At 39.2% G+C, this 70,899-nt stretch overlaps 6 protein-coding genes and 1 long non-coding RNA gene across 16 annotated transcripts in view; 6 read left to right on the top strand and 1 right to left on the bottom strand.

The window, feature by feature from the left end:
• LOC112198797 overlaps positions 1-476 on the bottom strand; it is a 1,587-nt gene extending 1,111 nt beyond the window's left edge. The window contains exon 1 of the mRNA XM_024339903.1: positions 1-476. This exon is cut by the window's left edge and continues 1,111 nt beyond it. Within this exon, the coding sequence (XP_024195671.1) occupies positions 1-476 (476 nt within the window).
• A 14,911-nt stretch (positions 477-15,387) lies between these two features.
• LOC112200071 (ras guanine nucleotide exchange factor M) lies at positions 15,388-19,648 on the top strand. Of its 2 annotated transcripts, none has more exons than XM_024341078.2 (5): positions 15,388-15,779; positions 17,189-18,031; positions 18,683-18,868; positions 19,022-19,147; positions 19,257-19,648. In XM_024341078.2, the coding sequence occupies exons 1-5, from the start codon at positions 15,744-15,746 to the stop codon at positions 19,362-19,364; spliced, it is 1,299 nt and encodes a 432-aa protein (XP_024196846.1). In that variant the 5' UTR covers positions 15,388-15,743; the 3' UTR covers positions 19,365-19,648. The 2 variants fall into 2 exon arrangements, with proteins under 2 accessions (XP_024196846.1, XP_024196847.1); XM_024341079.2 differs by lacking the exon at positions 15,388-15,779 and adding an exon at positions 16,940-17,096.
• A 7,577-nt stretch (positions 19,649-27,225) lies between these two features.
• On the top strand, positions 27,226-33,466 carry LOC112195833. 8 transcript variants are annotated; one of them, XR_005809335.1, is made up of 6 exons: positions 27,226-27,714; positions 28,371-30,262; positions 30,894-31,079; positions 31,507-31,551; positions 32,322-32,403; positions 33,143-33,466. XR_005809335.1 is itself a non-coding variant. In XM_040517735.1 (4 exons), exons 2-3 carry the CDS (start codon positions 28,538-28,540, stop codon positions 31,074-31,076), a joined length of 1,908 nt encoding a protein of 635 aa, XP_040373669.1. In that variant the 5' UTR covers positions 27,226-27,714; positions 28,371-28,537; the 3' UTR covers positions 31,077-31,079; positions 31,376-31,393. The 8 variants fall into 8 exon arrangements, 3 of the variants coding, with proteins under 3 accessions (XP_040373669.1, XP_024191817.1, XP_040373668.1); XR_005809333.1 differs by having other exon boundaries at positions 32,306-32,403; XR_005809334.1 differs by having other exon boundaries at positions 31,472-31,551; positions 32,306-32,403.
• A 16,718-nt stretch (positions 33,467-50,184) lies between these two features.
• On the top strand, positions 50,185-51,200 carry LOC121052450. The gene is made up of 2 exons (XR_005809094.1): positions 50,185-50,323; positions 50,613-51,200. It is a non-coding gene; the product is annotated as an uncharacterized LOC121052450 (long non-coding RNA).
• A 3,441-nt stretch (positions 51,201-54,641) lies between these two features.
• Positions 54,642-56,111, top strand: LOC112198796 (uncharacterized protein At2g29880). The gene is made up of 4 exons (XM_024339902.2): positions 54,642-55,064; positions 55,163-55,783; positions 55,885-55,908; positions 56,021-56,111. The coding sequence occupies exons 1-2, from the start codon at positions 54,723-54,725 to the stop codon at positions 55,781-55,783; spliced, it is 963 nt and encodes a 320-aa protein (XP_024195670.1). The 5' UTR covers positions 54,642-54,722; the 3' UTR covers positions 55,885-55,908; positions 56,021-56,111.
• Positions 56,112-56,422: 311 nt separating this feature from the next.
• On the top strand, positions 56,423-57,534 carry LOC112196248 (protein ALP1-like). 2 transcript variants are annotated; one of them, XM_040517494.1, is made up of 4 exons: positions 56,423-56,569; positions 56,681-56,737; positions 56,810-56,906; positions 57,007-57,534. In XM_040517494.1, the coding sequence occupies exons 1-4, from the start codon at positions 56,504-56,506 to the stop codon at positions 57,513-57,515; spliced, it is 729 nt and encodes a 242-aa protein (XP_040373428.1). In that variant the 5' UTR covers positions 56,423-56,503; the 3' UTR covers positions 57,516-57,534. The 2 variants fall into 2 exon arrangements, with proteins under 2 accessions (XP_040373428.1, XP_040373427.1); XM_040517493.1 differs by having other exon boundaries at positions 56,681-56,906.
• Positions 57,535-64,888: 7,354 nt separating this feature from the next.
• LOC112198795 (putative F-box protein At4g17565) lies at positions 64,889-66,196 on the top strand. The gene has a single exon (XM_024339901.1). It carries the CDS (start codon positions 64,889-64,891, stop codon positions 66,194-66,196), a length of 1,308 nt encoding a protein of 435 aa, XP_024195669.1.
• The last annotated feature ends 4,703 nt before the right edge of the window (positions 66,197-70,899 follow it).

The following is a 70,899-nucleotide window of genomic DNA, read 5'->3' as shown; positions in this document are numbered from 1 at the left end:
TCCCCAGGCTTAAAGTCTGGCTGCCATTGCGACAACCTAAAGATTCTAGACTCTAGAGTGCAGGTGCCACCACCCCAAACCTTGCGCAAGTCTGCTTTCGAATTAAAATGGAGGTCATAGTATCCCTTGCCGGGAACTAGTCTCCATGGACCCAATGGCTGCCATAAGGAATCCAGAGAAGCTTTTAGCAATTCAGTTTTCAAGGGAATGGTACCCTTCTGAAGAAGAAGACGCCCAATAAGATTGGTGCGACAAGCCTTGAGTTGCTCCTGGTAGATCGTCTCATTAATCTTGACAAACACAGTGTCACCTCGAATTATAGGAGATGGAAGCTGACTTATGGTAAAATTATTCTCGTCGGCGCCCGCAAGAACAGAAGCGAATGTTTTTGGCTTTTGGATCTTCTGAATAGATGATGATGTTGGGGGCCGTGCGTCTGAAAGGGGACCAAGAAAGCTCCAAGGGCAGACCACCATGGAGAGCCACCGCGGTGCGGCCGCAGCCCCTCAAAACCCTAAATTCCAATATTTGTTAGGGTTTTGTTTTTCTGTGCTATGGTAAAGCTTAGCTTTGAATACTTGATATACCACCTTACCCTGTTTAAGCAACTTATTCTTTGCTGTATCAGAGAGTCCAGTAGCTGGTACCTGAGGTGATATGAGCCACCATCTCTTGCTCTGACCTGGAGTTCTCCAAAAATTAAGTTATTGATTTTTTTTTTATTAGATAAACAACTCAAATGCTACAATTAGTCTTTCGTGAGTCGAATTCACAACCTCCCACTTTCAAAGGGAAGACTATGCCACTAGACCAAATGGTACTGGGCTAGTGCCACATCAACAAGTTAACAGTCCAAATTGACGGAAAGTTAACGAAGTGTACCAATCAGACGGAAATTGTGACGTTAGGGACTTCTCAGATTAATTGAGAATGTTAGGGAGTTAAACGAAAAAATGGACATAGTACATGGACTAAACATAATTTAATCCTTTAATTTATTTGCCTTATATCCTTGCTTTAGCCGTTAGGAGACAATTCATAGAACTTCTTCCTTTAGCTAGCCTCTTTTTTTTTTTTTTTTTTTTAGAAGAGACAACAATTTTTAGCTAGCCTCTTAATAATATCCTTTAGGACCGGATCATCAAATTATTTTAACAAACATTTTCTCCACACAGTGACTTAAAATAAATTAAATTAAAAAAAAAAAATCTGATATATGGATCATTGCTAGCAGCTTTTAAAAATTATATAAAAAAAATTGAGAGTGAAAGATGATTGCCTTCATGAACACTCTTTTATCAACCGGCTGTACTAGTTTCTCAAATCCATTATAAGATACCATCCTCAAACAGCTTAGCTTTCACTATCCCGTGTAGCCACCACGTAAAACAAGAACCTTTGAAACATGCACTTACACAAAAACGTACAACTATTCTCTTAGTGAGGTATATATCATCATTGAGGCTCTTCACCTGCTCTACATTAATTCAAGATCCAGAGTTTGAATTCCCATCTCTTGATTGATTAAGTTCGATCCCATCATCATTTGATTAGAATAAAAAGGTCTAAATGCCCACTAATTTTCCACTTACATCGAGATTGAGAAAGCTTTCAAACTAGGCCGGTCAATGAATTACGTACTAGGCATATTGCTACAGAGAGGGAGAGCTCGTACGGAGTTTTGTTTGCTAGTTCATATCTTGTTAGGTTGGTCATGGTCATCTAGCAAGTGAGCCCTAGTTATTCAAATTATTATGGATATATATTGTTCGATGGAGCGGCATGGAATAACTTCTTTGTTATCCACTGCGTATAATTCCCAAATTATTAGTCCTAATTCTAAAGTTACACCATTTAGTTCACAATATTCCATATTCGACCATGTGACAGGACTTTTTCCAGAAAACGACCCGTGAAACTGAACGAAGTCATTTTACTTGTCTTTCTTATTTTGGGACCTCAGGTATCTACTCTTAAGAAAGTGACCTCATAATGATGCCCCTTAATCAAGGTAGACTATATGGTTGTAATTTACAAGCAGCCATGATCTGACTTATCTCAACCGGGGTTAGTTTCTTGTAGAATTGAATTACTTTATGTCCATAGAGTTTACAATTTACAAGCAGCCATGACATTACTTTCTGTTTGCTCCTTTTTATTTATTTATTTATTTATTTTTATATCATAACCAAATGAACTCTATACATCATAAAAAAAAAACTTTTAGCTATCTCGCTCCTAAATATAGAAAACTAGATGAGACTCTCTATAATTTAAAACATTCCTATTGAGTTATTTTATATAACATATAAATATATTTAAACTATTTAATCTTCATTTAAAAAATAATATAAATTCAAACTAACTAGAATAGAGAGCACTGATACAAACATATTTCTAAAATGGCTAGCTAACATGACTTTTTAACTACTTTAGCTAAAATTTAACTCAAAAATAGCTAGCATTACTAAAAATACTCTAAAAGAGGCAGAAAGCCTCCAAAAGAATTTATTGAAAAAAAGAGATTACAAAAGGAGGCTAGGGGGACCAAACCAAACCTCCCAAGCAAAAGCCAAACAACTAAATCAACACCAACTACCGAACACGAAAGTTTGGTAGTCCTAGTCGATCTCTATCACAATAAGCATAAATAAAAGGAGTCAAGTCCCACCAAATGAAACCTACAAAGGATGAACCATAATTTGCTAAAACATCAGCAACATGATTACCTTCTCGGAAAATATGTGAAGATCGGAATTGCATATGTGAAATGTAGTGCAAGCAATTATTCCATGCTACACGAAGCTTCCAAGGAACTAAATGAGGAGATTGGATGAAGTTGAGAATGATGCAAAATCAACTTCTAACCATATGTGTTTCCAGTCTCTAACCCAAGCAAGTTCAATGGCCTTAATAACTGCCATAATCTCTGCCGCCACTGAACTGGGAATGTCAAGATTAGAAGCAAAAGAACCAGGGTAATTCCTTCTATAATCCCGAAAAATAGCCTCATAACCACCGAGCCCAAAATCATGCTTCCATGCACCCCAAAGGTGGAGGATGCCAAATAACCTCAACAACTATTGGAACCTGGCGTGGTCTGCATTGATTCCCATTGTTTTATTGTATATATAATATCTTTGCGCAATTAGAATAGGACAACGGCAATGACATTTCTTTGCTTCTTCCCCACCCCACACTGTAGTTCGGTTCTCTGTATAGACTCTCAAGGTCTGCCCTAAGTATAGTACTATAGTCGCATTATGTAGTGCAATAAAAAAAAATTGAGAAAAAAAATTTCATTAATCTAAATGATTACAACGGGGGGAGGCTCCTTAAAATCCAAACTACTCTAACTAGAGAAGAATACATACTCATACCCCTAATGTAGAACCAGCAGTTATAGATGCCATGAGTCAATAAGACCAAAACTCTAACCACGAGAATCATTCTTTCTTTTGGGCTATAGACGATCAACATATCTTAGGAGTTTTGATATATCCTTATAGCCAGCCTCAAGAATAACCTAAGCCCCTTCCGCATCATATACAAAAATTGTCAGTACACGTATTGGGGCAATTTCTCATTACATTGACAATAAGAAAACATCGAAATTAAAACAAATAGTCCATGGAGACACCATAACAATGACACAACCACTACCCGAAAGCACCTAAACCCTTGCATAATGAAGAATGGACTTATTAGAACTAACCAAAAACCTTTAAAAAAAAAAATTAAAAAAAAATAAACAAACAAAAAAGAAAAAAAACTAATAAAGCACGAACCACTTTCCTCTCCCAAACCGTCAAAGCAAGCATCTTGGAAACAACCGCGACACAGTTTAAGTTTTTGGTACTGGTAAGCTCGACCCAAAAGAAATAACTGCAATAAGCAATGACCCATCGCAACAAGCCTCTCAGAAACAACCATAGCTAATAAATGACCCATAACAACAAGCATCTCAAAATCAACCACATCTAAATAACAACCCACTGCAGCAAGCTTCCTAGAAACAACCGCATCCAAGAAATGGCCCACGACAAGGAACCTCGTAGAAGCAACTGCAACCAAACAAATACTCATTGCATTAGCCTCCCTTGTTAGACCACCCAAACTTCAATAAGCCACCATTGACCCAATACCCCAACACACCCTCCATCGACCCAAAGCCAACAAACTATAGATCTCGCATCCATGAAACCAACAACCATCTTACCACCCATCTTCAGCATCGACATAACCTTCGTCCAGCCATAATGTCAGTGACCCATTGCCCATAACCACTTTAAGAATCTAACGACCATATCCAGATTCGTAGCCCAAACAATTGAAATAGTTATCAGCTATCACTGCTCCAACCGCGCGCAACAGCTAACCTCAAACCTATCGACTAATCGATCACATCCAAATTTGCTAAAGAGTTGTTTTGTTCAAATCTTCGAATTTGCTACCCATAAACAACTGCAACAGCTTCCCTATAATTTTTGTATTATAAGGAAGCAAAAGTCAAAGCTTTAACCTCTTTTTCTTCTCCAACTCTAACAAATTCTCTATGTTACAGCAATTTCTAAAATCTCCATAATCATTCCTCAAAATTTTAGAGATTGCTGCAAATTTAGGGAATTTGATTTTTTCTTTCCCTACTATCCCTAAAATAGGGATAGTTATAAGGAATCAGTTGGAGCAAAAGATGCTCATTTTTCCTAAAATAGAGGAAAATCAAAATATGGGGAAACTGTTGGAGTTGCTCTAAGTAGTTATATATCTCAAGGGCTCAACAAAAAATTATTACTATTATCATATTGTACAAAATTAACCAATCATGTGCTTATATGGATATGAAACTAAAAGGTGGTTCTATTCATACCTTCACATTTTCTATTTACACTTCTCTTGATTTTTGAAAAAAAATTTAATCTTAATTATACCTTTATCTAAACTGGAAAAAAGAAGTCAATTCAACACTATCGGGACGTCATTGCTTTTTGGTTGCTGACAGCTTTCATTCTTCATTCTTTCTTAATATGTATATATCGTGTTGCTAATGAAATATTGCCAGGTTAATAAAATCTCATTTAGGTCAGCCTTTTCGTTTTTTCTTGTGAAATTATTCATTTTGATTTTCCTTTTGGCTTCTAATTGAGGTTGCTAATCATCAGGGAAAGAAAACTAACTCTATTTCTCTCTAAACCCTAAAGGCCGACTTTTTCCGATTGCGAGTTCGTGCTCGTCCGGTGGCACCCGGGAGTCGGGGCTGGCCTCCGGGCTGTGCTGACGTCTTGGGATCTGCTGCCGGACGGGTATTCTATTGCCTGTGGGTCTCAGTTGAAGGGATGTTGTGCAGGGCTTGGCGGCTGGTATCGGCTGGGCTAGGGTAAGGCTGTGGTCGTGCAACCAGGGAGGGAGATCGATCCTTGATGTGGGTTTTTGGATCGACGGCGCCACGGGTTTTCTCGCCGGTGGTGTATGGTGCTAAGATCTATGATCGGGATTTGGTTTTGCTCCGTGCTGGCGTCGGTCGTGGCGGCGAGGTCGTGGGGTTTGGGACATGCACGGTGAGAGTTTTGTGGCGGCGCGGATCGAGGAGACTAGGGTCGTGGTGGCAGACGGTGGACAGAGCTCTGCCTGACTATGTCTTACGACAGGGATGGGATGGACAGGAGGACTGGCTCGGACTAGTTTGTTGGGCCTGCATGGTTTTCCTTTGCCGGCTGCCCTATTTGGGTTTTTAGTTTTGGGCTAGGGTTTTTTGGCCCTAGTCCTTTATTTATGTTTTAGCATTGTCTTTTACAAATTTCCTTTTAGGAAGCTAATGCACGGTATGTACACTCTATGTACCTCTAGCGCCTCTGGAGTAGTACAAAAGGAGGATCCTCGCTACCTCTACGAATTTGATTGTATAATGAGTTGGTCTATTTCTATGTATCACTGTGGGTATTACCACTATCTTCTTGTCTGCCCACCCAAATGACAGCGGAAGGGTTTGTAACGACATATTCTAGCTTGTGATGAATATAACAATCATTGATCGATTGATTCAAAAAAAAAAAAAAAAAAAAAGGTTGCTAATCACAATTTATGGTTAATACTTTGGGTTTCTTAAAGTTAGTTCTGATTGAATGCATCTGGAATTGATGAGAGATTTTGATCAAAGCCCGACAATCATGATCAACATCTTGCTTCGATCACACAAATGATGCTAAAATTTTGGTGAGAGAGGGAGGAAGGGAGAGAGAGAGAGAGAGAGAGAGAGAGAGAGAGAGAGCGTCTTAGCACCTTTACAGAGGCTAGAGGGTTGCAAGTATAAGTTGGAGAAGCAGAAGAAAAGAATATGGGCAAAGTTGGAACTTTGTTATGCAATAATATCAAGAAAATCTAAATAACAAATTTAGAGGTCTGATAAACCACCCAAAACTAAATCAAGTAAATAATTGAATAAACGAGGCGGCGTTGTTCCAGTATGCACACTCTGTGTGTCTTGTCTAGCCTAGCGAGGCGGCGAGCTGTTTGTTTGAACGCAACCTCCTAGTGGCAAGATGGAATTGAGTGTCACCAGATTTATTTTCGTGTGGCAACATAGTGGGAAAACTGTGCTATTTGGTGCATTATAGAGTTATCTTTCTCTATGTCACCGCTGTCAAAGCAAATAGAGTAGCAATTAGTGCACTCTTTGCTAATTGGTGATTGTTAGAATACATAGATTTTGCGAAGAATCCTGGTATAATTTCAGGATGTTCTCATGCTTATTTTTATCTAGGGTTTAGGCTCTACGTCCCCCCCCCCCCATATATTCTGCAATTTTATTAATCAAGGTTTGAGGACAGCCGCGCCAGTCCCATTTCAAAAAAAAATTAAAAAAAATTGAATAAACAAATCTATCTTGCATTTTCTGCTTGAGAGTAGCATTGACTGTGTGAAAAAAACAAATAAAAAGTGTACTTACTTTTGGAAAAAAAAATATTGTTGTAAAAATGCACTTATTATTAATTAATTTGTTTTATTTTTTTCCCCTTCATTTTTTGACATAATTGTTAGTTTGTGGGGCCCTAATAGCTAGTGTTGATTGGGAATTTCTTTCCTTGCTTGCTTTCGTTTGGTCAGTTTCCGAGCTAGACAGTGTCCTTCGAGAAGGACCTTGGCGGTTTGACAACCCTATGGTTCTCCTTGCTCATTTTGGTGCCTCGTAGGTCTAACCTTCATTTCTATACAAACTCTCAAAGTTTTGGTGTAGTTGAAAAAAGTATCGTTGATTGTCCAAAAAAAAAAAACCTAACATTGACTTCGTGTGATACCTATATCAATCATGGTGATCATTATCAAACCTGATGTTGGTTCAAGCGTCTTTCGTGCATTTGGGTTGTGGCATGACTTTAGTTCAAGTTTCGGTACATAGACATTTCAAGTTTTTTTTTTTAAGAGAGAAGCACGTTAGCTATATCTTTAATTGTATACTCAAGTCTTGGCAAATTAATTTTCATGTATAGCAGATCTTTAGGGAAGGGAATGGAGTAGCAGATAAGCTGACTAACTATGGTGCTCTGAATGAAGGATCAGTATGGTGGATTGTCCTCTCGTCCTTTATTAGATCACAGTTTGGTCATGACTTTTCCTCGAGTTTTTATCATATGTGGGGTCTGTACTTTCTCGGATCGGACAGAATGGTACATGAATTTTCAAAGTGATCAAATAGGTACCCAGACTTCCAAGATCACATCATTAAGGTGCTTCCGTCTATATTCTGTTATTCCTCTGTTAAGTGCAGAGTAAATCAGACATTTCACTCAAATTAGCCACTAGAATGACTATTATAACCTCATATGACATAGACTGACACATTTCCTTCCTTTTTATCTTACTTTCCCTCCAAACTCTTCCCCCCAACACTATTCATGTGAAACTTTCCATCAAATTTTACATCCAATTATTGTCTCCCGATAAATAATAACAATATCCAACATTCTAACATCATATTTTCTTGAATAATTTTTATCGTTCTTCAAAAATTAGACCAGAATTGCAATTAATTTTTCCAAAGCAAAATTAAGAAACAAAAAAAAAAGTGATTAATCATGAAGCATAGCGATAAAAATTAATTGCAATTTGTTCAAGGAAAACCTAATTTGTGTTTAGCCCAAACTCTAGGTTACTTGACCTAGTGGTAATAGGATTTAATTAGAAGGATCTAGAATCCTAATCAATGTAGAATTACTTTCCTTGTATGATTGAGATTCTATGCATTGTAATCCTCTATATAAAGAGGCCTCTATTATCAATGAGAATACACAGCAAATTCCTCTCAAATTCAGTTTCTCTAAAACACGTTATCAGCACGAGCCCTAACACTGAAATCCTAAATTCGTAGCCTTCAAATACCAGAAACCACCGCCGCCCACCTTGAAGATCTCAACTCCAGGAATCCAGAACCGACGGCCCCACCCCCAGAACCGGCCGAAATCTACCTGAACCGGCCACCGGACAAACCGGCACCCAAGAAGAATCCGCCGATCTTCTGCCTGATTTCGCATCCTTCTCGTCCACCGATCACCGCCATCTTTTGTCAGAAGCTGCCAAGCCACCCCAGGATCCAGGAACCGGTGGAACTTTTCCGGGAACCGGTCGGCAAGACCCCGAACCATCTGGTAAATCACTTGACATTTCCTTGCCGGTCTGCATCTGCCAAATTTTCTCCAGTCAGCCCAACCCAATCAACCTGCAGCGCGACCCAACTGATCCAGCCCTGCTTTCGGCCCAAAAACCAATCAGACCTAGAGGCCCAGAAGACGGAAGCAAGCCCAGCAGCCCAGTAGTTTGCCACGTCAGCATCCACACAGTCAGCTGCCACGTCAACAACCGGACAGCCACGTCAGCATCGGCCTGCCACGTCAGCTCCCCCGGTCAACGGTCAGTCAACGCCGGTCAACATTTTTCCGGCCAACTTCTGGCGATTTTTCGAGCCATTTTCCGGCCACTTTTCCGGTCGCTATAGTAACTCCGGCAGCTACAGTAACTTTCCGGCGACGACTTTTCCGACCATCTTTTAAGGTAAACTTTTCTAAAAGTTCCCATTTTTGAAGTTTTATTTTAATTTCTTCTTCTTTTCTCGAGGACTTCCAACATCCCTTCTTCTACCCCCTTTTCTTCTTTATAGGGGAGACCAAAAGCCGAACTGTGGGGGTTCGTGCTCACTCTAAGCTTGGAGCTTGTAGAGTCCTCCAAACTTAAAGTTTGTTGAGAAGAAAACGATCGACCACATACATCGTTGTTTCGATCTAATCCAAAACCCCTCTAGGAATAGGATTTTCTTGGAAGCTACTACGCTCAGAAAATCCCTAATTTCTTGGAAGCGACTACGCTAAGAAATTTAATAGTTTTTCGTGGTAGCCTTTTCGCTCCGAAACTAACCCTAATCTTGTGTTGTTTTTCAGGATGAGTAACCTGAACAAGTTGAACTTCGTTCCACTAGAAACAACTGGCGCAGGATACCATAGGTGGGTCCGAGATGTGCGCCAACATCTTAAGGCTGATGGACTTCTAGGAGCCATCTAAGAGCCTGGTCAGAACGTGCTCTCCATTGAGCAAGCTACTGCTTTCGAAGCAAAACAAGCTAAAGCCATAATTCTCATGACAAGGCACATGAATGACGCGCTCCAAAATGAATACCTCAATGAGGAAGACCCAAGAAAGCTATGGTTAGAACTTGAGCAGCGATTTGGCAACGTTCGTGACTCCCTGCTTCCTGATTTAGAAGTGCGATGGCATAGCCTCCGCTTTTGTGATTTCAAGTCTGTGCTTGATTATAACTCGGAAGCTCTTCGTATCAAGTCTCTGATGGAGTTTTGTGGCCAAGCCATAACTGATACGATGTTGATCGAGAAGACTCTCTCTACCTTCCCCGTCTCTGCACTGATGATTTCAAAGAATTATCGGATTGATGTAAATGCAGGACGCATCACAAGGTTTCATGAGCTCATTGGCGCCATGAACGTAGCTGAAAAGCACGATAATATTCTTGTGAAGAACTATAATGCTAGACCTGTGGGAACTAAGCCTATTCCGGAGTCTAACTATAGTCGCGCCCCCAATGGAGGACGCAAGGAGCAAAACCCTAAGGATAGGGACAATTCTGGACATTCTGGTCCATATTTTCGCCCTAAAGAGGAAGGAAATCGCCAAGAGAGGCGTGCACGGAACCATGGAGGTCGACGTGTGAAGAGAGAGAGAGGCGGAGCCTCCTACCATGGTGGTAACGCCACCAAGAGGATAGGTCGTCCAAATCGCGCCCCAATGGCGCCTCGATCAAGGGAGCCTGACCATAATGATGTTTGTTTTCAATGTGGATCAACTGAACATTGGGCCAAAACATGTACCGCACCCCAGAATGTTGCAAACGCATACAAGACGTATCGTGAAGCAAAGGAAGCAAATTACATGGCACAAGAAGATCAAGATGGTGATCTAGATCTAAGGGTGGAAGACTACAAGGATCAAGACCCAGAAATTGGCGATTTTCATTAAGTCTTTTTATTTTCCAAGAGATGTAGGCGATTGCCATATTACTTTTATTGGATTAGATTTTCTTTGATCATAGAAACAATGATGTATTCTGTTGGCTTATGAATAAAATTTCGAGTTCTTTTCATTATGACTCAATTTTGATTCTGAGCATATGACTTTGTGACTACGATGGCTGGGCCATCAGTATTAATTCAAGGACATGGAATAGCCCAAGTTCCACTTGCCAAATGGCACCTTGATTACAGTTGTCGCAAAAACTTTCTACGCTCATAGGGAAAATCACACCTATGAATAGCCAACGAATTCCATGCGAAAATGCATGTAGAGAACGGAAATGAGTTCCTTTGCATTACCTCTAATGATTGCGAACAAAGACGCATCTTAGAGAAGTTTATGTGTCTCTCTAGTGGACTTTATGTCACTATTCGAGCTATTAAATCCAATAAAGTTATGAGAGAAGATCTCTCGGATTTAGACACATATTGGCTTTGTCATGATAGGATCGATCATCCTAGTCATGATATGATGATCCGTCATAAAGACTTCACACGGACATCTTTACAAAGCCCGTTCCTTAGGGAAATTAGGGCTGAGACCGTCCTCTGCAAAGGATATGACAATACTCATTCTGTTCTTACAAAGAATCCGTAGGGATTGTGTGGATTGATTCAACCAACTGGCGGACGCTTACATATTTCATGATGTTGGTTGACACGCAAACACGCTAGTCACGTGTTGTGCCATTGTCCACCTATTGATACTGCTTACGCTACACTCCTAGCACATATCATATGACAATGGGCTCACTCCCCAAATCATCATACTCAGTCAATTGGATTTGACTATGCTAGTGAGTTTACATCGAAGACTTTCGATGATTATTGCATTTGGGACTGATGTTAGACATCATATTCCCATGAGCACACCCAAATGGTCTCGCGGAAACGACTACGATGGTAGTCCGAACATTAGTAATGCGCACCAATCTTCTTACATCCGCTTGGGGTGATGCAATATCGCATGCAGCTATGCTAATTCGTCTATGACCTACCGCCACTCAATGGTACCTCTGCGTTACAGCTAGTGACTGGGTACACGTATTTTGTACTTACGCACATTTGAGTGAGCCATTTATGTGCCAATTGCGCCGCCACAGCGCTCTATGATGGGTCCTTACAGACGAATGGGCAACTACGTTGGATTTGAGCTTCCAACAATCGTCCGCTACTTAAATGCCCTTGCTAGGCGATCTCCTTACCGCTAGATTTGCGGATGTCACTTTGATGAGACAGTCTTCCCATCGTTAGGGGGAGATAAGAACACGAATGTTCAACAGGAACGACAGGAATTGTCGTAGTCTGTCCCCACTATGTCTCATCTTGAACCCTATTAAAGTGACGAGATCACACAAATATGCTGCAAACATGCCTGCAAGGAATGACGTCCCTACGAGAGGACGTAGCGCCACCCTACACGGAGGTAGGCATGGCGCCAACGCCAAAGAGAGTGGCACTCTGGCATTACAGGTCATGGCCCCAGCTAGGATGCGTGGGAGGCCCGTGGGTTCGAATGATACTTTGGCACATTCCAATCCTTTGATCATCGACACTCAAAATCCGTCTCATGAGTATCTTCCAGGTTATGGTTATCGTTGGGGGACGCCTCAACGTCAGAACCTATTCCTGAGAATATAGAGCTCTATGAAAATTACACTAGTGTACATGAGACGTGGGATAGAAACTCCATCATAATTGATGATGTAGTTGCGTATTTCGTGGCGCATGAGTTTGTTGAGTCAGATGATAACGAACCACGCTCCGTTGATGAATGAATGCCAACGTAGAGAGTTTTTGGCCTAAATGGAAAGATGGGATCCAGGTTAAGATGGATTCTCTAACGAAGAGGAAGGTTTTCGAGCTAGAGATGCCAACACCTCCTAACATAGAACATGTTGACTAATGGGTCTTCGTTAGAAAGCGTAGTGAGAAAAAGAGATGGTAATCTCACCTTATGGCGTAAGGCTTCTCACAAAACGCCCTGGAATCGACTACGATGAGACATATTCTCTCGTAATGGATGTCATTGCACTCCACTACCTTGTCAGTTTGGTAGTTTCCGAATAACTGAACATGCAGCTTACAAATATGGTCACTACGTATCTCTATAGGGATCTAGATACGGAATATACATGAAGGTTCATGGTGAACTTCATTTACCCAAGTCAAGTAGCTCTAGACCATGGAGCGCGTTTACAAAGAGGTTGAAACGCTCACTAAAGTGACTACTTGATTGGGAAGGGATATGCCCACGCGTTTCTATGACAAGTTTTGGATTCTATCGCGGTTCATGTTGGACATGATCTTCATTAGAAGCCCTTAAAGAGTTAAGGGAAACCGCTGAACACGTGAAATCCGTAGTTTGAGATGAAGGATTTTGGGAGAACACGATTATGGCTCGGTTTGGAACTTGAGCATCGTGTCGATAGATGCTTAGGCATTTTGATAAGGTCAAGTCTTCGAGCACCCCCATGATCGTCCGTAGTCTTGATCCTGAAAAGGATCATCTTCGTCGAAAGGATGATGACGAAGATGTGCTAGAGGCAGAAGTGTCTTACTTAGTACAATAGACGCATTATTGTACTTATCCTAATGCACAAGACCGGACATCTCATATATTGTGAACTTGTTAGCTAGATATAGCTCTGCGCCAACGCAATGCCATTGGATTGGTGTAAAAGATATCTTTCGATACTTCAGATGTATGAATGATATGAGCTTGTTCTATCCCTACAAAGAGATGATGGATTCGGACCCATCACACACCAGAAACTCCACCAACGCTGGCCTGCGTTCTCTATCCCTATCCCAAAACGACATGTGTTTTGGAAGGTTTTGTTGATGTTGGGTATCTCTCTGACCCACACAATGGTCATTCCCAATCCGGTTAAGTGTTCACCATGGGAAAAGACCGTGACATCTTGGAGGTCTACATAATAGACCCTAGTCACTATATCTTCGAACAATGTAGAGATCATTGCTCTTCACGAAGTGGTTCGTGAATGTATATGGATTGGATCTATAATTATGCATGTTCGAACAATTGTGGTTTGAAGTCTACCACAGATGAGCCTACGAGCATTTATGATAATGCTGCTTGTTTTGAACAAATGAGGCAAGGCTACATCAAAAGCGATAACACCAAGTATAATCAGCAACAACAGACTCTCCTCGAGATCAAAGTGAACTAGATTCAATCTGAGGAAAGTAAGGCAGACTTGTTTACTAAGTCATTGCCCAAATCCACGTTCGAGAAACATGTGGCAAGAATTGACTTGCTGAAATTATCTAAACTCCCATGAACGTTGTCATCAGGGGGAGTTGTCTACATGTTCGTCTCGAATTGTGAAGGGTGTGTTGTGCTCTTTTTCCCCTTCGACCGAGGTTATTTTTGTCCCACTGGGTTTTTGTTACTCGGCAAGGTTTTTAACGAGGCAACGAGAGAAGCACTGCGTTTGGGCAACACAAGGGGGAGTGTACAAGGAAAACCTAATTTGTGTTTAGCCCAAACTCTAGGTTACTTGACCTAGTGGTAATAGGATTTAATTAGAAGGATCTAGAATCCTAATCAATGTAGAATTACTTTCCTTGTATGATTGAGATTCTATGCATTGTAATCCTCTATATAAAGAGGCCTCTATTATCAATGAGAATACACAGCGAATTTCTCTCAAATTCAGTTTCTCTAAAACACAATTCTAATTTTAGTAGTCAATTTGAGTGAAACGTCTGATTTGCCCCTGCACCTAATGGAGGAATAACGGAATATAGACGGAAGCACCTTAGTGATGTGATTTCAAAAGTCTAGGTATATATTTGATCACTTTGAAAGTCCAGGTACCATTCTGTCCTGTCCGAGAAAGTTCAAACTCCATCTATGATAAAAACCCATTTTCCTCATATACTAGCCATTGTTGTTCTTAGTGTTACTTTGTTTGGGCTCTTGTTTTGAGTTCCACTTTGTAATATTGGCTGATCTTCTTGTTTTACTTACTACTTTGTTTCTATCGGAAGCGGTCTTGGCCTAGTCCCCCGCTTTCTTTTGCTTTTGTTTTCTTTTTCTAGGGCTTGGTTTGGTTTGGTCCGCCAACTCTTTTGTAACCTTTTTATTTTTATCAATAAAATTTCAGGATAGGACGTGGAGTTAGTTCTATTCTCGCTTCCTTAAAATAAATTAAAATAAAAAAATAAAAATAAAATACTTGTAGTCATTCGATATCAATGGATGATCATTTTTTCACGTCTAGCAGAAACATTATGTTCGTGTTCGTCTACTAACTTAGCAGCAATGTAATGACTAAATAATTCTAGTATTTGGTAATTAAATGATTTAGATATATCTTCACGATGCTTCCAATTAGAGAGAAAATTATTCCTAATATTCATGTCTATTCAGAAGTAAAACAATTTCTCCAAGCAAAGCATATATGGACCATAAAGGTCATTGTAGGAACTAGGAAGTTTTGAGTGAGCACCAAAACTCAAAAAGGGTAAAGACACCCGAAGTCCATTTTCAACTCGGATAAAGAAATCATAAAGAAAACTAATCTGGAAAAGAATACTCGGTCAACCAATTTCTGCTCTAACTGTTACGTTACAAAGTTACCAAAATCCCCATTTTTCACCAAAGTTATCAAAACCAGCTCATGAACCCATCTCGCCACGTGTTCGAGTCCCTGATCAGTTGGGGTAGAGTGCCACGCAGGTCCCCCCTGACCCAAAACTGCTGGTTCTCCGCGTCCTTCGGGTTGACCCCTCCGACGGCTAAGTACGGACAGACCCAACTATATATAAGACTTCAGAGTTTCTGCCACCCCATACCCTCCATTTTCTTAGCTAAGACTATAACCTCCGTCTTCCCCTCTCTCTCTCCTCTTCTCTGTAATTCTTCCAATGTCGTTATGCTGTTTGTCAATTTGTTTCTATCGGTTTTGAAACTTTGAAACCTAATTCGACCCTTTCTTATGTTGGTGCATTGGCCTCTCCACTCACACGTAATTTCATCGACTACTCCCCACCACAATAACCAGAGGGTGTGGAGGAGCAATATGCACGTCGATTGACCCATATATCCATCTTTCATCTTTCCCTCACAGATTAATCAATCGAGCTTGAACTCTTCCTCGTCGCCTCTCTCCTACCCTTTTTGTAGAAATTAACAATTCCAAGATGTTGCACCAGGTGATTCAGCAGCAGCAAGAACAGGTTAGGTTCAATTCCCCGCCCTATTTGTTTAATTTATTCATGCATGCATGCATGCATGCATTCACATGCTTGCAGTTTCTCATGAAACATTACAAATTTAATTAGTGTGTTTCTGCAATTGGGTTGTGGAAAATTCCATCAATTTGTTGAATGGAACACTCGAAACTATCTCTTGCTATTGTTTGAATTGATTCAATTTTTCAGAACATGTTCATTGTTCATGCTTTGTTGGGGTCTAATTTCTTGGTCCAATTACCTGAGTCAAAGGGGGAAGGAATTTCCATATCCTTTCCCTTTCTAATTCCCTCTTTATCATCATTTGCTCAATATCCTTTCCGCATCTCTAACTTTCCGGCTGCGTGTGCATTTATTATTGAAAGTCTTACTCGATAATGACATCTCCATAATATTCATAACAATCTCTTTATTGCTTGCCTCTTGTACAATTTAGAATGTTTGAACTAGTTCGAAGCCATCGATTAGGATTGAAACTGACCATGCACGAGTTAAGTTGGATTAGAGTTGCTCCAACTCCCAAGCAATTTGTGGGTGGTGAATGCATCCTACTTTTAATAGAATGAACAAGCAACTACTCCCATTCCATTCACTCATTCACTGAACCAGTTATAGGCTATTTCATTCACGCACTCCTGAAAGATATTTCAAGAGTTTCTTTCCAGGAATACACATAAAATTGTCACTGTCTAGAGAGCTATCATCTTGGCCTGAGTTTCCTTACTAGTTACTTCCTCTTTTCTTTTGATTAGAAGGGAATATTTTGCTTTTTATGCTTCTCCGAAAAGCTTTTGCTAATCTTGATTCTTTTTTTTTTCACCTAGATGGTAAAGGAACCTAGTAGTGACAAGCCTTTCACATGGATCACATAATTGGTTCTTGCAAGTGCCTTTCAAATTCCCACTGTTCTGTTCCAACTGAGCTGTTTCCATAAATTGAACAATATTAACATACCATGGAGCTTCCTTCTTAGTTTATGCCATTGATTTCTAGCTGCGATTTTAGTAACTTTCTTCCTACATGTCACATGGAGCACAAATGCACCTCTTTTTCCACTCAACCAAAAAAATCCACCATCAGATCAGTCTGCTTTTCGAAAACTTATGTGTTTATGAATCACACACATACATGGAAGATTGGTCTATGACAACCGCATACAATACTTTGAAAACCTTACCATCATATTTTTACATTTAAATTCTTACTCTCTATGATTTATTTGGTGCTTATAAAGAAGAGTAACTAAAAAATTGTTGGATCCAAACTATGAAGAATGATGCTTCTACTTGGCTTAAGAAAAAGGTCAATTTTTGCAATCTTATTGTTAATACTAAGCTTGGCATGTGTGCTTGTTACTTGCTTGTAGAGTTAACATGGCTTTCTGATGCTTTCAGGATGAAATTTCAAGCCAGATTAGTGCTCAAATTTTCGAATTCTGTGATCCTGAACTATTCCAAGAGACCCTGCAGAATTCTGAGGTCACTTCTTCTTCAAATTGCTGCTATGATGAAAACTCCTCTTATGCAACAAATCTTTCGCTGCCCCTGGATTTAGAAACTAAATTCAGTACCTACCAGGATAACAATGGCAACACTGACACAACCATTGCTCCAACCCCCACAACAACTAGTACCACCACCACTAGCAGCACAAACACCACCACCGCCAGCACCAACACCACCAATATCAACGCCACTACCGCCACCACCAACAACAACAATAGTGGCAATCTTTCCATAATCTTTGATTCCCAAGAAGAAATCGACAATGACATCTCAGCCTCCATCGATTTTTCCCCATCCCCTCCCTTTTCCGTACCTCCATTTCTCATGACCCAACAAGACCAATTTGATTTCACTTCAGTGCCAACTCAAATCCCACTAGCAGATTCTGTTGTTGAGGGATTTTCACAGTATCCTGCTGACCCTGTACCGCCTCTCATGTCGGCTCCTTTGTCATCAGTTTTCGAAGAGGATTGCTTGTCCTCAGTGCCTTCGTATGTGCCTTTGAACCCCTCTTCTCCTTCTTGTTCTTTTCTTGGTCCTACCATGGGAGCATACATGCCTGCTGGGACTATGAATGCTGCAGCATTATCTGCTGACAGCACTGGAATTTTCACCAGCAGTATCCTCATGGCTTCTGAACTGCAACCACAAGATTTGGAATACCAAGGAGATAATGGTGGAATTTTCTGTCCAGAATCATTACCGAGGGGTTTTAACCCTGAAGACCTTCAGGTACTAATAATACTTATTAGCAACTCTTAGTACTCGGTACATGCTTAGAGATTTTTATCGAATACGCTTGCTCACAAGATAGATACCCCAAGTAGTTTAGTTTAACTTTATGTGGATTGATAAAAAGGCGCTTTCAAGTTTAAATGGAGAAGGTAGTTTGATCTGCCATATATATAGAAGTCATGAAGAGGTAAATGGAGTCCTTCACCCTTGTACCTGAAAAAAGCAAAAAAAGAAAGGAAAAAAAACTTCCTAGTCCTGTTAAAACTAGCTACACGAAACAGTGACCCACTTACTAAAATGTTGGTACTGCATCTCTCACATGAACTAAGCCAATTGCAAAAGAGTAGGGATTTCAGAATTAAGTGGCTCCAGCAAGGTCTTATGGTCGTCCTCTGTGAATGATCTTAGGGAAGCCCTTCGCTGTGGAAGTACCATATTTCTTATCTGTTCTTTTTAAACTGTTATCACCTTCAGGAAGACCGGAAAAGTGGCATCACATTCAACTTAGTCACATAATATCAACACACTTAGCATCAAAACAAAGCTATAAGTAACATTTTCTTTTTGTTCTGTACAACAGGGGACTAATGCTATTTTCTGTGCAACCTTTTTTCCGGTTGTGATTTTCACCTTTTTTTCTTTTTAAAGATGCTTGGTGCTGAGAGCCAACAACTGGTGAGTGGGGCTGGGAACTCTACTTCTTTACCAACTGAGATTCCCATGGCAGAAGACCCAAATTTTAAAGTAGGGAAGCTATCTGTTGAGGAAAGGAAAGAGAAGATACATAGGTACATGAAGAAAAGGAATGAAAGGAATTTCACAAAGAAAATCAAGGTTCTCTCTTTCTCCCAATTATTTAAAGTACATGTCTGCAATGCATATGCCTCTATTCATATGTGCGTGTGTGTGTGTGTGTACGTATGTATGTGTATTTCATACTATGAATTAGGATTTAAACTCTTACTTACGGTGCAAGCAACTTTGCAGTATGCCTGCCGCAAAACTCTTGCGGACAGCAGACCTCGAGTTAGAGGAAGATTTGCGAAGAATGATGATTTTGGAGAGAATCATAGACCTTCTGGTAGCAACCATGAAGACGATGAAGACGATGAAGTAAATTCTTAGCCTGAAACATGAGAATACTCATTAGTACTTGTCTTGTCATCATGGGAAGTTCATTTCCTTTTATTCTGTCATCTCAGATTGGTATATATTCTTACAGGTAGTTGTGAAAGAGGAAGAGGATATGGTTGATTCCTCGGACATCTTCGCTCATATCAGTGGAGTGAACTCCTTCAAATGCAGCTATCCCATCCAATCCTGGATTTGAGTAGTAGGGTATATATATTGGCACTAGACTAATCTACCAATTTTGCAGGACCCTGTTTCCACCAGGATTTAATGTATCCTGGTTTAATAATAAAAAACCAAAAATGAATAATTGGGTCGTTATATTATTCATATAAATAAGTGAGTCAGGACTGTATAGAACGTGGGTAACGATGTAAGTTTCTTTCGATACTATTTCTTGTGCAACTTCAGACCCATAAGGTGTACAATTGTACGGTGTTTTACATGAATACTAGTGGAAATATTATGTCGCTTCTTCTTAAACTTGAGAAATTTCCATTTTGTGCACGGGAAAAATGCTTCCTACATTCATGGGAAGCCAACAAGTGTGTCTTATAGCTCGATCATTAAGCACAAGTCCGTGCTAGTCAGCTGAGATAAAAAAAAAAATCCGCACAAATGTCAAAAACCTTAACAAATATGCATGACCAAAAGTTGCATGAAGGAATAAGATTGTCTACTGATCTATGGTGTATTACTTACATTCTTACATGAATAACTATTGGAAATATGTAGCTTCTTCTTGAACTTGAGAGTTGAGAGATTTCCATTTTCTCCCTGGAAAAACTACTTACACTATTCATTGTAAGACAACAAGTGTGTCTTATAGCACTGATCTCTGCTAGTCAGGCTGAGCTCAAAAATCCGCATAAATGTCAAAAACCTTGACACGCAGAACCAAAAGTTGCACAAAGGAATAAGATTGTGATTGTCTGCTGATCGTTTTTGTGTTCATTTTCTGTTTATGTCTAAAATGTATGACACCGTTATGAGGTTTAGGAATTTACTTGTGTGAATTTAGCACCTCAAACGTCATATATATATATATATATATATATATATATATATATATATATATATATATATATATATATATATATATATAAGCACAAGATCAATATTAATAAAGAGTATTCAGATCTAAACCAACAAATCCTATAAGAAAATGTCACCCCATAAAAATCTGAAATTCAAGCTGTGGTTTTCTTTCCTCTCCTGATTTTGCCTGATTTTACATGTTGATTGTGCACTTATGGGGAAATTGAAGCTCTGGAATTGTTTTAGGTGCTAGCTATAGATAGACAAATCAAATTGGTGGGTGCAAGTATGAAGCTCCCAAAATCATATGCATCGTTATAATGGACAAGAGGATTCTTCAGGCCCAAGATTCTAAACCTTCCACTAGTGTTCAGTTGCAAGGTAATTTAGCGAATTGACTACTGAGCTTGGATTTTATATCGGCTCATTACTGACAGGGTAAACCCAACTATTACTTTTTCTTTTATTCAAATGAGAATAAAAAAAAAAAGTAAAAAAAAAAAGACGAGTCGAACTCTAATAAGTCTGTAAAGGTTTTAAGTCGAAATATTTCACATTCGATCATTGTAGCTAGCTAATATGATCACGACAAAATACCTACTCCGATTCTTAAAGGAAAAATGAAAGTAACCTATTTAATGAAAGTGACCTATTTAGTTTCTCCTAGGTTCTACGACAATAATTTCAAAAAGGTCGTAATCAATCCTTATGACACGTTTACATACTTGGAATGGAAAATAATTATGAATCGGAGACAAGTGGAATGAGAGAAGAAAGGAATCCGTATTGATTCCTAAACCCATCTTCCCCATTCGTAATCAAATTACTGAGTATTCAGGAACCGATTCCTGATAAGGAGGTGGGACCTACATCTATTTTGATTCCTTTGTGTGTTAGTAAACACATGAATTCTTTTATCCGGAATCATTCCGATTCCTTTATGTGTTAGTAAACGCATGAATGTTTTTAACCCGTAATCATTCCCTCACATTCCAAGTAAGTAAACGTGCCCTTAATGTTATAGCTTTGAAAATGGTCTCTGCATATATGGAAACAAAAGCCTCAAGAAACCAGAAATGTTAGGTACACAGACAAAACGCCTTCGTTTTCAATAGGTTTGTTGGCTGGACGGCTCCTAATATATAACCATTTTGTTGTCAATCACCAAATTTTGAAACCAGAAGAAGAACATGCACAATTATATGATTGATTCAGTTTTGGTCCCACTCCACATAGTACTAACTGCTCCAGATTTTGAATGTTTGAATATTCACTGCAGGGAATAATGGCAAAGGGATAAGACCAGAAAAATAATACATTAAACGGGAAGAAGATGAAGCAATAATGCAAATATTAAACTAGTGCATTTCAAAATTTTATACAAAACCATAATGGGTTTTTCCATAATGAATTGAAGATAAGTAATTTGGAGGTACTAGCTTTTTGTGCACGAGTAGTGATGCAATATTGTCTATAGTGGCAACATCTAATTCAAGTTGTGTAGTGGTGGCGGAAGATGCCTTCTTTGAATTTGTCTCAACTTATCACCCATAATTCCATTGCTGAAAATTGGCCTAGAGACCACCAACCACTATCTACTGTTTACTATTGGAGAAGATAAATTTCGCACCAACTATGTTCAACAACAACCTAGCCTAGCGAGAAATGTGTGAGTGTTCTTGTTTTTTTCTGGGCATTAGTCGTTGACATGAGTTGTTAGTCTAAATTCGTTGTATCAATTAACATTTATATCGCGTATAACTTCATCAAATAATAGTAAGATTTGAGGCAATTGAGGTTCATAGACAACTGTATGCTAACAACCCTTACTCATCGATTGGCAACCCGATCGGTTTTAGAGCAATTAAGTACATACGTCATGTGTACACAATTTGACGGTAAGGAGATCAGATAGTTAGGCAGTTAGGCATGTGTGGAAAATTTTATAAGCTAGTGCGTAGGAGTCCATTCAATTCGAAGCTGAATTCAACTCACTTCCATTTGCCATAAGAAAATGGAGAGATCATGGAGGTCCACCATCTCCAGTGCAAAGTGCAAATTGAAGGTTATTTTGATTGGCTTGGGTATTCAACTTGTGATTATGCTCTCCATAAACTATTGTCCTCTCTATCCAAGAGACTCCACCACCACCTAGAACAAGTTTTATGCTAAAACTTGTGGTAAAAGGCAAAATTTCAAATGAAGATCCAGTATATCCTCCGGACGAAGACATTTATGCTAACACTCGTGATAAATTGTCTACCTTTTTACTATATAATATTCAATCTTCATACAAACAATAATAAAGTAAAATGATGCATTAAGCATATTAGTACAATCCAGTGAAATATTGATTCTATGCATGAGAAGACTGAGCATGCCTGATCCGTAGCTAGTCAACGACCGTAGACTAGAGTTTACAGTTTTATGAAGTCAGTCTAGTGAAATATTGACTCTATGCATTAGAAGATTGATCAGGCCTGATCTTCAGATAGTCGATGACGGTAGACTAGAGTTTACAGTTTTATAAAGTCGTTCTACTATTGATATATTGTTTTACGTTAATGTATATTTTTATAATATATAAATGACAAACAACATAAGTTTGAGCATAAATAAAAAGTTAACATGAAACAAGAATCCGGTTGTATGTCATAGCTAATTTGGAGCATTTTTCTTCTCATTTTCCGAGCGAAAATGCTTGAGATACCAAAAGATTATACCAAATACTAATACCAAATGATGTGGCACCTTCTATGTCATCAATTTTGCTACTAAGATAGTGATGATATGGAAATAATACAATTATTTTATACTTCTCCTTGAAAATAAAAAGATAAAAAGATAGTTCTCATCAAGGCGGTTGTTCAATCAATCCCCACGTACGTCATGAGTTGTTTTGAGCTGCCAAAGCACTTGTGTATTGAGATGCATCGTTTAATGGCTAACTTCTGGTGGGGGGATATTGGGGAGAACAGGAAGATTCATTGGTCTACATGGGAGAAGTTGTGTATCCCAAAATCTGAAGGAGGGTTAGGGTTCCGGGATATGATTTTTTTTAACCAAGCTTTATTGGCTAAACAAGGTTGGAGGTTGTTGCGCAGGCCTGAGTCTTTGCTTGCTCGGGTTTTGAAGGCTCGCTACTTCCCTCACACGGACCTACTACATGCGGAGTTTAAAAAGGGTTCTTCTTTTACATGGCTTCCTTTGCCATATCGTTTCACACCCTTTTCACTCCCTATGCAGGGCTCTGAAGAGATGACTGTGTATGACCTAATTCATCATGCAAGTGGGGATTGGGACATGTAGCTTTTACAAGAGTTATTTACTGATATGGAGATAAATTATATCGCTAAAATCCCGTTAATGATGTTTTGATATGGCACTTCGGTAATAAGGGGGTGTATACGGTCAAAAATGGCTATCATGTGGCCCGCATGACTGTACAGATGGATAAGAGAGCATCTTCATCTAGCTCGCATCATGCTGGTAGTCACTACTGGAAGAAATTATGGAAGATCAACATCCCCCCTAAGGTACGCATGTTTCTATGGCATCTGGTCAAAGGTATATTACCTACTCGAGCTACCTTATGTAAGAAGGTGTTTCTCCCAGATGTGTCGTGCCCTTATTGCGCCAGTGCCAGAGAAGGTGCATTACATATTTTTAAGAATTGTGGAGCTGTTAACATGTTTTGGCAGTTGGGTCATTTGAAAGTGAATCCTATTATGCATCCGGCGGGGACGATTGGTGATTGGATCAATGGCATGTTCGATCAGTTGCATGGGGAGCAGCTTGAGATGTTTATTATGTCCTTATGGGTTGTGTGGTGTGAAAGAAATAATATAATATGGAAGGGAGGTTGTTTTGTACCTGGGAACATGACAAAGTGGGTTGGTGCTTTCTTGGAAGAGTATAAGAAGTACCATGCACGTAGCTACAGAAAGGAAAAACATCCTATTACAAAATGGATAGCCCCACCAAGTGGTCGACTGAAAGTGAATATAGATGGCAATTTTCGAGCTGAGAGTGGTAGTGGTGGTATTGGTGTTATTGTCCGAGAGGAACATGGAGAATGCATGGCTGCATTGGCCCGACCTCTTCCTTTCATTCAATCTGCCCTCCAGGCTGAGGTAGAATCCCTACGTGCAGGTCTGTTAGTGGCAATCCACCAAGAGTGGGAGGAAGTTGAGGTTGAGTCGGATTGTGCAGTGCTTGTCAATGCCCTAGCTAGGGATGAAGAGGACTTGTCTGAGATAGGCCGAATTGTTAAAGATTGCAAGAGGTATGCTAGCTCTTTTAGTTTTTTTCGATTACGGCATATTTACCGTGAAGCAAACGGTGTGGCTAATAGGTTAGCGCATCTTACTAGTTGGAGTTTTGTGGATGAATTATGTTTAGCGGAGACGCCTGTTATCATTCGAGACGTTCTCTATGAGGATAATTGTAATCTTGCTAGGGGATCAGGCTTGTTGCCCCCCCAAATGGTTTCTCTTCCTATTAATAATAATGAGGCACCCACATAGGGTAGTACCTCTGCCTTTTCAAAGAAAAAGATAAAAAGATAAAAATAAACCTAGACCATTATCTCTTCCTTGTGCATTTGAGTATCGCACCTATTTCTTGGCCATTCATGACCGGAGCCATGAAAGAGTGCTAGAACTCTAGGCTTCAATCTCAGATGAATTGATGCCTTGATTAAAAGCCACCCAAACTTGCCAAAAGTTCCTGTCTCCTTCTCTTACTCTCTCTCTCTCTCTCTTCATGATTTCTCCTTCTGACATTTGAACTTTATAGGCTTGAATTTGACTAGTAGCTATTTTTTGCTCTTGCTAACAGTTTGAGATTGGGTTACATTTATAGTGCAGTAAACCACTGCAGGTGGCCTAGTGGTTCTTGCTTAGTTGGGTGTGTTCTCCAACCTAGGTTCGAATCCCGAAGCTGTCAAAGTGGTCAGGCACTGTGCTACAATGCACAGTTGGAGCATTTCACATGTGCCGAAGAGGTTTATCTTGAGTCTAGAAAGCATTTGGGTTCCCCTTAACAAAGTAAAAAAAAACATTTATAGTGCAATTCATTGCGACTTTGTCATGTCTATATAATTGAACAAACTATTTGGCCAAACCAACTAGATCTAGAGAGTCTCATGGTAGATGATCTCCTCTTGATGACGGTCATGAGACTTTGCAATAATTTTGATTTTTCTTGATTTTTAATTTTTGATAAAAAAAGTTAATAGGTAAAATCTATGTTAGCAATTCATTCTATTAGTTGGCACCTGCCACATCATTCGATATATAAATTTGATATAAATATTTGGTGTCTCTAACACTAGAGAAATTCTTCTAACACTACTCTTTTCCGAGAGAGATATTTGCTGACTTTAGTCTCTAAAATTAGCATGAAACAAGGTGAATAGTTGTCGGAGAATGTTTGTTGACAAGTTGAGATCTAGAGCTCAACGTTCTTACACGCTATCTTCTACTTATTCACATTAAAAAAAAATTCACGGTCTTCCCCCTTGATGACCATACAATAATATCACAATCAACCACTAATTTTAATCATATTCAATAACAATCTGGCCAGGAGAATTAATTTAAATTTATGATTGCAACCTCTTAACCATTGAATGCCCCAAATAAATATTTGAGGTGATTGCAGATCCTGATTTCCCGGCAGAACCAGAAACCAAAAATGAATTTTTTTTTATAATTACCGCCACCTGCACAATAAATAAGTAGGAAAGGAGAATATGAACCCAATAAATAAGAAAATGGAACCCAAGAAAGGGAATGTAGTATTACTAAATATATATAATTTGGTAGGTTTTGCGTAGGAAATATACTTAGAGGCATTGGTATTTGAACAATTTCCTACGTTATCAAATGTCTAGTCCCCATTTGTCATTGTCACTCTTTCACATGTAATCAAAGTCGCAGAGGTAGACTATTAGATTCGAAAGAACGGTAGCAATCATACTACAAAATTCAAACCAAAAGAAAACAAGCAAAATTTGTCTCAAATGGAAACACAATTGCCCAAATGACAATAAAATTTAATGTGATGTGGCTTTTTTGTTATAGTTTTTGGCTATAGTATATAGTAGTAGTGGGACTCTCCTATCATGCGCACCAGCTCATATACTCGATCACAAGTCACCTCACTTTCCCCATTTCCCTCTCTTTCTATTTGTTTGGCTAATTTTTTTTTTTGTTGGCTAAATTTTTTTGGAACAAAGGGAATTAAGGGGAAGAAAAATCAAAATGCAGACATTTACCAATATCTTATTCGAGAGAATTAATATCGTAGTTTCTTTATAATTGACTTTACGTTATAAATTACAAGAGTGTGGCGAGATATTTTTAAATCACATGGATGACGAATTGTTTACCACCTCAAATTCTTTCCTTTACTTTTAAAATGTTTGAGGAAGTGTTTGATCAAACATTTAAAGTTTTAAATGAACATTTTTTTCCTTGCTTGGAGTCAACATCGAACAATGAGTCTAGATTAGTGAGAGATAATATTTTGATATTGATATCATATGACTCTTTGACCCTATATTGTATGCGTCATTAATAGGAGTAATTATAGTTAATTCTAAAGTTAAAATTTCCGTAAACTGTTATCTTCATTATGTTACAGTGTTTTCAACCACAAAAATGAAAATAATATCTCAATAAGCTCTTATTTTAAAATATAAATAGATACGCGATCTCATATACAAAACTACAAAAATAGTTTTTATTCGGATGGTTAATTTTCACACACTCGCACTATGATCTTCAAAAGTGAAGATGCCAATAGTATGTGTATCCTCAATAACTTTTGTAGCATGATAACAACCAGGCAAGTAAAAGTTCTACTTTTTTGTTATGCATCTAAGCTTGTGTAAACTAATTTGTTAATGTTGGTCTTAGAACATGGAAGGATATTTCTGGGTCCTACACTTGCATACTAGGGGACTTCGGGCACAACAAGTACCAAAATTCCAAACCCAACAAAAAAAAAAAGAAAAAACAAGAAGAACAAGTACCAAAATTCAACCCAGAAAACGTGGCTTACGAACACCACGCCCTCCTTCCCACTAAATCTTGGTTTGGTCTTATATATATCAGTCACCATCTTTCCTCATATCTTCGATGGTGGTGTGCGCTCTTCCCTTTTTCTCAAGACAGTTACACATACACGCTTTTCTTTAAAACACTTAAAAAAGACAGAGGACCTGTCTGTGATCTCATTAGTGGTGGTGGTGGCTCTCTTTGCCTCCTTTTGCTTATCTTTGCTTTTCCATGTGCTTAGTTGGTTATTCTTCACTAGCCACCTTTCTCTCTTCCTTTCCTTTTTTCTATTAACCTCTCAGACTTGTTCTCTGTATTAAACTTTGGGTTAAGGAAGATAAGGCTCAAACTTTCAGGGTGGTAATTGTTTTGCAAATCAGCTCATCCTAGATTGTGGGTGTTGGGGTGTTTGTGTTTTTGTGCTCTTCTTGGATCCAATTTTCTGAGGTAAAAAGCTGGTCTTTTAGTATTTTTTTTTTTTTAATATTCATTGATTGTTATGAAATAGTTTCAACTTTCTTGGGTGTCTGTTATATTGTTTTTTATGATGACTTTGAGGCTTTAGTTGAGATTTTTCTACTATCTGTTTGGGTTTCTTTCTGGGTTTTATAATAATGGTGGTTAAGATGTAGAAAGGTTGGATCTTTTTAGTCTCTCTTCTTCCTCAGGATTTGGAAAAATTGTACAGTGGGCAGTTGGAAGTTACTAAATTGGGAGTTGAGTTGGGTTTGGTGAAGCTATGGGGGTTGGTGTATTTGTATCTGAATCATGCCTGGTGTTTCTTTCTTTGTTGCTTGTACCTGTTTTGGATTAGGGGCCAACTCATTTTTGAGCCAACAAGGGAAAGTTATTTAAGAATATTGCATTTGGTGTTTGATAGTACAAACAAATAATGAAAAACGCCCCAAAACAAATCTGTTTCAGATATGTCGTGGAGTCTAACGCTTCAAGCATGGTATTTGACAGCTCCCATCAATTTCTGAACTTGTTTCCAAAGCTTCTGGGTAGATATAATCCTTGGATATTTGATATGTACATCTTTTTCATTTCTTCTCACTTTCTAAAGTCTGTGGCTTTTGCTTACCGCTTGTGTTGCTGTTTAGGTGTACTGTAAGATAAGACTTGGACCAAGAAGTCTATATGATTCAGTTTGAGGAAGAACAAGAAGTCTATATGATTCAGTTTGAGGCAGAATAAGAAGTCTATAAGATTCAGTTTGAGGCAGAATAGGATAAAGAAGTTTATGTGTGTAATCTGATTGGGCCAGCCGATGGATGATCAAGTTATAATTCCTCAGAAAGATCGCCGGGGAAAAGAGGATACATCTCATAGATTGAGCAAGGAGAGAGTATTATCAAGAGAAGGTACTTTAAAATCCTCCGGCTCAAAATTGAAGAGGTTGGTCAAAATGGCAAATCCACAGCACCCTATAATTCCAAATGTTAATAGTTCACAAATTAGTAGATGTTGCGCAAAAAGTCCATTGTTTCAAAGTACTGTTGGCGTTGAGAGTAGGATTCCAAAGCATATACTGAGCGTAGATGAAAAATTTCGCCGTCGATGCTTGGAATTGATTCATATTAGTGCATCCAAAGCAGCTCAATGCAATGTAGCTGTGAATTTGAGCTCTGCGAAGATGGGTGTTTTAGCTGAAAGCCTTAGTGCGGGTGATTTTAGAAGTGGAGATACATGTGACTCTGCGAGGTTTGTTTATGAATGCCCATTGGAAGCTGGAGGTGGGAGTGTTGTCATAAGCCCTGCAGGACAGTGGATTGTAGGTACAGTTATGGGGAGCAAGAGCATGATAAATATTTTGAAGAGCCCTTTGTTTCACCAAGTTGGCCCCGAAGGTGGCAATGCAGATTCTGGAAGAATAACTTCAAATGATGACAAAGCCTCGATATGCCATGATTTAGCAGAGTGTCCTGGTGCATTAACTTTCTCTTCACCGACGACAGAAAAAGAAATTCCAGTTAAGGGAAGCATTAAAAATGAATCTGATGGGGGTCACAAAAGGCTTGTTTCTACGTGTAGCATAGACTCTCCATCTTCTGATCAATCTTCCCGTGCGGCTCTCGCCTCCGTTTCCCAAGGAATGCTCCAGTGCACGTGGAAGGGAGGGAATCCTCATTTTGTTTTCTCTACAGATGAACAGAAGGAGGTCTATGTAGCCAATTTGTGGAAGGTTCAGTCTAAAGAGGACAAGTCTCTGGATTATATATACCTGTTCCATGCAGGAAAGGGTGGCCAAAAGAACCATGAGATTCGCGATAGTGAGTCACACCTAGTCGGTAAGATGAAGGTGAGGAATTTGGTCTCTCTCTGCTCAAACAATTCAAAGATCATGGAGACTGAGTTTGTTTTGTATGGTGATGGTATTGAGATGCACACTTCTAGCCATAACCTCAAGAAGAGTAAGGGGTTATCGAAAAAGATGGTGGGAGTGTTCAGGACAAGTCACTTATCCAAACAAAAAACCATCTCCAAATTGAGTGGAGCTCTTGAGAATTCTTCTTGGGAGTCATGCCTAGATGATACAGCCAGCAATCAAGATGCTCTAGGTCTGCCGAATTTGTTAGAAGATAACCTCCCTCCAAATTTTGAATTAGCTGCAATTGTTATGAAAGACCATCTCCCTGATGATCGTAAGGAGGAAACTGGAGGTTGGGGTTTGAAATTTCTGAAGAAAGTTGGGGTGAAGAAAACCAATAACTCTGTGGAAGTGTCAGTGCCTCTCGAATGTTGTCGAAATAATGGTGATTGCTCTACAAGTATGGATGTTCTAATCCCCACAGGTCTTCATGGTGGACCAAGAACCAGAAATGGTGGCCCTTCAAGTCTTACTGAAAGATGGAGATCTGGTGGATACTGTGACTGTGGTGGCTGGGACATGGGGTGCCCTCTCACAGTACTTAAAAGCAAATCAAGGAAAGAGGACATTTTGCCTCAGTCAGATACTCAAGGGGAGTGCAAGCCGTTTGATTTAAATTTACAGGTATACCAAACTCCCATCAACACATACCCTTTAATATATTAAGATTGAGAATGTTATTGAGAAAATATTAAGATTGGCTTAAGTGATGTTTACTAAGATCTGTGCATCCAATATCTCTCCTGATGAATTGTTGTTCCAACTCTTCTACTGTCTTGTGACTGAAGTTATGCATAATCTGAAAAAATAATTGTTTTTGGACTTGCACGTGAGATAAATTTTATAATATGTAGAAGGTTTATAACTTATACATAATCTGCAGAGTAATATTGTTTTTGGACATTAGAGGTTATGCATAATTATGAAAAGTAAATGTTTTTTGGACACAAAATTGATCTTATAATCTGGAAAAGGTTATAACTTTAGAAGTAATATTGTTTTTTTGACATAAGATTTTCAAAAGATATTGTGACTTGAAAAAGACAAATGAAATGCTCTTTTGACTTTCTGGATGGGAACTAAAACTTGATAATTAATATTTCCATCATTCTTTGTAATTATGCTATGAATCAAGGATTCTTTGTAAAGCTGCTGTGTTTTAGTTGATGTTGAAAGATTTCAGAACTAATTTCTCACAACTATGTAAGTATTTAGATCTCTGTTTAGATGCTTATCTCTCCTTTCAACTCTTCAGGGCTCTGAGCATGCCACTCCCACATTAAGGATGCTGAATGTCCATGATGGTCTGTATTTTGTTCATTTTCAACCTACTCTGTCAATTCTGCAATCTTTCTCAATTGCAGTAGCGATTATCCATACACAGACTCCTTCTCTCCGGCCGAAATGTACAGAAGTTTCAACCAAAGTCCAGGGGTGAAATGTATGTGGTCTTTTGTAACTCTCCTGTATACAGCAGTGAGTAATTTACAATATCTGTATTTATACTTGGAATCAAGATGATTTCAGTTATGTTTTATGGTTTTTGATATAGTGATATCAGATAGATTTCTTATTGTAGCTTAGTTGGTCTGGTTGGGATTTTTAATCCTTTGATTCTTAGACCGGAAACCCTTGTAATCCGTTCCATATCATGAATGTACAAGATTTTGATATAGTTAGATTGATACATCTTGAGGGCAACAAACACCTAACTGCTGATTTTACAATTTGTTGTAGATCAATATGAACTGAAATCGATTCTTAGACCAAAAATGCTATTGTAATTTTGAGCTTGTTTTCTTTTCTCAACCTCCACTGCACCTTGAGCAATAGGTTTGCAGCCTCTCACATGCTTGCTCTGTACACAGCATTCTGGTGCTCAGAGAGTAAGTTCTGCTGCAATAGCAATAGAAGTAAGTTTCCCTGGATCTTCTTTTTGCCTTCTTTTCATCAGGACATGTTTTGCTGACAGGGATTAGAGTTGACTTATTATGTTGTACATCATTATATGTATTATATAATCAAACATAGTTGTGTAGTTGAAGATAACTGAGATGCAAAAAAAGTATATATGTTTTCTTCTACATAATCTCATAAGGTGAGAAACATAGCCATGTCATAACTATGGAGTGCTTAATTGTAAAATTTGGCATGCGAGTAAAATTTGGAATAGAATTCTACTTCATAGCGTAGCTAAAAATAGAAAATGAACAAGTAAGATAGCTAGTTTTATGCTTTTTCAAGTATCATCACATCATTTAAACAGGATCTGAACATTGTGGAACAATATGGGAGCTAAATTGCAGTAAACATTTCTCCAATGGGCTGCTAACTTCTATTCTGTATGATTTAGTATAGGGTTAATGACAGATTCATTTTGTATAGTTCTAAATATAAGCAGGTCAAGATTCTGGATTGCTGTATTTTGTGACAATTATCGATCTTCTTTTAGGCTAGCTTTGCACGTCTGCATATTAATCTTGCATATCGGTCTGTGCCTGGCCATCTTCTGTTATAAATTTGTCCTTCTATGCTCTAGATTCTGACAAAATTCATGCTATGTGTTAATACTAGTTAGAAGCTGGCATGATAAGTTGTAAATGAACATCCTATTTGGGCTTGTTCTGCAAAGGTATTCATAATTTTTTTTTTTTTGGGTGGGGTGAGTTGTTTTTAATTGAAGAGGAGAAAGAACAAGGAGAGGAAAGTGAAAAGAGAGATGATAGACGATGTCCCATGAACACCTTGAACCCACTGTTGCCAAGGTATGCTCTTTTTCAATGAAAAACGATCGGTAATTTTCATATTCTCTTCAATTAAGGGTTTCTAGGATTTAGGTTTACAGAGTTATGTTAGTTGAATCAATCTGAGAGTAACTTGTTTCTGTCCTATGATTTTGACTTTCTAATCATATGTTTCCCTTTGAATTTTAGCATAAGCTTGGGAATTCTAAATGCCATTTGCATTGGATTCTTGAAATGAACTGAATTGTCAAAGTTTGGTTAGTTTTGAGTAGCAACCCTGCCCAAGACTCCCTTGGCTTATCAGCAGAAGTGAAAATTCTACATTCTGTAATGGACGCAGATTTAACAAGTTTCAGTTTCTACATTTAGTAGTTTTAAATCAAATAAATTGTTTTTAAATTGTATAGTTTTCTGTTTCTAATCTGCTGGCAAAACGTCTGCTGAGTTATCAACACAGGCTGTTTTGGGTTGAAAAGTTTCATGTTTTCTAAAAAGTATTTTGTTTTAGAAGAATCTTTTAATTCAATAAAAGAATTTTGCATAATAAGTTGAGATACAACTAGGCCATTGTCCAACATGATCATCAAGTGATGTAGAATCATGGATGATCACAGGCTGGTATACTTGTGGTCAACCTGATAAATGGAAGGATCTAACAAATAAAGAAAGATCCTTGTTCAATTGCTGAAGCAAAATTATGTTAAACAACTCTCATTATATTCAAATGAGAATTTTTAATTTTGCCCATCTACTTTTGTAGATTCAAAAGTGTCAAGGAGACGGCCAGATAAATGGCCAGTAGATATGCTGATACTGATCAACTTCACTTCAGTAATGTATGAATACATCGTGAGCAGCATAGGCTGGCCAATGCAGCTGCTGCCCTGAGGATTTTGGTGCTAGCCAGCCACTCCCACAATTGACATTTTTTTTTTTTTTGAGAAGAAACAGCTTTTTATTAAAAAAGCAAAAATCGAGATACAGGGAGGCGGACAAGGAGTCCGCTTTAATGATCTAAAGAGGGCAGCTAGGGCTATAGGCCTAGCATCTCGTCTAATAATACTAATCAAGGCTTAGGGGCTTATACTACAGCTGCTTGCCAGTTAAGAATAATGGAAGAAAGGTTATAATCCTTGAATTCCTTAGAAATAGAAACCCATAAGGATGCCCAAAACTTGACTCTCTCCCACAGGTCTTCCTTCTCCACCCCTTCATAGTTTTCAAATAATCTTTTATTTCTTTCCATCCAGACCACCCAAACTACAGCTAGCACCCCACAACCCCAAAGGGTTCTGGCCTTTTTACCTTTACGAAACGCTATGGGGTTTTCCCTTAGCAAGTCATTTCTCTGTAATGGAGTTGTCCAGTCCACTCTTGCTTCCCAAAATAATTTTTTCCATAAGAAATTAGCCACTTCACAATGCACGAAGACATGATCAGCACTTTCCCCTTGAGCTTTACATAAAATGCACCAGTGAGGAGAAAAACAACTTCCTGGTCTTCTCCTTTGAAGAACATCACATGTATTTGTCTTCCCCAGTACCACAAGCCATCCCAAAATCTTCACCTTAGTAGGGACCTTGACCTTCCAAATAAACTTTGCAGGAGGAAAAATTGGATCTGATCCACCACTAATTAAGAAGCTATGGAAAGAATTGCAAGAGAATTTCCCATTAGGCTCAAGCTTCCACCTCCTTTCATCTGGTTTGGACTCCACTATTCGGACATTTTCTAGCTTAACCATCAGCGAGGCAAACTCCTCAATCTCTTGATCATTTAAGTTTCTTCTGAACCCAAAATCCCAGCTCATCGGAAAATTGAGAGGGAGAGCTAACCTTTCCACTGAATAGTTGGTGTGTCTTGATAGTCTGAACAACCTTGGAAAGTAGAATTTTAAGGGTTGATCCTCTAGCCAAGAGTCTTCCCAGAACCTCACTCTTTTACCATTGCCCACAATTAGTTTATGACAGAGAGAATATTGGCTTATTCCTGCTGAAATATCCTTCCAAGGGCTTCTACTTGATCCACCCATACTTGGCTTTGTGTCCCACCCATTCACATTATATCCATATTTGCTCCTTATTACAGCATGCCATAAGGACTCTCTCTCCAAAGGAAATCTCCAAAGCCATTTCCCTAGGAAAGACTTATTTTTTGCTAGTAGATTCCCGATTCCCAGCCCTCCTCTTTCTTTGCTTTTCGACACTATCTCCCAACGAACTAGATGGTTCTTCTTACCCTCTCCGACTCCATCCCAGAAAAAATTTTTCAGAAGAGATTCTAATCTCTTTGCCACTCCCACCGGAATTTGGAAAAGAGATAAATAGTATGTTGGGAGGCTGCTTAGAACTGCTTGAATCAATGTCAGCCTACCGCCTCTCGACAAAAAAGCTTTTTTCCAACCCTCCAATCTCTTTTCAATTTTCTCTACAACTGGGTTCCAAAATGAAGCTTGCTTTGGGTTACCACCTAAGGGAAGGCCCAGGTATTTCATAGGCCAAACTCCAATCTCACAGCCTTGATCAACAGCCATCCTTTCTAATCTCCCAGCCTCAGTATTTATTCCAACTACGGAGCATTTTAATTTATTGATTTTCAGCCCTGAAAACAAACAGAAACTTTCTAGGACCATGTTTAAATTATTCCAATTCTGGTCATCATCCTTCAAAAAGAAAATTGTATCATCAGCGAATTGCAGATGAGTGATTTCAACCTCTTCCCTCCCGACTACCAGGCCTTCAATTAGTCTACAATCTCTTGCTCTCTCCATAAGTCTATCCAGAACATCCACCACTAGGGTAAAAAGAAAAGATGATAAGGGGTCACCTTGTCTTAATCCCCGAGAAGCACCGAATTTTCCTCTTGGTCTCCCATTTATCAGAATAGAAAAATTTGCTGACCTGAGACAACCCCCTATCCATTTTCTCCATCTGTCTCCAAAGCCTTTACTTTCCATAACATAATCCAGAAAGTTCCACTCTACGTGATCATACGCTTTCTCAAAGTCAATTTTGAACACCAGACCCTCTTTCTTCTTCTTCCTTGTCTCATCAACCACTTCATTAGCCACCAAAACTGCATCTAATATTTGTCTCCCTTTTATGAAAGCGCCCTGGGCACCAGAAATGGTGTCACTTAAAACCTCTCTCAATCTCCAAGCTAATACCTTTGCAATAATTTTATATAAGCTTGTTATCAAGCTAATAGGTCTGTAATCCCCCACTTTTAGTGAATTTGCTTTCTTTGGTATAAGGCAGATGTATGTCTCATTCGTCACCTTATTCACAACTCCGTTTGTGTGAAATTCTGCCATAACATCTAATACCTCTCTTTTGACCACTTCCCAATTTCTTTGTAGAGCTGCGAATGAAAATCCGTCCGGACCCGGAGATTTATCCGTGTCACACTCGAACACTGCTCTTTTAATTTCTTCTTCTTCAAATGGTCTCTCCAGCCATCTTGCCTTCTCTACGCTTATTGGGTTCCAATGGAGGCCTTCAATTCCGAAACTCACTTCCTCTTTGCTTGAATAGAGATTCTTGTAGAAGCGGATGATCTCTTCCTCTATCAAAGCCTCTTCTTCAACTACAATGCCGTTGCTTAATTCCAGCTTTTCAATAACATTTCTTTTTCTTCTGCCATTGACTAGCTTGTGGAAGAATCTTGTGTTGTTGTCTCCTTCTTTGGCCCATTTTAGCTTAGCTCTTTGCCTCCAGAAAATCTCTTCTCTCAAGGCTATCTCCTCCAGTCGCCCTCTTAAAACTTCCCTCTCCCTTTTTTTGACCACACATATACCTGCATTCCTTTCTTCCTCATCCAGCTCGTTTATTCTTGCTTCCACCACTTTCTTTTCTTTCCCAATATCACCAAAAGTCTCTCGACTCCATATCTTTAATTTTCCTTTCACATTCTTGAGCTTTCTCATGAATCTAAAGCCTTTCCAGCCATCACAGTTTCCTTCCTCCCACCACTTTCTAAAGTTTTCTTTGAAGGAAGGATGTTCCAACCACATGTTTTCAAACCTAAAAGGTGTAGGACCCCATTTAACACTAATTGTGTCAAGCAAGATTGGGCAGTGATCAGAAGTTACTCTCGTAAGAGCCAATTGTCTTGAGTTTGGAAACATGGACTCCCAATCTGTAGAGTATAGAAATCTGTCAAGTCTACACCAGATCGCACTCTCCCTTAAATTGGACCATGTGAACTCTGCTCTTTGAAGACTTGGATCACAAAGATTTGCCTCCCTTATGAAATCATTGAATGCCTGCATGCTACGGGTAGTTCTGCCACCACTTGATTTTTCGGAAGGGAATCGGACTACATTATAATCCCCACATATGCACCACCTACTTCCACATAACCCATATAGCCCTGCCAGTTCCTCCCAAAACCTTACTCTTTCTCTGTATTTGTTTGGGCCATATACTCCTGAGAGCCACCAATCCAAGCCATCAACTCCAGCAATCTTTATTGATACAGAATAAATCCCAACTACGGATTTTGTTTGGGCCATATACTCCCACAATTGACATTATATTGGCATAACGGACGAGATTGATCTCCAGCCAATGTGTAAAGCAATCTCGATTGTAAAGGTCCAAGCAGAGGAAGTGAGATATCAGCTGATCAACATCACACCTTCTCCAAGGTCCTCCATACAGTATTATATGAGGGAGTTTGTTCTTCCATACAAGCAAGTCTCACTTTCTCCAGACCATCTAAGTTTCCATGAATTCCTGGGAATTCATGGGGATTAGAGTTCACTTGTTCTGCATTCTGCTGTTTCATTTCTTTTGCATATATGTAGATAGCAATAGCACTGCATGACTGCAGTTATTTACATACCCCATTGATAATCATCTGTTCAGCTAGGAACATCTTATCCATCAACAAGTGTATTTCTCATTTCCCTCCCATTACCAAAAACCATTCTCCTTGTCTATTTGATCTTATGCATCTTGGTCTCTTCTTCCACTTATCCATTTTTGAAGTTGGACTGACTGTGAAGGGAAGATAATGCAACATAGCTAGCTCACAGTGGAATAGCGGACTAGGCTTACCCTGCTAGGGATTTGGGACAATCCAAATGAGTGGTAGATAAATTGTTGTTTATCCTTCTCCTAGCTGACATTGTCAATCCTTGTCCGTCAAGTCTCAAACGCGAAAAGTATGATTCAGACCGTACGTATATATGATCATTTTTTTCTGAAGTTGACTTGACCATGTTGAAACCTGTAAACCTGTTGGTCTTCCTTATCTGTCTGTTTGTACACAGTACTGGTCCGTACCTGAAGCAGCTCTAGCTTGCTTTGACTGAGAAATTTGACACTTACTTTGAATTTAGAAAATCCCTCCTTTTTTATGTACCACTATACATAATCTCCCAAGTCCCATCCTCCCTCTGTTAACCTTGCTTACTTCTTCTGCGGCTATGGCCATCCTCATGCAACTGACAGCACTCCATCTCCAGAAATTATTGTTTGCTGAAACTTCATTTTGTCTTGCAAATCATGCCTTTCCTCTAGGATCTCGAAATCCTGATGAATATATTATTAATTAAATTAGGATCACAAGTTAGAAAGTATCCATCTGCGGTGGGCTGTGACCCGGTAAGTTTTTATTGTTATCTGTCACTATTTGCAATTGGATTCTTAAATTCTTTACGCCTCCTAGCTTTGTCTCATACATTAAAACAATGAATTTGAAGCATCATATTTCATCTGTTATTTTTGCTGCATGGTTTTTCTCATCTGTTCTGCATTTGTACCTTTGAATTATCTCCATGTATATAGGACTTAAAGGCATACTTTAGTCTTCCAGTTTTTCATACAATTGGTATTTGAAGATTTTTGGGGATTGGTTGTTCTGTCTTTCAGTTATTTGGTCATAGCTGATCTGAACTCATAGATTCAATTATCTTTTGTTCAATTTTTCTAGTTTTAGCTTCGATTCTTCGGCTTAACCGTCTCCTTGTCCGAAGCCATGAAATTGGATTTGGCAGCACTGATTCTGAGATGGATCACCACCATCACGCCTTCTATTCAAAAGAGGCCAACACATAACACGCAGATGGGGAAGCTGGGAGTGATGCTGTTGTTTTCCAGCCGGCCCGAACAAGAGGTGCAGGACCAACAGTTAAAAAATGGAGCAGTTATAGTCACATCTGTGTCTCCTTAGGGTTTAGCAGCTCCAATTATAGCCGGCATTAAACGCCTCGCAAGTTTCCTTGACTACAATTTTAGCACCTCCGATTAGCTTAGCAAGTTCCTGACCAAGTGGTCCCTTGAGCATCTTCACAATATGATCTCCACAGCAGCACCCTACTCATCCATCATCTGTTTTGTGAAAAAGGTTTCACACCCCCATTTTTACAAACCACACCCCCTCCTATTTCTGTTTCAATTTCTACAACACCCCTTCATTTGAGTTTTATTCCATTTTCTAGTTGAATTGGCCAAGGCGTGGTTGTTTTGTAATAGCTGAACTTTCTTGTGGTTCATGCACCTTGAACTGGATTGTTTCATGGTCTTGGGTTGTTTTAAGAAAAGAACTTCTGTGTTCGCCCCTTGGTATACTGTGGTGATGGACTGATGGGAGAAGGAAGCTGGGTCTTGAGGCTAACATGGATGGGAACAGAATGAGAGGGGCCAAGAAGATGGAGCATGGGTATTTTTGAAATTCAATGCAACATAAAGAAATAAATAAAATATAAATATGAATCTTGGATCTCTTTTGTTCAAATAGACTAGTTTACTTTGCGTTATAATCATTTAGTCAAGCTATGTAAAGTTTTTAAACATGAAATTGGAAGTTAAGAAAAACAAGTTAATTCTTAAATTGAGTTATCTAATGCTGTAAGATTAGTTTTTGGAGTAGGAAATTATCTTATCTGGTGCACTGTGAACCAATCCAGTGGAGGCTTATGAGCACTGTGAACCAATCCTGTCTAGCTTTTGCTCATTAACTTCAACTAAGGCGAGTGTTCTTATACTAGTCGATTAAGTTCAGCAGTGTTGGTTGTTGAATAGAGTATCAAAGAATAAACCAACAGGGGTATTTTTCAGTTCCCTCCTGTTTATCCATTTTGAAAATCGAACGGTGTGTGAAGGGAAGATGGCCTCCCTTTTTTATTTTTTGGTCTGCTTTCCTGAAGTAGTCTACATGACTGGTCTTCCTTTCTGACTGTACACAGTTCATTACCGGCCCTTATCTTGAAGCAGCTTTGACTGAAAGTTTTCTTTGAATTTAAAAAAATCCCTCCTTTGATTCCCTAGTGTTTATATATTTCCTTCACAAGTTACCACTATATAAATCCGTCATGCCGCCACCACCAACACCACCACCACCACCACCACCACCACCACCACCACCACCACCACCACCACCGCAACATCTCCAGCGATTATTGTTTGCCACAACTTCTCTTTTTCTTGCAGTTCATGTCTTCCATCTCGGATTTTTTTTTTTGGCAAAGCATCTTGGATTTCCAAAGCCCAAAGAGTGAGCAATTATTAAGTCAGGATCACAAGTTAAAAAATTTCCTCCTCAGATCCGTGACACGGTAAGTTTTTCTTGTTATCTGTCACTCTTTGCAATTGGGTTGTTCTTAAATTCTTAATTCCTTTTAGCTTTGCTCATGGCTGTAAAGCACATTTTTTAAATCTGTTATTGTTTGCTCGATTGCTTTGTTTTATGTTCTGCTTTTGTAGCTTTGAATTCATCATCTTCATGTTTATTGCAGCAAGCAGGCCTGAGCTTCCCATTCCAAGACAATTGCAACATCACACTCGGTCTCCTCCTCATCCCTCCAGATGGATTCCACCACCTATGAATGCCATTCGAATAAATACTGCATCATGGTTCAATGACTCTCTTTTAGCAGCAATTGCTTGTGATTCAAATGGTTTATTGGTTGCTGGCAGAGCAATGAAGATGATGGCCCCTTCTGCAATGGCTGCAGAAGCTTTGGCTATTAGAGAAGCGACGAATCTTGCCAACACATTCCCATGGCAGGACATTCTTATTTCTTCTGACTCAAGATATTATCGACTCTCTTCGACGAAATGACCCAGCTTCAGATTAGTCAGTGACAAATATTCTCTCTCAAGTCTGGTATCTCCTTTCACTGGTCGTGGACCAGTAGAAAGGCAAACAAAGCAGCTCATATTGTTTCCTCGTTGGTCTACAGTGGGAGGTGTGCTCTTATCTGGGTTCAGCACCCTCCTTCTCCCTTATTTGAAGTTCTTGAGAGTCTTTGTTCATCTGATTTGTCTGAATTTATATGCTTCATCAATCTAGGTCAATGATTAAGTGGTTGCTCACTCAACAATACTTAGATAGTCCATAGACCAACACAAAACCATCTGAAGGGTGATAAAGATGAATCAACAGGTCGACGAAGGGTCTTTGCTTCCATTTTCCATCCAAAGCAAGGCCGGCAGTTTCCAGAGTGCGGTGTAATGAGTAGAAGCATGCATCCAAGTTCATCTCCTACCACTTTTACTGGACTAGTTATTATACTCACATTGTATTCAGTTTTCTTCACTACAATTTCAGCAACTCCGATTCTAACTACATTATTGTTAAGTTCCTGGCTATCTGCTCTTTGACCTCATTTGCTCAAATAGACCATCTTACGTACTTTCGTTATGTAGAGTCAGTAAACATGAAATTGGACCTAGCTATCCTTAAATTGAGTGGTCTAATGTGCAATTTTAGTTTCTGGAGTAAAAAAATTTCTGATCGATCTGATATTCTGATGTTCAGGTTTGCTGGGGATTGTTTGTTAATCAAAACTTTTGCTTAAGTAATTTCTAGTATAGCTGTATAGGCAGTGCTGTTGTGCAATTGCATGTATTAAGATCATTAGTGTTGATTGTTGACTAGAGTTAAGAAAATCAATGAATAAACCAACAACTGCTTCATACTCTCACACACTTACTTCACTAACGAATACGGTGAAGCCACATATCTCTTAACCTTCTTTGGATTTTCACTAGACAGTAGACAACCAACATATTATAGTTTTAGCTATTCCAAAGTTTATATATATAAAGTATCTTATTGCTATTTTGGCTTCAAATGTAATAAGCATTATGGCTCTACTAAGAGCATTTCTAATACACTAAATCCTTCTCCAAAATAATCTAATCCCTAATTCTTAAGACTACTTCCATCTCTATAATCTCCCAAACTCTTCACAAAAGATGGGAGAGAAGTTTTGGAGGGAAACACACACACAGGTAGAATCTATAACCAAATTTGAGCACCCAACGAAAAGTCTCAAAAACCTAAAGGTACGACTCATACACGTTGAAATCTGTAAACTGCTGATCACTGACAGCAGCACTACGGGATATTATGGCTTTTTTCTGAAGTTGTTGACTTGACCACGTTGAAGCCTGTAAAGTGTAAACTGCTGGTCTTCCTTATCGGTTTGTTTGTACAGAGGACAGTACTGGTCCTTATCTTGAAGCAGCTTTAGCTCCCTTTGACTCAAGATTTTGAAACTTTATTGAATTTTAAAAACCCTTCCCTTATTCCCTTTCTGTGTGTATATACATATATTACACCTTTATTTACCTCCCACGCTTCTAACGTACCACATATTCTCATGCATGCCTTCCATCCCTAGAAAGTTATTATGATTTGCCGCAAAATTCTGTTTATATTGCAAATTATGTCTTCGATCTTGGATTTGGAAAGCCCTGAGAATGGAGTAATTATTAAGTTAGGATCACAAGTTCAGAGATCTCGGTCTGTGCTGAGGGCATGGTAAATTCTTATCTGTCATTCTTTGCAATTCGGTCTTTTGTCTTGTTGATCTTAATCATTGACGCAGTCGGATTGATAACTAGGTTTACCAGCAATAAACCTAACAAAATGATTCTGGAGTCCACAAGAGATAAAAGAGAAAATCTCTATTTTATTGATTAAAAGTTGAAAGATGCGTTTTGTAACCGCAAGAGAAAAGTACCCTAGGGCAACTAACAACGAAACCCTAAGGCCCATGGATAAAAATGAAAACAACCCAAAAATAACTAGGAAAACCAAAAACGGGTATTTTACAGTTTTGAGACCCTAAACGACCCCGAAAACCCGAAAAATGCTACAGCTCATCGCAAAGCAATGAGTCTTGTTTCTGGTTTCGTTTTCCTCATTTAGCACGATCTAACTGTTCCTTAAACTGGGCTGCCATCCGCTCTGCATCAATCATGTTCGATTTTGGTTTCAAATCTTCTGAGTTTTGTTTCACTTCTCTGATTCAAGTGCGCTCATTGCCGACTGGATCGATACCCTGCTTGAATCCTCAAATCAATTCCAACTAGCTTTGTAGCTTGTCCCTCAGTTTCTTCACACACTTGATCACTGAGCAGCATTTCGCGCATCCATTTACCTCAAACAGCAAACCTAACCGCCCTTGGGCTGCTTGCTTTAACAAAGCTTCAGAGTTCAGATCGACAGGTCGTTCTATGGGTGTGCTCTCTGACATCTTTTGCTTCGGGAAAGCAATGTACAGTTTGTGAACATGAAATTGCACATTAATTAAAAACAAGTTGGCCATACCGTTGAATGTTGTGTTATTACTTTCTTTTAGGTATAAGAACCTCCTTCCCCCCTTTAGAAAGAATCTTCCCTTCCCAACCTTTCACTGTATTCCAAACTCTATCTGCCAAACCACGAAAAGTTCTCTTCTTATCCCTCCCAGTAATAGTAGGCAGCCCCAAATAACGCTCGTGGCAGGGGACAACTTTCATATCCAGAACCTCACAACACTCCTCCTTTACCACTCTGCTAGAACGAGGACTAAAGCAAATTGCATATTTATCATTATTAATTTTCTACCCAGATGCCGCTTCATAAACACCAAATATCTCTTTCAACTTGGCACAATCCGGCACCGTAGCATCACAAAACAATAAACTATCATCCCCGAAAAACAAGTGAGAGATTGAAGGTGCACCTCGTGCAATAGCAACCCCATGTAACTGCCCCTCCAACTCAGCTTTCCTTAAAAGAGTCTCTTTCGCTACGATAATAAATAAATATGGGGAAATAGGATCCCCTTGTCTAATCCCACGCGATGGCTTCACCTTCCCAAGGGGTCTTCCTTGGAGCAGAATCGAATACGTAACCGTCTGAATACACTCCATAATTTAGGACGAATTTCAATTATTGCCAGAAAATTCCATACACCATATTAACTTCATGCCTACACACAGCTAACCGTGGAGAAAAATTTCGAGCAAATAAATTTCATTTTAGAACTTACTGCACAGTGCACACTTATTCAAAGTGACTCAAACGATAACAAAACTTGATTGATTTCACAATTCACTCAAGGAGACTTGCTGACATGTGATTGAGATATGAAACAACACGAGAAATCCAAGGAAGTTGGCCACTAACACACTAGAACATAAGTTGTGAATTTGCAAAAACAAAACAAAAAAAAACGAAAAAAATAAAGATAGCAAAGACCACCTTGATGCCAAAAGGAAAAGATTAGGACTCTTAGGCCTACTGTCCTAAGCCCAAATTTTGATCCGGCCTAGGGGACGAGAGAGGGATCGGATCTATCCCAAGCCCATAGGCTTGTCCCAAAACCCACCCAACACCCGCCAACCCCCAAATCTAAAGCGTCGTTGTTCAAGAAACCTTGCTGCCAAAATCCCAAGCTCCAATGGCCAGACGCGGCCCTCAGTAATGAGACCATTGTTGTTAGGGTTGGCAAATTTAACCGATCCAAACCAGCCAACCGAGTCCGTCCCGAACCAAGGGTGTTGGTTACCATCATTATCGGTTACCGAACTTGTGGTACGGTATTACCGAACCGAGAGGGTGTAATTGGTACGGTATCGGTATTAAATCTTAACAAAATACTGTATACCGTACCGTACCACATATTTAATATAATATTTAATTATTTTAATATTTCTTATACAATCAATCATAGCCGTTGATTTTCTTCAGTTTTAACTAACAATCGTTAGATTAAAACTTTCCAAACCCTAATCCCTAATCCCTCAGTCCCTCTCTCAGTCTCACCTCATCTCTCTCTCTCTCTCTCTCGAACCCGAGCGAGACCTGAGCCTCTCAAACTCTTGGTCCAAACCCTAATCCCTCAGTCCCTCTCTCGACCACTCCCTGAGTCTCTCTCTCTCTCTCTCTCTCTCTCTCTCTCTCTCTCTCTCTCTCTCTCTCTCTCTCTCTCTCTCTCTCTCTCTCTCTCTCTCTCTCTCTCTCTCTCTCTCTCTCTCTCTCTCTCTCTCTCGCGCGCGAGCGAGAGAGCGAGCGAGGTTCTGAGCCTCTCTAACTCTTCGAAGAATCGAATCGTTCGACCCATTCAATTTCATTTCACGTCAAATCGATTCGATTCACATTAGTCGAACAATTGCTGCAGTACTGCTGGTGAGTATGAGGTCGGAGCTACAATTGTTTTGGATTAGAAGCTTTGGATTGTTGAGTTGAGGTTCGATCTACCCAATTTTAGCAATTCGATCGTGGATATGTTATATATTATCTTGAGATTTACCAATTTATTATGGATTTTAAACTTTTAATGGTTTTTCTTTTGTGCTTGGAGGAGCAGGAGCACCGAGGACTAAGTTTGATGTTTGACAGTTTGAGGGAGAAGAAGGCAAAGTCAAATCAATTGAAGGACTAAGTTTGTGGCTCTCGATGGTGGAACTCTGAATTGTAAGCAAGACTCTATTCAATTGAAGGTATAATTCGATATATGCATAATTCTCTGTTTGAATTTTCATGACTATGTGTTGTTCTCTTTGTAAGAGCTTTTATTTGAGTAAGAGAATAAGAGTTGCATACGAAATGAGGTTGATCAGTATTTATCGGATAGGTATGTTAGCCTCCTTGCAAAGAATTTTGAAATTCATAAGTGGTGGAAGGCCAATGAGTTAACCTATCCAATCCTATCAAAGTTAGCAAAGGATGTTTTTGCTGTTCCTTGCTCAACGGTGCCTTCGGAGAATGCATTTAGTTTGGGATCAAGAGTGGTGGATCCTTTTAGAGCTTCATTGACACCAAAAATGGTGGAAGCCCTTGTTTGCAGTTCGGATTGGTTAAAATCTGACCCCCCCAAACTTCTACAAAGATCCCACTGAAGATGACCTTGACATGTATCACACTTTGGAGGAACTTGAGAGGGGTAAGGTACTCATATTGTTTGTTTCTTATTTTATGAATCATGATATTGTTTTTAACCTTGTCTTTGTTATTTTGCAGAAAATGCTTTTAATCAAGGAATGGAGTCAACATTGACCAATCTCAGCTCTACACAAGCTGATGCCTAGCAAGTAGTAGCCAACATCGTGAGCTTTCTTGCTCAATGTTAGAAATTGCAAAAACTGCCTAAATTCTTCTTCATTGATTGAATTTGCAGAACTGTCACCATTCTTATTCTTTTCAACTAAAATGGATTTGCAGAAACTTTGAGTCTTTGAGTGAGGCAGGGAGCACAACAAGCAAATATGAAGTGACGATGAGATGAAATTTGAGTCTTTGAATAGTTTGTTTTTAACTATTGTCTGCTTTGTTATTGTATCATTTATTCATTTGTGTGAACTGTAAGTGATGATATAAGTGATGATGAGATGAACTGTAAGTGATGAACTGAAGTTGATGCGAGAGACTGAGAGTTATAAGTTATTTGATTGTTTTACATTTGCTTATGGTCTGGGCCTTTAAATTCATATAAGTTATTTGATTGTTTTTCATTTGCTTTTAGTTTTTCAGTTGCTGACAGGTTTGGGATTTAAAATTTTCATTTGGGCCGTAGTTGAAAGCTGGCCCAATCTTAAACTCGATTGGAGGCCCAACCAACCGATACCGAGAAGTTGGTATACCGACTTTTGTGGCCGGTAATGGTACTTCATTTTGTGTACCAATAAGCTCTGGTACGGTAGGTGGTTTTGGACTTAAAGTTCCGGTACCGTACCGAACCCAGCCCTAATTGTTGTGGAGGTCTCTTAACCTCTCTAGGAACAATACTAAAATAAACGTTCTTCACACCTTGTCTTCCTCATACCCACACTAGCACAACCATTGCTGTGAGCAGCCTACCCACCGCTGCACAAAACGCACAGCTCCTCCTGCACCCTTTTTTTTTGGCAACAAGTGCAACTAAACGATTTTTTTTTTTTTAGAAGAAAATTCCTTTATTCAATCAAATAAAAACCAAACTACAAACTGCAGGAATGAACGGTGGTGGACAAAACTCCCTACTCTCCTCCCTACTAACCAAACCAGTTATGAGTCCGTCATTATCAATGACATCCATGAGCTAACTGGGCCCAACCCCTAACCAACTATACCGCCCGTTACCTCGAGCTACAAAACCTGCCACTTCATGAGCAGCCATATTAGCCAACAGCATGCGGATCCTTTCCACTAGCAATCCCTCATCAGCAAGACATTCTTCAGAGCCATTAACTAACCATACAGCCTCCAAACAATCCGTTTCCACCCATAAGTCTCTCCACCCACGCACTACTGCCCATTCCAAACCTTTTAGAACACATAATAGCTCCGCAGCTCATGGTTTTAACCTCCCAGAGATCCTCTCACCCATAGCTTCCACAAGCCTTCCTTCACTATTTCGACAAATCCAACCAATACCAACTTGGCCCCCATTTGCCAATTGCCATCACAGAAGCATCACAATTAAGCTTTAGAAAGCCATGCATTGGTGGAGCCCACTTACCTCTACTTTCTACCTCATTTTCATGCATGCCCAGCTGACCATTATTATGATTAGTCTCCTGTATAATGCCAGCCCAAATGGAAGCTCTAATATCATATATAATCTGTGCAGGTCACGCCAACTCCCCAAATTGAACAACATTTCTCTCCTTCCAATTACACCATAATAACAAGACTAGAAACTTGATCTCATCCACAGTTAATTATCTCATTGCATCCTCCAGGAAGCTAGAAAAATTATCCCACGAACCTTGGCTCAACTTTGTGTAGAAACTTGCCTTTTCCAACACCGCAACACTCACTGGACAGAGAAAGGTTGCCTGTAAAGGCGTTTCAGAAGATTGTTGACACTGCAAGCACGTAGGATCCATTGTAATTTTCCTCAAGAACAATGCACTCTTACAAAGCATGTAACCTGTAGAACATCTCCACAGAAAATGTGGCATCTTTGGAGGTATTTTAAGTTTCCAAAGATGCTGCTAGTATTCCGTAGGAGCTGGTATAGCACCTTGATCACCACTTCTCTCCTTCCGCTCCTTCAACGCTAGCCAATAACCACTTTTTACTGAATATTTTCCATGTTTATTCTGGTTCCAAATCAGCTTATGACACCCATCATTACGAACAATTGGTAGACTAAGTATGGCTTCTACCTCTTGCACAGTTCCAATTTGTTCAAGTCGGGTCATACCCCATTCCCCATCCGCCGTGATTACCTAAGAAACCACCATAGCCATATTCATCCCACCCTTATATGACACTCTGAACCCCTCCACCTCAGGAACCCAAGGGTCGATAAATACTTTAATATCACTTCCATTACCAACCCTCCACCTTAGCCCCTGTTTCAACAGCTCCATACCCCAAACAAAAGCTCTCCAAACTAACGAAGGGTTTCATCCCTCATCAGCCTCCAATAAAGTGCGTCTTGGAAAATAACGTGCTTTCAACATTTTGCTCACTGAAGAGTCAGGATTCCGAAGCAACTGCCAACCTTGTTTTGCCACAAGCGCCTTATTAAACATTTGAAGCTCTCTAAAACCCAAACCCCCTTCATTTTTAGGCCAACACATCTTTCTTGTAATTTCAAAAATCCCTCCTTTTATTCCCTCTGCATGTATATACTGATATACACACCTTCATTTACCATTCACCACTACATATATTATCTCTCACCTCTCCGGCTCTCCCTTTATTAACCCCCTTGCTTCTTGGCCATCTTCAATTCTTCATGCCTTCCATCCCCAGAAATTATCATGCTCTAATTTGACGCAATTTCTCTGTCTTGCACATCGATCATGCGTTCCATCTTGGATTTGGAAAGTCCTACGAATGGACTACCTTTTTTTATTTTTTTATTTTTTTTTGTTCTTTTTAGAAAGCGGTGTAAGAGCTAACTCAGCGCCCTTACCCGAATTTATTAAAAATCAAGTAAAAAAAGATACATAGCAAAGGGGGACTACTTATTAAGCTAGGAGTTAAGAAATATCCATCTCTAGGTGAGTACTAGGCAAATATATATTACAGTCTCTGCAATTGTGTTTTTAAAATCTTTAGCTTTTACTCAATTTTTTTTTTTAACAGAGACCTTCTGCGGAAATTACAACTTGAAAGAGAAAACAGCCTAGCAGCACCTCATTGCGAGCCATAACCCGGACCATAACAAGGTTGGGATAAATCGTGCTGGGTGGAGTTGTTGACAAACTGGGTATCCCGATAGCAGTGACGGAGTCACGAAACTGTAGTGATCTCTAGACGACATGATCTTGCCCTGGTGTCAGCCGAACGATAACTGGGTCGGGGTTTGAGGCATAAAAAGGAGCTGGTGAGCCGTCAAAACTTTTTCGGGGTTTGAAGCGTCATGTTTTAGTTTTACATCTGTTATTATCTGCTCCGCACTTCTGCTTTAGCTTCGGTTTATCTCCATGTATATGAGACTCGGCATGCTTTATCCTTTCAATTCGTTACACATGGGTTAACTATGAAAATGAAAGGATCTGAATTCATGGATTTGTTTAATTTTTGTTCAATTCTTTGATTCTTACTTTGGTTTCAATTTTCGGTTTTCTAGTTGTGTTACGCTGCCCATCCACAATGCTGAGTTCAACTATAATGATATAACCCTCTTTTATCCGAGACAAACTATAACCCTCTCCTGATGGTGAATATATTGAGGCTTCAGTATAAGGATTGTCTTTATCAGCAACCGTATGGAGCACTTCTATAGCACCATGCCACATTGAACGCAAGAGCAGAGCACCTACACGCCTACAGCAACCGCAGAGCACTTCTATAGCTATGTGACCTCTTCTGGTAGAATTAGAATAGATTTTCTTCCTTTCTGTTGAAATTATTTGAGAAAGCTATGTAAAGTTTGTAAATAGGATGTTGGAATTTTAAAACTGAATTATCCACAACTCGAGTGGTAAAACTATAATATGATATTGAGACGTCTAAAATGTAAGGGCTTATGGACACTGGACCAAGACTTATTCTGTCTTGCTCTTTCTTATGAAAACTGTTAATTAGTAAGCACTAATCAATTGAAAAATTTGAATTTAGAAGGAAGGTTGAATTTTCATTTTCACACAGTTGATTTGGATTGAGATTGTGACTGCTTATCAAAAACAGAGGACTATCAATTTTGGCTTCAAAAGCAAAGGATTATAAAATGATATACTATGAGTAAGATTGAGCATCTCAAATTCCCCTAAATCCTTCTCCAAAATTTAACTCTAACCATAAATAAACTTTAAGAACCCCAATGCCGAATTTCTCAAATCATGTAGTACCAGAAGATGAGAAGAAAGTTTTGGAGGGAATAGGAAACATTTACTTCTGGCGAGGAGTCTCAAAACCCTAAGATACGACTATGAATATGACGCCCTTTTCGGTAGTTGTTGACTTGACCTCGTTCATACCTGTGAGCCTGCTCGTCCAATGCACTCTCTACAGTAGTACTGTTCCTTATCTTGAAGCAGCTACCTCCTAGCTCTAACTAGCTTTGAGTGAGAGAGACTCGAATATTCTCCTTTTATATATACTCTCATTTTTATATATCTAGAGACCATCTCCTTATCTTCTCTCACAATTTACCTCTGGATATTTTCATGATGCTTCTCCTATCTCTTTGTCTTGCAAATCATATCCCTGGGAATATACTACTTGTTAAGTTAGGATCACAAGTTAACTGGCCATCATCAGTGGATATTAGAACTCTGTAAGTTTTTCTCTGTTATTTGTCGGTCTCTTTTCAATTGGGTTCTTAAATTCTTGGTTCTAGAATTTTGTAGTAAACTTTTGCTTAGTTTGAACTTTTGAAGCATCATGTTTTAGATCTGTTATTATCTGTTCTGTGGTTTTCTCTATGTGTTCTGCCCTTCTGCTTCTTTGTATTTATCTGTATCGATTGATCTATGGAACTTGGCATGCTTTAGCTTTTCAAACTTCTATATTGCCAACTCATCTCAATTTTTCTTAATTTGGTTTCAATTTTCTGTTTCTTAAAGGCTTTGGCTCCAGAATAGTACCCCAGTTGTCTTTTCATCAGCTGCCGTGCTTTCCAAGGTCTCTCCAAACAGGCCAACAAGAGGATCATCCCAAGAAACAGAGATGTCTGGGCAGGAGATATCTGGACATTGGCTTCCTCCTCAAATGCTTCTGCAGTTTTCTTTTCTCGAGACCAATTTCATCAGCACCCGAGGCCAATCAGCAAGACTTGCCCAATAGTGAATATTATGAGTTTTTGGGTAACGATTGACCAATCTCAGCAGCCCCATAAAGCACTTTTTTTATCCCATCGGCACCCTTAATGTCAAACAGCGGCAAGCTTATCAAAAGCCAGCTCTCTGTTTTGTAAAATATGTTCTCCAACTGAAACATTGCTCTATGTTGGACATGTTTTGCTTTAGCAACTCCCCTGTTGGCTATAATAAAGCTTCACACAGGTCCATTCTTACTTTGACCTAGTTAACTAACTTCATTTGGGAAAGCTTTGTAAAGTCGGTAAACATGACATTAGTAGTTAACGACCAACTACCTTTAAGGTTGGTGCTGTAATGTGTACGATTAGCTTTTAGAAGCCGGGGGCTTATGAACATTATGAACTGTCTAGCTTTTTGCTTTTTAGGTTCAACTGTGGGAAGTGTTATTATACTACTGGATTAATTAAGATCATTGGTGTTGGATGGTGATTAAGTTAGAATCTATGAACAAACAACAAAAAGTTATATCTTGCTATGCCCAGATTGATACACATAATTTCAAGGATGTATAATGGTTTCATGTGAAGTGATTGACAAAAGAGTCCCATGAACAGGCAAGTTTTCCAGTAGTACGTATCAGGTTAAACAACCAAGTTACCAGGAAGATTGAACTATCAATTTCACTCAACTGACTGAAGTTGAGTTATGCGGAGCTGATGTGGTAGGCTACTATAGTCAGGATTTTTTTTTTTTTTTTTTTGTGTGGCTATTATAGTCAGGGTTTAGTGCCTAACTATATTGTAATTTTCTGTTCAGTTGATCTAGGTAGAGAGACGAGAGATGAAAGAGAAAACTGTAATAGGGATGCAAAACAGAAAATTCGATTTGTTATAGAGGGCAAAATAGGAAAATAAATATTTAACTGAATGATGTTCAAACATCAAAACACACTGACATTGACACTGATACATATGTTAAACATCGATAAGCATGGCCGATAGCCCATCACTATACCGATTGTCACCTACTTATAAGTTATATTATCTTTTGTCACTTTTCAAATATGAGATATTTTCTCTCCAACACGCCTCCTCTTGCGTGCAACTTAACTCAGGTTTGCACATGAAATTAATTAACAAATGTTACTCCCACATTGGAATTGGGGCACAATTCCTACACTTGAGACTTGGCCAATCACGTAACAAGCTAAAGCTCACATAGACACTTGATAATAATCCGATTAGAAGAGCAAGTCCACCCGTTAAGGTTGGCAGGTCAATACTATTCACTGTTTTTTGCTTTTCACTTTCACCATCTAGGTCAAAATATCGGATATTGTTTACAAAATATCACCGAATGTTAGTTGGCAGGTCAAAAAATTGATCCAGAAAGTGGCATTCGGTAACCTTTTGTGAACAATATCAAATATTTTGGGTGAGACACAAAATCAAATGCTATTTTTGTCCAAGTGATTTTCACAGTGTGTATATTATTTTGAGACAGTATGATTCCATATTATTTGACTCAAACCTAATGCATTTGAATATGAAATAACTTGAATATATTGCTAGCTCGGAGTCTTAAACCCTAATTTCACTAGAAGAAATTAGACTAGCTAGGAGTGTCAACACCTAATTTCACCAAAAGAAATAAAATGAATTAAAATCTAAAGGTACGACTCATACAATAAGAGATGATGTCATTTTCTAGTTGTTGACTTGACCATGTTAAGTTCTGCAAAACCTGCTGGTCCTCCGTACACACTGCAACCTTTTTATGTAGCTTTATCTAGCTTTGACTGAATAAGTGTGTTTCTCAATTTCAAAAATCCTTCCTATCCTCTTCCGGCCTTTTTATGTATCTTCATTCATCCTCTTGCAACCCCCACCACCGGCCACTACACCACACCGTCTCCAGAAATTATTATGGTTTGCCGCAACTTCTCTTGGTCTTGCAAATCATTCGTTTTATCTTTGATTTGGAACGCCCTGAGAAATGGACTATCTATTAAGTTAGGATAACAAGTTAAGATATCTCCACATGCAGTTGAGATATCTCCATAGGTAGATAGTCTGCCTCGGTAAGCTCCTCTTGTTCTGTCTGACTTGGCTTGCTTTATGTTGACCCATTTGAAGAATCTTGGGGGAATTTACTGTTCTGTGCTTTCGGTTATTTGGTTTTAGGACCTCTTTAATATTTGTTTTTATTCTTCTAATTTTGGTTTCAGGGTGTGCCTTGGGATATGACTCAGCATGAGGGAGCACTAACGCGGAGGAGATCGGTTGTATGACTTGTATCAGCTCCAGTCTAGAAGCCTTACCCAAGGTGAATATTGTGGTGGCTTCCTCGTGATGATTATCCACTTTATACAAGTCCATGGAGCACTATTGCTGTCCCACTGGCAATTTGGTAATATAGTGACCTTGCTTTCCCTTGAGCATCTTAACAGATCAATTTCTAGCAGCACCCTAGATAGGCATCCAATATCTTCAGAAGCCTCTATGTTTTGTGCAAAAGGTTTTCCAATTGATTATTCCTCTGGTCTTGGAACTTTTGTTAAAAAAAATTTTGACCAGCGTGAAATCTTCAGAAGCCTCTATGTTTTGTGCAAAAGGTTTTCCAATTGATTATTCCTCTGGTCTTGGAACTTTTGTTAAAAAAAATTTTGACCAGCAGTCACGCTGGTCCAATCGAAAAGCAAGCTGTACCCTATGCATTCAAAAGCAAGCCCTCCGCTTCGCGCAAAGATTGTTGTACTACTCAAATAGACCTTCTTTCTTTTTCGTTAAAATCGTTTGGGGAAGTTTGTAACATGATATTGGGAATTTAAAACCCAAATTATACTCAAATGGAGTGGTATAATAAGCAAGACTAGTTCTTGGAGTTGGAAATTATGATGTTGAGGCTTATATGGACTAAGGCTTATGAACACTGTGAACCAAAATACCAAATCTGTTTAGCTTTTGCTTAGTTCGTTTCATTGGTATTAACAACATAACGGCCAATGGAAAGCTAGTTCTCTATTAGTATCGAGTTGAGCAACTGAAATTAGTAGAAAGATGGAATTATCATTTTATTTTTTGGGATAATGACCATTTACACAATTTTGAGATAAAAATTGCCCACTTACCCAAACATTCTAAGAGATTACTCTTTATGGACCTCAATTTCTTTAGGATTCAGATTCTTTTTATTTTCTCCTTCAAATTCCCATGGAAACAGATCGTGATCAAGTTTTGGGGTTATGAGAGTCTGATTTGTGCAATTTATGAGTACTGTTTATAATCATATTGTATGGCATGCTATAAAAAACAAACAAGTGTGGATCAAAATGTAATTGAATGAATTATGAAACAAAGAAAAATTAATCAAAGAGAAGTTGGCTAGGTAATAATCAATATGAACAATGTATCAAAATTTGCTATTTTTGTCTCTGCACCCAATTGTCTGAGTTGGTTCCTTTTGTATGCTTAATGCATGTTTAAAGAAAAGAAGAAAAAAAAAAAAAACCTTGCATACGTTTTGAAGTAATGCTTCTTACCAGAATGATTCCTTATCCCTAGTAGCCAAAATCATTGCTCTTAATATGAATAGATTCAAGCTGATGAAGGATACCAGCAACTCTTCTTTACTTTATTATTTTGTTGTGTCAGAAAGCAATTTAGGAGAGTATGAAAACAGGATATTGGTGCATGTTTATATTGATATACACACCTGATAGTTGTGCGTCTTGATAACAGAAGGGTTGTCATTTGGGGTCTAATATCTTTCTTGTTTCTTTGTGGAGCCATGTACCTTGGACTTCTAATTTTTTTTTTTTCCAGTCTATACTTCCCTTATGTTTATATTGTTCTGAATTATAATGTTTTGATTGATAAAAGTTGCATGTATGATTACTTTTACGCAATCGTATAGATGGGAGATTCACAAGGGAATGGTAAAAGAAAAGATTACAAAACTTGGAATGCTGAAGAGAGCAATGTTTTGCTTCAACTTATGGTTGAAGGCGCCAAACTTGGATTGCGTGATATTAATGGTGTGATAAGCAAACAAACAGTAGAGGCGAAGCTACTTCCTAAACTGAAGGAAAAACTTGGTTGTGAAATAAGTTTTAGTCATTACCAAAGTAGAGTGAAATGGTTTAAGAAACAATACACCAATTACTCTCAACTTATGCGTCATAGTTCTGGATTTGGGTGGGATCCGATCACAAAGAGATTCACTGCTGATGATGAAGTATGGGCAGATTATTTGAAGGTGAGCTTATTGCTTTTTCATTTTATTCTAATTTAGATTTTTAGTTATTTCAAATGGTTATCATCATATTGACACGTGTATTTTTTTTTCCCTACTAGTCACATCCAACGCATGGGCACTTTCGGTCAGAAACTTTTCCAGACTATGAGGACTTGAAAATTGCAGTTGGAAATGGAACTGCAACTGGAATAGGCTCAATCAGTTTAGGTGATGATACAGATGCCTCTACATTTGGAGCGGAAGAAAACGGACCTTGGGGAATTGATGGATTAGTTTTTGATCGAAATACTAACATGTTCGTGCAAAGTGAAAATGAGTCATCACACCAAGAAAACTCGCCATCTCTTTCACAACAACCCTTCCAAGGTACCAATGTAGATGCTCCACCACATAGCAGGACTCAAGGAAAACGGAGTAGGACTGACTATGAAAATAATAGCGGCTCAAAGGGGGCAACTAGTCAGGCTGAGGTTTTAGAAAACTTATCAAGTGGCATTGGTAAAATTGTCACAAGTTTTGATAAAATTTGTGGCTTAATGGAGAAGAGAGAATCAAGAGAGAGTGATCTTTTGGATGCTATGAACGAGACCCCAGGATTAACTGATGAGGCTTGCTTTATGGCTCTTGATTTGCTTAATACTAAAGCAAAGCAAGATTTCTTCTTGAAGATGACTCCTGAACAACGACATAATTGGATCACCTATAAACAAATGCAATAGGTGTGGGTCAATCTCCACTAGCGACACCTAATAAGCAATAGGCTATGTTCTATTATTAATTTTAAGTTATGGAGTTTGATTTTATTTTGTTTGAATTGCAGCTTGTTTTGAATGATTTTAAACTGGTATGTTATGAATTACAATTTGATTTTTTGTTTGAATATTTATGATTTTTGATTTGCTTTTGAATGAATGTTAATATGAATAGTGATATATTTTTTTTATAAATATGTTTAGGTGCTTTCTCTATTAGCAATGTCTGAAATGGACATGTATGGAGCTGATGAAGAGGAAGAGCAGTTTTACGAGGCTGTTAAGATATTATTAATGGCAATACAAGCAGTGATTTATGTGTTATACGAACTTGTGTTCAGCATACGTGGTGAACATATTAGACGTCCGCTGACTCGTCGACTAGTGACATCAAGTGGATACATATATATGCACAACATATTGGACAGAGACCCTCAAATCTTTAGAGATGTGTATAGAATGTATCCTGACCTGTTTCGAAAATTATGTAGCATCCTAAAAGCGAAAACACCTTTACGGGATACAAGACACATTTGTGTTGAAGAAATGCTTGCAACCTTTTTACTAGTTGTCGGCCAAAATAATTGATACAGTGAAGCTCGGCTGATATTTGAGCGATCTCATTTTGCTGTTAGCAGAAGTTTCAACAAAGTCTTGAAGGCCTTGAATACAATAGCACCACAGTTTATGGCTAAACCTGAATCCATACCACCTAACATAAGAGAAAGTACAAGGTTCTATCCTTACTTTAAGGTAAGCAATGCAACTTTTATGGATGGTTAATTATTTATTTCATTGTACAGTAATGAAGATATTATTTCATTTTTTCTTTTCAGCTATTGATATCTTTTTTCATTATTTTAGGATTGTGTCGGAGCTATAGATGGCACGCATATTCCTGCAACGGTAGTTGGACGTGAGGTAAGCAGATATCGAAATCGCCATGGGAAGATATCACAAAATGTATTAGCAGCTTGTAACTTTGATTTACAGTTCATATATGTGATTAGTGGATGGGAGGGTTCCGCTCATGATTCAAAAGTGTTGAATGATGCGATTTCTAGACGAAATGGACTCAAAGTGCCACCAGGTATAGTTTTACGTGCATAAAAAAATTCAGAGTACTTATTACTATTTATGTCATATAACATATATATAACATACTAATTGCACATGTTTTTTATTATTAGGTAAATATTACTTAGGGGACTGCGGATTCCCAAATCGACGTCGGTTCCTAGCTCCATTTCGAGGTACTCGATATCACCTCAAAGATTTTGGTGGTGAAGGAAATCATCCTGTCAATGCAATTGAGTTATTCAATCTTCGCCATGCTTCCTTGAGGAACGTAATTGAGAGAATATTTGGAATATTTAAGTCGCGTTTCACAATCTTCAAATCAGCACCACCATTTTTATATAAGACACAAGCAGAACTAGTTTTGGCTTGTGCAGGACTGCACAATTTTCTTCGACAGGAATGTCGTTCAGATGAATTTCCTCCTGAACCAGAAGAAGATCCGATAGACAATCACGAAGATAATTTTGAATGGGATGATTTTCAAACCCAAGATCAGCAAAGAGAGAATGCTAATGAATGGAGAATGAGTATTGCTACTCATATGTGGACAGATGCCCAACCAAATGCCAACAATGAAAACAATGACAATCAAGAAAGTGAAAATGAGGGAGAAGAATAAATCATATCATTATTTCAAAGACGTCTGCTTATTTGGCATGAAACTTCATCAATGTGTTTTTTTTTTCCTTCTCTTTTTTGGATATCTTTTGGTTTGGTTGATTATATTTGGAGGCTTTTCCTTTATTTTCTTATATGTTTGTTTCATGACATTATTTGAGCTTCTCTGATTCCTACGCTAATGGTCATTAGTTAACATAGCTATGGCATCGTATTTTATTCTCTGACTAATAAACTAGCTTGGTTTTTCTTTTTGGGAAAAAGATATAAACAGTACCCGACCTATGGTCCACTAGTAACTTCAGTACCCAAGTTTTCAAAACTATCACAATGGTACCCAAAATATCCTGCCCGACCCAACTTTCATACCCGCCGTCCATGACAGCGTTAACTATCATGCCACGTGGCATTTTCTTAGGGGTAAAACCGACCCTTACCTCCACCATTCCCAGTTCCCACCATGGTTGCCATCTGCAAATCCAAACGCAGAGGAGACCAAGGCTAATCGGCAAGCATCTTTAGGGGAGGTTAGGGAAAGAATATAGGCTCAAATCCATTTTTCAATCACAACCCAAAGAAATCTTGTGTGTATGTTTCAAATGGAAAATTAGGAGGAAAAAATTTCTATTTTCAACGAGAGAGAGAGAGAGAGAGAGAGAGAGAGAGAGAGAGTTTAGGGAAATCGGTGAGCGATCTCGGTGGTGGAATCGCTGGTTGAAGCCCCACAGCTGGCCAGACGAGCACACCAGGCTGAGCGCTGGTTCCAGCAGCCCCGCGTCTCCTCCTTTCCAGCCCAGCGTCCCCCCCCCCTGCCGCAACCCCTGCCGCGAAGACCCCGCCAGACCAGCAGCCTCGCCTACCCCCCCTCTGCGCGTACATCTCCCTCCGCGCTATTGCCCCAGCATCAGCAGCCCTGGGCCCGCGTCCCGCGCCTGCTCTTGCGCAGCCCACCCAGCGCAGCAAGCCTACAGCCTGCCCACCCTCGATCTACCAGCAGGGGAAGGAAGAAGAAGAGAGAAAAGAAAAAAGGAAGAAGAGAGAAAAGAAAAAAGGAAGAAGAGAGAGTGGAAAAAAAAAATTGTGACCCAGCCCAAAGAAAAGAAAAAAAAGAGAGAAAGATGGGTGATGCTTGATCAGATCCAAGAAATGAAGTTAATTTGCCCCAATTCTGGGTTTCATTCTTTTGCCAATGGTCCGGAGAAGATGATGACAGAGTTAGGAGGAAGAAGAAGATGAAGAGAGCTTGAGGAAGAAGAAGAAATTTAGTGAAATGACGAAAATACCCTTCAAAATTTGACAGTTGACTAACTCTGTAACGGCTAACAGTGTTTTAGGTACTAAAGTTGGGTCGGGGTCCGAACTCCAGGTACTATTGTGATAGTTTTGAAAACTTGGGTACTGAAGTTACTAGTGGGCCATAGGTTGGGTACTGTTTATATCTTTTTCCCTTTCTTTTTTATAAGTATTGTGAAATCTACATAAGTCATTCATATAAAGTCTGTAGATTTTTACAAATCAGTAAAAATCTGTGCTAAAAATCAATAAAAGTCAATGGTTTTTAAAAAATCAATAAAAGTCTATGAACTTTTTATAGAATCCATGGACTTTTGAAAAAGTCTATCATTTAAAAAAACTCCACACAAATCCAAATACAATACACCCCCCTAAGAGATCATTTCTCTAATACCCAATTAATTATTTTTTTATTCATTTTTATTTAGTTTTGGGACATTTTTGTCTCTCCTTCTTTGTCACTTAGAGAGAGAAGTCATCGGAAATCTTGCCGGACTCTGGTGACCAGTGGCCGGCCGCGAACTCCGGTGACCAGAATTCGACGACCGGAATCCGACTACTGGAATTCAGATATCGGACTAGTGATCGGATTTCGGCGTCTGAATTTATACCCAGTAACCATATTATTACTCCCCAATAAACATATTATTGCCCCCCAATAACAATTTCATTGGGGACAGTGGCGTAGTTAGAAATTTCATCTAGGAGGGTCAAAATATAATCAAGCTATTACATTGAAGAAAAAAAAAATCCTTTACTAACACAATTGCTCATGTAATGAAATCTTTACATAATTACCTTATACCTTGATAAATTACATGACGAATGATACTGATTTGTTTGACAATTAGATTGATTTATTGGAGAATATTAATTGTGATTCCATTTGCATTAAAAGAAATTAAAAGAGGAAAGCATCAAATAGTAAAAAAGGAAAATAATTAATGTATTTAATTAGGTCAAAGATGAAACTGATTAGCCGAAGAAGCATACATTTCATTTCTTAGGAGGGTCATTAAAGTATATAATATCTATCTATATGGAATGGTTGACCAATCAAGAGTTAGAATGAAAATTTGAGAAGGGTCAGCTCGCCCTATACTCCCTACGCCCATGATTGGGGATCAATAATTAGTGAAAAATGAAGATATTTTTAATTTTAAATGTTTTAGTAGGTTTTTCCAAATAAATAATCTTATTATTGCCCCTCAATAATCTTATTAGTGTCCCCCAATAAAAACATTACTGTCCCCTAATAATATGATTATTGCCACCCAATAATGTGATTATTGCCCCACTAGAAACATGATTGCCCCTTAATTAAGCATGCAAATACCAGCAAAAAGCAAACCTCGTTGATCCAAACACTAACACCGCTTCAAATTTATTACAAATTTATTCACAGACCATCCAATAAACCCTCATCACAATCCACTTCAAAAAACTCAGAGCTAGAAGCAAAAATCAACTCTTCTTCGTCTTCCTCACATCGCATTCTCTCAAACTCCCACAGAAAAAGGCAGCAGTGTCTTCTCTCAATCATGGCAGATTTGTACGGAACGCCGCCGGACTCGAAAGAGGAGGACAACCACCGCCATTGACGGCCTCTACTCTCCTATCTTCCTCGAAATTCTCCCGGCTCCAGCCCCTATGCAGCTTTGAATAACTTTGCTGCTACTTCTCTGATCGCTTCCGCTTCGCCTCCATTCTCCTCAAGCTCTGCAGCTCCATCCTCTTCCTCCACTCATCCTCTGTCTCAACCTTGGCCTTCGGGTCCACCCCAAACCGACCGTTCAATGACAGCCCCAGGCTCAGCTCAACGTTGTCGAAATCTTGCACCTGCTCGTCAATGACAACTTTTCAAGATAAATCGTCGCCGGAAACAATTTTCCTCAATAGATCTCCCTGAAAATTATTCACTGGAGAAAGGAGAACAGAGAGAAAAGAGAGAGAGGGTACTGGCGGCGTGGAGAGAGAGAGAGAGAGAGAGAGAGAGAGAGAGAGAGAGAGAGAGAGAGAGAGAGAGAGAGAGAGAGAGAGAGAGAGAGAGAGAGAGAGAGACTAGAGGTGGAGATCGGGGAGAGAGAAAGGAGAGAGGGAGCCGGTGGCGTGGAGAGTGAGGAGAGAGGAAAAAGTGGTATCTATACAGTTTCTTAATCATACGAAGGGCAAAACTGTCATAAAATGTTAAATTGGGTAAATGAGATTAAAAAACTCTTAGTGGAGTAAGTGGACAATTTTTAAGCTTAAATTGTGTAAATGGTCATTATCGCTTATTTTTTCAGTCGATTGAATGATGACAGGTTAGTAAAGCAGAGGACTATCAATTTCATTCAATTTTTGCCTCAAAAACAAAGAACTATAATAAGTCATGGTAAATTATGCTCTTCTAAGAGTGGAGCATCTCCGTCGGACGGGCATCGTTGTTGTTGCCGTACGGTCTGTGGGACGATGCTGATGGGGTTCTTAGGGGCCATCTTGGCTCAAAATTTCAGGCCGAGGTTGGTTGAAGGAGAGGGGTGGGTTTCTAAGGGCAGATCGCAGCGGCTGATCTCACAGTTTGTCGGATCCGGTGGAACATGTGATCGATCAGTTTAGATCAGAGGGTGGTCGGAGAATGGGGAGGTAGAGGTGCGAGATCGAGTTCCTCTCGAGTCTCTTCGTTGGCAGCGAGGGAGTGCAGAGACGATGGAATTTTCGGATCGTGGTTGGCGTGCGGCAAGTGGTGGGCGATCTGGTCTGGTGGCGCATTGGATGTGGAGCGACGGAGGTCTCCCTTTGCTGCGACGTAGGGTGGCGATTCGGCTTAGTAGTTGTGATGGTGGTAGTGAAGTTGGGCCTGCTTGGGCTGGTGGGCTTTTGGAAGCCTCCTTGGACTTAGCTTTGGGCCTGGACCCCTTTGGGCCTTGTTTGTTGTCTTATGTTATGTTAGATTGGGTTTGGGCTCAATTCTTGGGCCCGAATCTTGCTATTATTTTATTTAAAGTTGTTTTTTTATTTTTGTTTTTTAGTTTGTTTGCGCTTTTTGCGAGTAATAAGTCCCTATACTTGTCGTGTAGGGCTAGTTGGGCTTTGTGCCTGTGTGGACACTCTAAGTGCCTTGTCTGCTCTAGATAGGCGACGAGTTCCTTACTTCGTCAAATGGTCGCTGCCGCCTAGTGGCAGGGTGAAGCTAAGTGTCGTCGGATTTATCCTCTGGCGGCAACATAGTAAAAAAGCTGGGCAATTGGTAATTATATTACGTTGTAATCAAGTTACATATAGAGTTATGTTTCCGTTATGTCACAGCTATGTCAAAGCAAATGGAGTAGCCAGTAGAGCACTCTTTGCTAGTTGATGCTTGTTAGAATACATGGTTTTTGTACAAATTCCTGATATTATTTCGGGATATACTCTAGATGCTTATTGTAATCAGAGGTTTAGGCTCAATGTCCCCCCCTTGTATTCAGCAGTTTCATTAATCAAGGCTAGAGGGCAGTCACACCAACCCTTTATTCAAAAAAAAAAAAAAAAGTGGAGCATCTCTAATGCAAAATTAACTATAAATCCATATATCAATAATAGAACATACTTTAGAATCAATCCCGAAAGTGTTTGGGGTTCCCAGACTCCTCCCAAAAGATGAGAAGAAAATCTTGGAGGGAATGGGAAACAAACTTTTTTCAGTCGCACAGCACGTGGCCGCTTTCTAGTATATAAGAGTCAAAATTGCACAGGGCGTTATATTTATTTTTAGGGTGCGTCTATTTCCACCATACTAAATACTTTGTTCACCTTATAACCAAATTTTTTCTTTAAAATCCCAAAATTGTCCTTAACAACAATTATTAACAGAAAACAATGAAAATGACAAATCAATTTTTTTTTAATTAAAACTTTACCCATCAGACATCCTAATTATGAGTTATCATAACAGCTTTCTATACCAAAAAAAAAAATTATCATCTTAGCTTCTTCATCGCTAGCTGACCAAACAAATAATTAGACAAAATTTTCAAGCTATAGCAACAAGTGAAAAGAATTGTTGGTTAGTATTATTTTATTCTACCTCATGTGACTCATGTTTGATTCTATGTCATAATATAGTTGATGAAGGGAGAAAATAGACAAGAGAATAAAAAAAAGAGTAAAAAGAAACGAAGGCATGGGGTTGATGGTGTGCTAATTTTCTTTTTCTTTTTTCTTTTCTGATTTCACATTTTCAATTGTAATATCTTTTTTTTATTATTTAAAATTATTTGAGGGTGAAATTAGAAATTTCATAATAAAAGTTTAGGGGCCGTGACCGCTTACCCAATTTTTGGCCAAAAATTGCCCACTTACTCCACCGAGAGTTATTTAACCCCGTTTACCCAATCTAACCTATAGTGACAGTTTTGACCCTATTAAACTCTTTCCTCTCAGACTCTCTCTCTCTCTCTCTCTCTCTCTCTCTCTCTCTCTCTCTCTCTCTCTCTCTCTCTCTCACACACACACACACACACACGCTTCCTCTCTTTCATCGACGGCAGAGACGACATCGCCGGAGCCTCTCTCTCTCTCACACACACGCTTCCTCTCTTTCATCGACGGCAGAGACGACATCGCCGGAGCCTCGGAATCCGATTTGGGAGCGGATCGATTAGGAGCCACGGCGGCGTTGTCAAGTTCTATTCCGGCGCGTCAATATGGAAGAAGTTGAGGTGGCCGACGATTGGAAGTGGCCGGGTTTGGTTCGACTTGGATTTGGTTCAAGTCTGATCTCTTGCCGAAATGGAGTTTAGGTCGAACGTCGGCAGCGTCTGAAGAATTTGGGTCATTGACGTCGGCGTCTGAAGATGATTCACGATCTGGTCTGATGCATCGATGAGATCTTCTGTACTCATCGTCCGGGTTCTTGGGTTTCGATTCCGTCGGCTATTATCACTGGTACACACCCCAGTGCAACTGACTCAACCAGACTCGTCGTCCAGACCCGAACGTCGACCGACGTATAGCCTTCAGAAGCCGGAGACGAAGCCACGGTGTCGCTGAAGATGGTGATTGGGTGCCCAAATCAGTTTTTGTTTTTTTTTTTTGCTACCCAATACATTTCCTGGCTACTGGGGCCAGTAGACACATTATTGGCCCCCAGTAGACTTCGAAATGAGGGACATGGATCACTATAGTGTGGTGTATTGATAAGTTACCTGTTGTTTTCTGTGTATTAAAGCCAAATTATCTGTGAATCATACAAAATGGTGCATTTTTGGTGGTCTATTGGGAGGCAGTAGAGACATTGGACTTTGTATTGGGGGGCAATAATATGATTATTGGAAGCCAATAATATGATTATAAATTGATCAATTGTTCCTGTAGTGTATTCATTTTGGTTTTGGGAGTTCATACAATTCACTGGACGGCAATAATATGATTTTTGGGAGGCAATAATATGATTACTGGGGGGCAGTAATATAATTACTGGGGGGCAATAATAGCCGGATTCCGGATTCCAGTCATCGGTCGTCGGATTTCGGTTACCAGTTTCCGGAATCCGGTCATTGGTCGCCGGAATCCAGTCACCGTTCGCCGGAGTCCGGTCACCCGTCGCCGGAGACCGCGCCGGCCACTAGTCACCGGAGCACAGCAAGGTGGAAGGTGACTTCTCTCTCTAAGTGAGAAAGAAGGAGAGGGCAAAAAAGTCTCAAAAAAAAAGAAAAAAGAATTAATTGGGTAAAGGGGAAATAATCCCTTAGAGTGTTTTGGGTAAATATGGGGTTAAAAAACAGTTGGTGGAGCAAGTGGGCCATTTTTAGCCTAAAATCGGGTAAATGATCATTTTCCGAAAAGTTTAATTATAGGGTGAACAAAGTATTTAGTAGGGTGGAAATAGCCTCACCCTTCTTTTTATTATAGTTTGTGCTCCAAAAACCCTGGATCACTACTTGGACTAGAAGTTTGAGACCCGATCGATCTCTTTCCAATCTTATCCTCTTGTAGCCCAAACCCTATATAAAATCTCAACCTAACACTGCATCTGCTATTAATTTGGTGTATGCATGCGTCTTTGTTCTTATCCCCTTAAAAAGCACCCTAGCCTTTCCCCATCATCAAGGTTCAATAATGGATCTCGACTGCACCAGAAAGAGAAGATCGTCACCACCAATTTGGTCTAAGCTTCCACCTGAACTATTAGGGTTCATCACGACAAAGCTTGGTTCGGTAGACACCATTCGCTTTAAAGTCGTTTGCCCTTCTTGGAATCGAGCAGCCAAATCTTACATCTCTTCTCCATGTTACAAAGTCATGGAGCAAACTCCGTTGCTCATGATCCCTAGCCAAGAAAAGAAGGATCTCCATACTCGCCGCTTCTTCAGCCTTGCAGAGAACAATACTTTCACTCTCAAAAACGTGTTTCGAGATTTTCCGGAGGCTTGGTGTGTGGGTTCATCACACGGATGGCTGGTGCTTATGGATGGGACAGGAAAACTGGATCTTTTTAATCCGTTTACTGAAGATAGGATTGAACTCCCATCGCTTTGGACTCTTCCTCACTTTGCCAAAATTAAAACTCACCCCAACTTCTCCGACGAGTCGTTCGCGCGCAATACCAATTTACTGAAGAGCTATATGATGGGAAAAGCTGTCACTTCTTGTAACCCGTCTTGCAACAAGGACTTTGCTGTTGTGATAACTCACAACTTGCGAGGAAGACTTGCATTTTGTAAGCATGGGAACAACAGATGTACATGGACGGACCTAGGAGACGAGTCTGATCATTATAGTGATATTATCTTCCACAATGGCCATTTATATACATTGACATCCGGCGGTTCAGTTGGAGTTTGGGACATGACGAAATCTTTTCCCACCAAAATTTTTGATCTTCACCCTTTTGCAGACCAGTCGGAGATAAACAAAGACTTTCCCTTTGCCAAATTTGAAGTTCAGCATTATTTGGTGGAGTCGTCGGGCGACCTTTTATTTGTTTGGCGATTTATAGTGAAGACTATTGAAGGCGAAACGTTCCCATATAGAACCTTGCACTTTCATATCTTTAGGCTGAGTTCCACTAGTAAAGAGTGGGAGAAAGTGGAATGTTTGCATGACCGGGCTCTGTTTTTGGGTGGCAATCATTCAATGTCAGTATCCTCCCGAGTCTTTCCTGAATGTCAAGAAAACTCGATTTACTTTACAGATGATAATTCTTATGAGATGAATTTAAAGTACATTGCTAATGATAAGGAAGGCGGTCATGATAGAGGAGTATACAATTTCAAAGATAAGGTTGTCGGGCCATTACCAGGTCACCAATTTTTTGATAAGTGGACAATTTATGATCCACTTCCCTTCTGGATTTTTCCCAACCCTTGGCCTTCCACAGTGAGCTACAGTGCAGCATCACCCTCGCTATCAGGGCCACGACCTTGAAAAGGACTCATGCAGTACTCAGATCATCTACAAGTAATTCCTTTCTTGGTAACTTTATATTTGCATATTGGGGTAGAGAAATATTAACAACTTTCTCCAACTAAATTTTCTGAATGGAAAAGGAGGAGCTGGGCAGGAGGGAGAAAAATTAAATGAGAGGTTTTATGTTGTTTGGAATTTGTGTAATCTTTATTCTTATGTTTGAATCTTTGATCGGATAATTCTAACATACTACTCGATTAACGTCGACATTGGGGTTGAGTGGTGATTAAGGTTAGAATCTGCTATGAATATACCCACAGCGCGCAATTGCTCTCTCTTTTATGTCGCCAAGTTGCATTAGTACTTATTAACAAAAGACACAATGATATATCTTTTCATATTCATTCTTGCGATACATCTTCAGTACCTTGTTATGCCCAGATATTGATACACATTCCAAGGGGATGGTTTCATGTGAAGACCTACAAAAGAGGCCCATGAACAACAGGCAAGTTCTCTAGTAGTATCAGTTTAAGCAGCTGAAGTAAGCAGGAAGATTGAACTATCAATTTCACTCAATTAATTAAAATGGAGGAGTACTAGTCAGGGTTTAGTGCCAAACTATTTGAAAACAGTAAATTTACATTACGAAACTGACGTTTTTTCCTTTCCTCTCTCTGTTTTCTCTTTGGAATCTGAAGATGAGTAGTTTCAGACTACTCCCTACAAAATTGAGGTAAGGCTGCAGTTGACTTTGGTTAAATTTCGTAAACCAATATGAAAAGAAATATCCAACCTAATTCGCTAAACTTATTGTCGGATATTAAGTCTTGTTAGATTCAATTAAATCGTGTTATCAATTTTTCACCCTTAGTCTGACTATTTCGTTATCAACTATGAACTGCCCTTGAATACATAGCTACCTTACGAACCTACTCATAAAGCGCTTTTCTTATCTGAAGTGAGAGTTACTGTGTTTATTTGGCCTCTAAACCTGCAGTTAGCGTCTTTTAAGCTACTATATATATCTTGCGTCTAAATCTCCATCTTTTTGTAGACGTACAGGTCAGAGATAAAAGAGTTTTTCGATCCCAAATTTTTATTAAGAATTATTTGGTGAAGCCATCTCGGTGACCACAAGTAGAAGCCTGCACTTTGGTTGAGTTCCACTAGGAAAGTGGGAGAAAGTGGAATATTTGCATGATGGGCTCTGTTTTTGTAGGAAATCATTCAATCATTCATGCTAGCAGCTTTTTCCAATTCCCGAATCATCTCGGAAGATGACTTCATGATTTGATTCCTTCGTTCTACAAATAATCTCTCAAAGATCACAATTGCAAAAATTAATCAATGGCATGGTCATCAAACTTTTGTGAAACAAACTGTTGGTCTAAGATTGTGCATAAACGTTGTTTTATAATTAACAAAGTTCCGAATCAGCAGAAAAAAAAAAAAGATTCCTAACATAAAGAGCATACTAAATAATGAACCTACATTTAGTGTAGTGCGGGGGACACACACAAGTCACAAGAGCAAGAGTATCTCTCATTCAACATTTACCACCACCCACTTCCTCTGTAAATACCTCTCATGCGCGCCTTCCAAAAATTGACATTTTAAGCTCACTACATAACGACGTAATTAAGTTTATTTGACTCAAACCTGATGAATATGAATAGGAATTCAATATCCAGTTAGATAGGAGTCTCAACCCTTATTTCACCAAAAGAAATGAAATGCCTCAAAACCTAAAGGCACGATTCATACAATAGGAGATGATGGAATTGTCTATAGTTGTTGACTTGACCATGTTGAAACCTGCAAACCTGCTGGTTGTCTGTACACTCTGCAATACTGGCCGGTCCTTATCTTCAAGCAGCTTTAATTAAGTAGCTTTGACTGAATAAGTTTCTTCTCCATTTCAAAAATTTTTCCCATCGTCTCGTCTTTTATATATCTTCATTCATCCTCATGCAATCCACACCATCTCCAGAAACAATTGTTTGCCGCAACTTCTAAACATGCTTTTTATCTAGGATTTAGCCCTGAGAAATGGACTATCTCTTAAGCTAGGATAACAAGTTAAGATATCTCCATCTGGTATCTCGAGATCACTAAATGGAGTTGAGATATCTCCATCTGTAAATAGGATGCTTCGGTAAGCTCTTCTTGTTATCTGTCAGTCTTTGCAATTTGGTTCTTAAATTCTCAGCTTTTCTCAGTGACCCATTTCATATATTTTGTTTTAATTCTTCTAATTTTGGTTTCAGAGGGTGCATGCCTTGGATATGGTTAAGCATGAGGGGGCACGAACGCTACCTCCACCGGTCTTATCGGCTCCAGTCTAGAAGCCTCACCTAAGGTGAATATAGTGGGGGCTTCCTCTTGATTATTATCCTCTTTGTGCAACCGCATGAAGAAGCACAACTCTCCCATGCATCGGCATTTTGAATATTCTCGAGTTAGTTTGGTCCGGCTCAACATGGTAATATAGTGGCCTTTGCTTTCCCTCGAGCATTTCACTGACCGATTTCCAGTAGCACCCTAGCTAGACATCCATTATCTTCAAAAGCCTCTAATGTTTTGAGAAAAGAGTTTTTTCAAAGTGAATTATTCCTCTGGTCTTGAACCGTTTTTCTTTTTTACCAGCAGTCACGTACGCTGCTTGCTCTAACAAAGCTTCAGACAGGTCCATTGGTGGGCTCTATGACCTCTTTCGCCCAAACTAATAGACTATGTTACTTGTCGTTAAAATCAATTCGAAAAGCTATGAAAAGTGTGTATACTATCATACTATATGTGTAAGGGTACGTTATTGGAGGTTAAAAACCAATTCTTCATGAAATTGTGTAAGATTAGTTGTCGAAGTCGGAAATTATATGATCAAATGTTTAGGGTCAAATTCGGCTAAATCAAATGTTGATCGAGGCTTGTATGGACTGTGTACCAAATCACTAACTGTGTCTAGCTTTTGCATTCCCGCAAGGTATGTTATTATATATGCTACTGGATTAATTGGTGTCGAGTGGCATTAATGTTAAAAAATCAAGGTTAGAAATTACCAACAACTTGATCGAGTACTAAGCCAAGATTGAATGACATGATGCCGAGGATGATGGTTACATGTGAAGTCCTTCACAAAATAAGCCCATGAGAGGCAAGCTCTCGAATAGCAGGAAGATTAAACATCAATTTCCTGATGGTTTCACTGGACATGCATTTTTTTGTCTATTGTTGGGAAATAGTTGGTGATGATATTTTTTTACCCATGGAATTATGCCATCTACTTTCAATTCTGGGTTGATTGTTTTGATTCCTAAAGTTGATCATGCAGATTCTATCACACAGTTCCCTCCTATTGCTCTGACCAACTTTGTTTTCAAGATCATTAATCCAAAGATTCTGGCTCTTAGGCTTGCTTCCATTGCGGCTCGAATTATTTCCCCACAACAACATGCTTTTGTTCCTGGCCGTCATATTTCAGACTGCATTTTGATGACTTCAGAGTGCTTTAATCTGTTGGATTCTAAGTGTCATGGAGGTAATGTAGCAATTAAGGTGGACATCACTAAGGCTTTTGATACACTCTCTTGGGGTTTTCTTCTTCATGTGCTTCACGCCTTTGGATTTCATCAAAAAAATTTGCATTGGGTGCATGCTCTCCTTCGGTCTGCTAAGCTTTCTCTTTCAATCAATGGGAGGTCAGTGGGGTACTTTTCTTGTGGTCGAGGGGTGAGGCAAGGTGACCTGCTATCTCCTTTACTTTTTTGTTTGGCTGAGGAGGTTCTTAGCTGAGGTATCTCAGACCTTGTCAATTCGGGACGGTTACATCTAATTTCTTCTCCTAGAGGCACTATAGCTCCTTCCCATGTTTTGTTTGCCGATGATGTAATTATTTTTTGCCGAGGTGACAGACGCAATCTTGCAAGGATTATGCATTTCTTTGATGATTATGGTTTTGTATCAGGACAGATAATATATTAATCTGGCAAAATCACAAGTATTTCTCAGCAAGCACCTTCATTATCAACGACACTTTATTGCCACTGACTTGGGCATTTCTCTTGGTTCAGCCCCGTTTACCTATTTGGGAGTCCCTATTTTTCATGGCAAGCCACGGGTGTCTTATTTCCAATCAATCGTGGATAAAGTGCGGTTGAAATTTTCAAGTTGGATGGGTTCATTTTTATCTATGGCTGGTTGGGTTTAGTTGATTAAATATGTGGTTTACAGTATGTTTGTATATAGTTTTCAGGTGTATGAATGACCAGTTTCTTTACTTCGACAAGTGGAAGTTTGGTGTCGCAACTTTCTTTGGTCAGGGTCAATTGACAAACGTGGAGCCCCTCGATCTGGTAGCTTGGAAATCTTGTTGCTCTCCAGTTGAGGAAGGAGGATTGGGCCTCAAGCAACTTATCGTTTTGAATCGTTCTCTTCTTCTAAAACGCGGTTGGGAAGTATTTTCATCTAGCTCAACATGTTGCTCTTTTATTCGTGCGAGATTTTGGAGGAATGGTGCTCTTCGTACTTCATATATGCCCTCCTCAATTTGGCCTGGTGTACGTAAGTATTGGCCTGTAATTATTGATAAGGCACGGTGGCTTATTGGATCGGGTTCAAAGGTGTCTTTTTGGAAGAATAATTTCATGGGAAAGCCTTTGATTGATTTCTTTGGTGCTATTGATAATGGGGTGGATGGCCTTAATGAGTCTGTGGCTAGT

Source organism: Rosa chinensis, chromosome 4 (assembly GCF_002994745.2).
Source record: "Rosa chinensis cultivar Old Blush chromosome 4, RchiOBHm-V2, whole genome shotgun sequence".
NCBI lineage: Eukaryota > Viridiplantae > Streptophyta > Magnoliopsida > Rosales > Rosaceae > Rosa > Rosa chinensis.
This window is presented reverse-complemented; position numbering and strand designations above follow the sequence as displayed.

Excerpts from the sequence above, each read along its gene's own strand:
- LOC112200071 (XM_024341078.2), top strand. The coding sequence starts at position 15,744 with ATGTTGCACCAGGTGATTCAGCAGCAGCAAGAACAG. Across the intron at positions 18,032-18,682 it reads TTAACCCTGAAGACCTTCAG|ATGCTTGGTGCTGAGAGCCA; the intron begins GTACTAATAATA and ends TTCTTTTTAAAG. Across the intron at positions 19,148-19,256 it reads AAGACGATGAAGACGATGAA|GTAGTTGTGAAAGAGGAAGA; the intron begins GTAAATTCTTAG and ends ATATTCTTACAG.
- LOC112195833 (XM_040517735.1), top strand. The coding sequence starts at position 28,538 with ATGGATGATCAAGTTATAATTCCTCAGAAAGATCGCCGGGGAAAAGAG. Across the intron at positions 30,263-30,893 it reads CGTTTGATTTAAATTTACAG|GGCTCTGAGCATGCCACTCC; the intron begins GTATACCAAACT and ends TCAACTCTTCAG.
- LOC112198796 (XM_024339902.2), top strand. The coding sequence starts at position 54,723 with ATGGGAGATTCACAAGGGAATGGTAAAAGAAAAGATTACAAAACTTGG. Across the intron at positions 55,065-55,162 it reads TATGGGCAGATTATTTGAAG|TCACATCCAACGCATGGGCA; the intron begins GTGAGCTTATTG and ends TTTCCCTACTAG.
- LOC112196248 (XM_040517493.1), top strand. The coding sequence starts at position 56,504 with ATGGCTAAACCTGAATCCATACCACCTAACATAAGAGAAAGTACAAGG. Across the intron at positions 56,570-56,680 it reads GGTTCTATCCTTACTTTAAG|GATTGTGTCGGAGCTATAGA; the intron begins GTAAGCAATGCA and ends TCATTATTTTAG. Across the intron at positions 56,907-57,006 it reads TGGACTCAAAGTGCCACCAG|GTAAATATTACTTAGGGGAC; the intron begins GTATAGTTTTAC and ends TTTTATTATTAG.
- LOC112198795 (XM_024339901.1), top strand. The coding sequence starts at position 64,889 with ATGGATCTCGACTGCACCAGAAAGAGAAGATCGTCACCACCAATTTGG.